This window comes from Macrotis lagotis, chromosome 6 (genome assembly GCF_037893015.1).
Source record: "Macrotis lagotis isolate mMagLag1 chromosome 6, bilby.v1.9.chrom.fasta, whole genome shotgun sequence".
NCBI classification, from domain to species: Eukaryota; Metazoa; Chordata; class Mammalia; order Peramelemorphia; family Peramelidae; genus Macrotis; species Macrotis lagotis.
In genome coordinates this window covers 222,807,334-222,879,422 of record NC_133663.1, presented here as the reverse complement: position 1 = coordinate 222,879,422, position 72,089 = coordinate 222,807,334, and positions in this window count along the sequence as shown.

Here is a 72,089-nt window from a genome sequence, read left to right as displayed (position 1 = left end):
GCAAAAACTGAGAAAATTGGAAAGCAAGTTGAGTGGAAACTAGGCATAGACCAGCACCTCACACTCTATTTCAAGATAAGATCAAAATGGGTACATGATTTAAATATAACGGGTGATATGAGCAAATAAGGAAAACTTGGAATAGTCAGATCTATGGATGAGGAATTTTTGATCAAATAACATGAAGTGTAAAATGGATAATTTTGATTACATTAAAAAAGATTTTGCCCAAACAAAACTAAAGCAGTCTAGATCAAGAAAAACAAAATGGGAAAATTTTTACATATATATTATGTATATATATATATATATATATATATATATATATACACACACACACACATACATGCAGACAGAACTGAGTTAACTTTATAAGAATACAAATTCCCTACTTGATAGAGGATATGAATAGGCAGTTTTCAGATAAAACAAAGTTATAGACATGAAATCATTCAGTCACTACTGATTAGAGAAATGTACCATTGATTAGAAAAACACCTCTGAGATACTACCCCACTTCTATCAGATTGGGTAATGTGATAGTAAAGAAAAATGACAAATATCAAAGGAAATTGAAAAATTTGACAGAAAAGGGGATATGGGAAAACTGGGACACTAATACATTGATGGTGAAGTTGTGAACTGACCCAACCATTCTGGAGAATGATCTGGAACTATGGTTTAAAACTCTGACCCAGCAATAACATCACCAGGTCAATATCCCAAAGAAAAACTATAGTAGCTATTTTTGTGGTAGAAAAGACCTGGAAATTGATGAGATGCCCACCAGTTGAGTTATTGAACAAACTGTGATGGAATACTATTGTGCTATAAGAAATGATGAGCAGATGCTCTCAGGAAAAAAAAAAACCTCAAAAGACTTAACATGAATTGACACAGAATGAAGTGACCAGAGTCAGAAGAATATTATACACAAAATCAGCAATAGTTTAAGGATGGTCAACTGTGAATGATTTGGCTATTCTGAACAATACAATGTCCTAAGACAATTCCAAAGGACTCATGGAGAAAAATGTTATCCATATCCTGAGAAGGAGCTGATGAAGTCTGAATGCAGACAGAAACATTTTTTTGAAAACTTTTTTTCATTTTCTTTTCTTTTGACTTGTGTTTTTTATAATATGGTTAATATGTAAATATGTTTTCCACATGTATAACCATTATCAAATTACTTGCCTTCTCAATAAAAGGGGTAGGGGAAGAAAAGAGAATTTGAAACTTAAATTAAAAAAAACAGCTGGGTGGCTAAGTGGCAAAGTATAGAGCACTGGCCCTGGTGTCAGAAGGACCTAAGTTCAAATCTGACCTCAGACACTTAATAATTACCTAGCTGTGTGGCCTTCGGCAAGCCACTTAACCCCATTTGCCTTGCAAAAACCTAAAAAAAACCCAAAACAGCTAATGCTAATTTTTTTTACGTGTAACTTGAAAAAATTTAAAGAAGGAAGGACTTCTAGTCAAGATGGCAGAGAGAAGACAGACACAGTGCTAAAATCTCATAAACAATATGAAACAAACCTCTTAACAGAACTCGGATCTATAAAACCCAGAAAGAAAAGCCAGGAGAAAGAACATCTACCTCAGGATTTGTCTTCCCTGATTTGGGTGAGTCCAGGTGCAGAGGGTGGACTCTACCAAGAGCACAGGTGAGAGCCTGGGAGCCCAGATAAACCTTAGATTAGCCTGATTAGAGGTAGGGCATGAGCCCGGGAGCCTGAGGGACTGAGAATCAGACTGGCTTGATCAGGAGCAGGGCTACAGACTGGTTGGCCATAGGGCCTTGGGCCAACTAGGGAGCAGAGGCATTGGTTGTGGTGCTAACCATTTGGAGCTTGTGGGCAGGGCTGGAGGAAGAGTTCCAGGGTGGGAGAGTTGTAGACATCAATCCCTAGGCTCCTCTGGTCAGGAGGAACTCAGAGTCAGTACTTTAATTTGAACTGAAGTCTCTTCCCAGAATAAACAATTACAGCTCACCTTCCTCCCCAGGCTAAGGCTGAGCAGCAGAACCATCTCAACTGTGAAGAGGGAGAGTTATGACCACTATTGGTCAAAGATAAAAGTATTCAATAGCTTTAACCACTCCCTCCAGGCCAAGGGAGAGGGCCTCAATCAAGGTCACAGACACTCCAGAGAAAGCAACCATCACCCCCTACTGACCAGCTGGAGATACTACACTCAGTGAGTAAAGCCTCTAGAGATCCCAACACCAAACCTCTGTGAACCAGCCTCTCCCCAACACAAGGTCTTAGGATAGTGAAGAAAGGCCAGCACAAAGGAGGATCCATAGAAAAATTCTTGGAAGGAAAAGACACTAACTCAGAGAGACCTAGAACCTCTGAGGAGAATATGACCTGCTCTCCAGCACATTTCTTCCTTGAAGAAATAAGGAAGTTTAAAAATCAATTGGAAAATTTGGAAGAGAAAACACTGCAACAAGAAAACAATTCTCTCAAAACCTCAATTGGTCAAATGGAAAACTTACAAAAATATAATTGACCAATTGGAAAAGGAGTTGCAAAAGGTAAATGAAGAAAATTCCCTAAAAAAAAGAATGGAGTCTGTGGAAACTAATGACTTCACGAGACAGCAAATGTCTGTTGAACAAAACCAAAACATCAAAAAATAGAAGAAAATGTAAAATACCACATCAGCAAAACCACTGACCTTGAGAATAGATTGAGGAAGGACAACCTGAGAATTATAGGCCTTCCTGAAAACATTGAAGAGAAAAAAAAGCCTGGACTTAATATTACATTTAGTGATGGAAAATTGCCTTGATATCATGGAACCAGAAGGCAAAATTGTTATTGAAAGAATATATTGATCCCCTTTGGAAAGAGATCGCAAAATGAAAACACCAAAGAATGTTGTGGCTAAATTCCAGAACTATCAGATAAAAGAGAAAATCCTGCAATCAGCCAGAAAGAAACAATTTAAATACCAAGGAGCAACAGTAAGGGTCACACAGGACCTGGCTGTATCAACATTAAGGGATTGAAAGGCCTGAATGAGATATTCTGAAGAACAAAGGGACATGGAATGCAGCCAAGAATCCACTATCTGGCAAAACTGAGTCTTCTCTTCCAGGGGAAAAGATGGTCATTTAACGAAATGGGAGACTTCCAACAATTCCTGATGAAAAGACCAGAACTAAATAGAAAATTTGGACATCAAACAGGAGGCTCAAGAGACACATGAAAAGGCAAAAAAAAAAAAGGTAAAGAAAAAAACTGCTATCCAATAAGATGAAACTGGCTATATCCCAGCATGAGGAAAAGATTCTCATAACTCTTGAGAATTGTAACTATGAGAGAGAATATACTTAGCCAGAAGTGAGGGACACTCATGACTTATCCATGAGACTACTATCCAGTGGGAAGAAATTGGCTATATCCCTACTTGGGAGAAAAGCTCTAATAACTCGAGAATTATAACTATTGGAGAGAAAATACTTAGCCAGAAATGATGGATACTCATGGCTTTCTATGACTTAGAATGATTTAAAAAAACACTACCTCCCTAAGAAGGGGATCAGCAAGGAGACAGGAGGATGGAGGGGATTGAATGAGGTAAATCTCATTACATAAAGAGGTACAAAAGACCTATTGTAATAGAGGGGAAGAAGGGAGCAGATGAGAAACACCTGAATCTTCCTCTCATCAGACTTGGCTTAAAGTTACCTTACACACACACGCACACACACACACACACACACACACACACACACACACACACAGTTAACTTAAGAGACATTTTAGGTTTCAAGTATTTAAAGGGGAAAAGGGGAGTGGGGGATGGAGTCAGGGTGAGGGAGAAAAAGGGAAACTAACAGAAGGAAGGGAAGGGAAAAGGAAAGGGGAAAGAAAGGGGAGGGGGGTGGATATAGGAGGGCAAACACTGAAGGGAGTGGTATTCAAAAACAAAATACTGGGGAATACAGATAAAAGGGAGGGAAAAGGAAAAATACAAACAGGGAAGATAGCATGGAGGGCAATAAAGAGTCACTAATAACTTCCAATGTGAATGGGATGAACTCTCTCTTAAAAGGTAAGCTAATAGCAGACTGGATTAAAACAAGAATCCTATGCTGCTTACAAGAAACTCATTTGAAGCAGAGAGATGCATATAGAGTAAAGGTAAAAGGTTAGAGGAAAATATATCTTGCTTCAGCTGAAGTGAAAAAAGCAGGAGTAGCGATTCTTATCTCAGACAAAGCAGCTGCAAAAGTAGATAGCATTAGAAGAGACAAGGAAACTATATCTTCCTAAAAGGTATCATAGACAACAAGTGATTTCAATGCTGAATATGTATGGCCCCAATGGGATGGCATCCAAATTCTTAGAGAAGCTGAAAGAACTACAGGAAGACATAGATAGCAAAACTCTTCTAGTAGGAGATTTCAATATCCCACACTCAGATTTAGATAAATCTAATCATAAAATAAACAAGAAAGAAGTTAAGGAGGTAAATAGTTTGTTAGAAAACCTAGATATGGTAGACTTATGGAGGAAATTGAATGGGGTTAGAAAGAAATAATACTTTTTTTTCAACAGTACATGGCACTTAGACAAAAAATTGACCATGTACTAGGGCATAAAAACCCAATGATCGTGGCGGCTAGGTGGCATAGTGGATAAAGCACCGGCCTTGGAGTCAGGAGTACCTGGGTTCAAATCCGATCACAGACACTTAACAATTACCTAGCTGTGTGGCCTTGGGCAAGCCACTTAACCCCATTTGCCTTGCAAAAGCCTAAAAAAACCCCTAATGATCAATTGCAGAAAGGCAGAGATAGTAAATAAATTTTTCTTACATCATAATTCAATAAAAGTCATGCAATATTGGGCCAGGAAGATATAGACCCAAAACTAATTGGAAACTAAACAGCCTCATTTTAAAAAATGAGTGGATCAATCAACAAATTATAGAAAGAATTATTTCATCCTAGATAATGACAATAATGAAACAACATACCAAAACCTATGGGATTCACTCAAAGCGGCTGTCAGGGGATATATTAATCTTTAAATGCTTACATGAATAAATTAGCAGAAAGAGAAAATCAATGAACTAAATATGCAACTAAAAAAATAGAAAGAACAAATTAAAAACCCCCAATTAAATAACAAATTAGAAATTCTAGAAATTAAAGGAGACATTAATAAAATTGAAAGCAAAAATCTATTGAATTAATAAATAAAAGCAAGAGTTGGTTTTATGAAAAAACCAATTAAATTGACAGACCACTGGTCAATTTGATTAAAAAAAACAAATTGCTAGTGTCATAAATGAAAAAAGGTGAACTCACCACCAATGAGGAGGAAATTCAAGTAACAATTTGGGAATTATTTTGACCAATTCCATGCTAATAAATTTGACAATCTGAAATCTGACAATTTGAAATTTGCAAAAATATCCCAGGTTAAATGAAGAGGAGATTAAATATCTAAATAACCCTATTTCAGAACAAATAAATTCAGCAAGTCATCATTGAACTCCCTAAGAAAAAATCTCCAAGGTCAGATGGATTCACAAGTGGATTCTATCAAACATTTAAGCAACAATTGGCTCCAATTCTATATAAATTCTTTGGAAAAATAGGTGAAGATGGAACTCTACCTAACTCTTTATGTGACAATAATATGGTGCTGACACCTAAATCAGAGAAAGAAAATTATAGACCCATCTCCCTGATGATTATAGATGCAAAAAATCTTAAAATAAGATCTTAGCAAAACAATTACAACAAGTCAACACTAGGATAATACATGATGATCAAGTAGGGTTTATCCCAGGAATGCAGAGTTGGTTCAATATTAGGAAAACTTAGTATAATTAATTATATCAATAAGAAACCTATCAGAAATTATATGATTATATCAATATATGCTGAAAAAATCTTTTTGATAAAATACAGCACCTATTCCTACTAAAAACACTAGAAAGTGTAGGAATAAATTGTTTGTTCTTTAGAATAATAAGCAGTATCTATCTGAAACAATCAATAGACATTATATGCAATGGGGACAGGCTAGAGACATTCCCAATGAGATCAGGGTGAACAAAAGGATGCCCATTATCACCATTACTATTCAACATCATATTAAAAATGTTAGCTTCAGCTATAAGGGAAGAAAAAGAAATTGAAGGAATTAGAATTGGGAAGGAAGAGACAAAACCCTCACTCTTTGCAGATGACATGATGATATACCTAGAGAATCCCAAACAAAAAACTACTGAAAACAATTAGCAATTTTAGCAAAGTTGTAAGATATAAAATAAACCCTCAGAAATTCTCAACTTTTCTACATATGACTAGCAAGATACAGCAGGAAGAGCTAGGAAGAGAAATCCCATTCAAAGTAACCTCAGACAAAATAAAATACCTGGGAGTCTATTTGCTAAGGCAGACTCAGAAACTTTCTGAAAACAATTACAAAACATGTCTCACAGAAATAAAATCAAATTTAAATAACTGGGAAAACATCAACTGCTTATGGCTAGGTAGAGCTAATATAATAAAAATGACAATTCTACCAAAACTAAATTACCTGCTTAGTGCCCTACCAATCAAAGTTCCAAAAAATTACTTTAATGAATTAGAAAAAGTTGTAAATAAATTCATATGGAGAAAAAAAAGTCAAGAATTTCCAGGGATTCAATGAAAAAAGTGCAAAAGAAGGAGGCTTACCCCTACTACATCTAAAATTATATTATAAAGCATCAGTCATCAAAATTGTGGTATTGGCTAAGAAACAGAGTGGTATAAACTAGGTGCAATAGCAGGCTGTTTGATAAATCCAGAGTCCAGCTTTTTGGGGTAAAAACCTCTGTCTTCAATAATAACTGCTGAGAAAATTGGAAGTCACTATGGAAGATACTTAGATTAGACCAACACTTCACATCCTATACTAAGATAAGATTCAGATGGATACAGGATTTAGACATTAAAAAAACAGTATTATAAGCAAACTAGAAGATCAAGGAATAGTTTACCTCTCAGACCTATGGAAAGGGAAGAGTTATGACCAAAAGTTATGATCAAGGAAGAGATGGAGAACATCACTAAAAACAAACTAGATGATTTTGATTACTTTAAGTTAAAAGCCTTTTGCACAGACAAAACCACTGTAACAAAGATCAAAAGAAATGTAGTAAACTGGGAAACAATCTTTACAACTAGTATTTCTGACAACTCATTTCTAAAATATACAGAGAACTGAGTCAAATTTTTAAAAAAACAAGCCATTCCCAATTGACAAATGGTCAAAGTATATGCAAAGGCAATTTACAGATGAGAGCAAAGCAATCCATAGTCATATGAAAAATTTCTCTGAATCATTACTTATTAGAGAAATGCAAATTAGAGCATCTCTGAGGTACTACCTCACACCTCTCAGACTGGTCAAATATGACCAGAAAGGACAATGTTCAATGTTGCTAAAGGATGTGGGAAATCTGGGACACTAATACATTGTTGGTGGAGCTGTGAATTCATTCAACCTTTCTGGAGAGCAATGTGGAACTATACCCAAAGGGCAACAAAAATGTGCATACCCTTTGATCTAGCAATACCACTACTGGGTCTATACCATGAAGAGATGATGAAAAAGGGTAAAAACATCACTTGTACAAAAATATGCATAGCAGCCCTGTTTGTGGTGGCAAAGAATTGGAAATCAAGTAAATGTCCTTTAATTGGGGAATGCCTTAACAAACTGTGGTATATATATGTCATGGAACACTATTGTTCTATTAGAAACTAGGAGGGATGGGAATTCAAGGAAGCCCGAGGAGGGGGATTTGCATGAACTGATGCTGAGTGAGATGATCAGAACCAGCAAAACATTGTACACCCTCACAGCAACATGGGGGTGATGAACAAACTTGATGGAATTGCTCATTCCAGGAATATACACAGTTCATCATTTTTAAGTCCCTTGTAATTTACCCTTCTCATCCACCCTCTCTATGCTTCACCTGAATCCTGTACTTGAAGATCAAACTTTCTGTTTGGTTGTTTCAACAGGAACATTTGAAATTCTCCTGTCTCATTGAAAGTCCATCTTTTCCCCTGGAAGAGGATGTTCAGTTTTTCTGGGTAGTTGATTCTCGGTTGCATTCCAAGCTCTCTTGCCTTTTGAAATATTGTATTCCAAGCTCTACAAGCCCTTAATGTAGAAGCTGCTACGTCCTGGATAATCCTGACTCTAGCTCCACAATATTTGAATTGTTTCATTCTGATTGCTTGTAATATTTTCTCTTTGATTTGGGAGTTCTGGAACTTGGCTATAATATTCCTTGAGGTTTTTATAGATCTCTTTTGGGGGAGATCGGTGGATTCTCTCAATTTCTATTTTATCCTCTGCTCTAGGATATCAAGGAAATTTTCCTGTAGAAATTCTTTAAAAATGAGGTCAAAGCTCTTCTTGACCATGACTTTCAGGTAGCCCAATAATTTTAAAATTCTCTTTTTGGACCTGTTTTCCAGATCAGTTGTTTTTTCAGTGAGATATATCACATTTTCTTCTAGTTTTTCATTCTTTTGGTGTTGAGTTGTGTCTTGATTTCTTGCAAAGTCATCAGCTTCCTTTAGCTCCATTCTACATCTGAAGGATTTGTTTTCCTCTTATCTCCTTTTCTATCTGGCCAATTCTGCTTTTTAAAACATTCTTCTGTTCAACAACTTTTTATTTTTATTTATTGTTTTAGTGTTTTGCAAAGCAAATGGGGTTAAGTGGCTTGCCCAAGGCCACAGAGCTAGGTAATTATTAAGTGTCTGAGGTCAGATTTGAACTCAGATACTACTGACTCCAGGGCCAGCGCTCTATCCACTGTGCCACCTAGCTGCCCCCTGTTTTATCCATTTGACCTAAACTGGTTTTTAATATATTATTTTCTTCAACATTTTGTTGGATCTCCTTGGCTAAGCTGCTGATTTTGTTTTCATGTTTTTCTTGCTTCTCTCTCATTTCTTTTCCCAATTTTTCTTCTACCTCTCTTACTTGATTTTCAGAATCTTTTTTTGAGTTCTATCATAGCCTGAGCCCAACTTCTATTTTTCTTGGAGTCTTTAGATGCAGAAGCTTGGACTTTCTCATCTTCAGAGTGTGTATTTTGGTCCTCCACGGGACTAAAATAATTGTCTGTGGTCAGGTTCCTTTTTTTTTTCCTGTTTACTCATTTCCCCATCCTGTGCCTAGTTTTGGGGGGGTACATCCTGAGCTTTTGAGTATTATTGGGACATCCCCACAAAGACCTCAGTTCCTTTAAGGTCTTACTCATCACTCTGGTGCCCAAGACTGCAACCAGGGTCTCAGTGTGGTCACAGACCCAAGAGACCTGTCCCAGGGAATGAGGACAGACCTCAGCAGTCTCCCTTCACTCCCTTACCTTCCATGGGCTGAACAATCAGAGAGCAGCTGCCTGGTGGCTCCTGCTGGATGACTCTGCAGGCTTACTTCTGTTTCTTGGAATCTGGGATGCACTAAGGGCCACAATGAGGAGAGCCATGCTGGCCTGCACTTTGTGCTCACTCTGGCAGAGATCTCCTTGCTGATCTTCCAAGTTGTGCTTGGTGCACCCTGGGATGGCAGGTCAGGAAAATGCTTCTGCTGCCAGGTACCCTGGGGTGTTCCCAGAAGACTGAAGCTCCTTTGTGCTGCTGCCCTTCAACCCCATGGAACAGAGCCTTCCTACTGTTTTCCAGGTTACCTTGGGCTGGAGAGTTGCCTTACTGTATCTTTATGTGCTTTTTGTGTCTGTCAAATTTAGTTAAAAGTTATAATTTTAAGGTTTTTGAGTTATTTTGGAGAGAGCACCTAAGAGAGACTTCTCCTGACACCATCTTGGCTCTGCCCCCTACTCTTGGTTCTTGACTTTCTTCACACAAATAGATCTTATTATTCAATGCTACCTTTCCCCATTCACTTTCACTTAGCCTATTTCCTCTTAATAAGGTATACCTATGCAGAGTTCCTCTTATAGATTTGTTTCATCCCACCAAGTCTTAGTGATACTTATAAGGTTGAATCTACTTCCCCATAGTGATACCTCAGCTTCTTTTATTCCCTAAATTTGGGGATTTGGGACATCTAAGGCAATGAATTTTAATCCTGGTTCTATTCTTTTAATCTTGTCTCCTTCGAAATTACAGGTATTTCATCTGCCACACTTCTTTTACTGAAGATACTCTTTATGATATTGAGCTTGGTGGGTATAGAAGAATGCATGCTTTTTTAGTAAACCTCTTTTGATTTTATTTGAAAGACCCAGATATAATTTTACCAGCCTTTAATAGGTACTTTTGTCTCTTACCTGTAGACATTTTAAGAAATATCCAGAAAAACATTCCATTCCCACTCTTTTTCTTTCTGGTAATGTAGCATATGTTTTATTTTTTAAATTTATTTTTATTAAAGATTTGAGTTTTACAATTTCCCCCCCCATCTTACTTCCCTCCCCCCACCCCCACCCCCCACCCCCATGGAAAGCATCCTGTCAGTCTTTGCTTTGTTTCCATGTTGTACCTTGATCCAAATTGGGTGTGATGAGAGAGAAATCATATCCTTAAAGAAAAAACAAGAAGTCTAAGAAGTAACAAGATCAGACAATAAGATATCTGTTTTTTCTAAATTAAAGGGAATAGTCCTTGAACTTTGTGCAAACTCCATCTCCTTATCTGGATACAGATGGAACTCTCCTTTGCAGACACCCAAAATTGTTCCCGATTGTTGCACTGATGGAATGAGCAAGTCCTTCAAGGTTGATCATCACTCCTATGTTGCTGATAGGGTATACAGTGGTTTTCTGGTTCTGCTCATCTCACTCAGCATCAGTTCATGCAAATCCCTCCATGCTTCCCTGAAATCCCTTCCCTCCTGGTTTCTAATAGAACAATAGTGTTCCATGACATACATATACCACAGTTTGCTAAGCCATTCCCCAATTGAAGGACATTTACTTGATTTCCAATTCTTTGCCACCACAAACAGAGCTGCTATGAATATTTTTGTACAAGTGATGTTTTTACCCTTTTTCATCATCTCTTCATGGTATAGACCCAGTAGTGGTATTGCTAGATCAAAGGGTATGCACATTTTTGTTGCCCTTTGGGAATAGTTCCAGACTGCTCTCCAGAAAGGCTGGATGAGTTCATAGCTCCAGCAACAATGTATTAGTGTCCCAAATTTCCCACAACCCTTCTAGCAATGATCATTATCCTTTCTGGTCATATTGGCCAATCTGAGAGGTGTGAGGTAGTACCTTAGAGAAGATTTAATTTTCATTTCTCTAATAATTAATGATTTAGAGCAATTTTTCATATGGCTATGGATTGCTTTGATCTCATCTGTAAATTGTCTTTGCATATCCTTTGACCAGTTGTCAATTGGGGAATGGCTTTTTTTAAAAAAACATGACTCAGTTCTCTGTATATTTTAGAAATGAATCCTTTGTCAGAAACATTAGTTGTAAAGATTGTTTCCCAGTTTACTACATTTCTTTTGATCTTGGTTACAGTGGTTTTATCTGTACAAAAGCTTTTTAATTTAATGTAATCGAAATCATCTAATTGGTTTTAGGTGATGTTCTCCAACTCTTCCTTAGTCATAAACTGCTCCCCATTTTATAGATCTGACAGGTAAACTAGTCCTTGATCTTCTAATTTGCTTATAGTATTGTTTTTTATGTCTAAGTCCTGTAACCATTTGGATCTCATCTTGGTAAAGGGTGTGAGGTGTTGGTCTAATCTAAGTTTCTTCCATACTAGCTTCCAATTAACCCAGCAGTTTTTATCAAAGAGGGAATTTTTATCCCAATGGCTGGACTCTTTGGGTTTATCAAACAGCAGATTACTATAATCATCTCCTGCTTTTACACCTAGTCTATTCCATTGGTCCACCACTCTATTTCTTAGCCAATACCAAACAGTTTTGATGACTGATGCTTTATAATATAATTTTAGATCAAGTAGGGCTAAGCCACCTTCTTTTGCACTTTTTTTCATTAAGCTCCTGGCAATTCTTGACTTTTTATTTCTCCATATGAATTTACTTAGAATTTTTTCTAACTCATTAAATTAATTTTTTGGAATTTTGATTGGTAGGGCACTAAACAGATAGTTTAGTTTTGGTAGAATTGTCATTTTTATTATATTAGCTCTCCCTATCCATGAGCAGTTGATATTTGCCCAGTTATTTAAATCTGATTTAATTTGTGTGAGAAGTGTTTTATAATTGTTTTCAAAAAGATTCTGAGTCTGTCTTGGCAAATAGACTCCCTAGTATTTTATATTGTCTGAAAGTACTTTGAATGGGATTTCTCTTTCTAGTTCTTCTGCTGTATCTTGCTAGACATATATAGAAAAGTTGTGGATTTATGAGGGTTTATTTTATAACCTACAACTTTTCTAAAATTGCTAATTGTTTCCAGTAGTTTTTTGGATGATTTCTTGGGATTCTCTAGGGAGACCATCATGTCATCTGCAAAGAGTAAGAGTTTTGTCTCTTCCCAATTCTAATTCCTTCAATTTCTTTTTCTTCTCTAATTGCTGAAGCTAACATTTCTAATACAATATTGAATAGTAGTGGTGATAATGGGCGCCCTTGTTTCACCCCTGATCTTATTGGGAATGCCTCTAGCCTCTCCCCATTGAATATAGTGCTTGTTGATAGTTCCAGATAGATACTGCTAATTATTCTAAGGAACAGTCCATTTATTCCTACACTCTCTAGTGTTTTTAGTAGGAATGGATGCTGTATTTTGTCAAGATCTTTTTCAGCATCTATTGATATGATCATATGATTTCCGATAGGTTTGTTGTTGATATAATTGAGTATACTAACAGTTTTCCTAATATTGAACCAACCCTGCGTTCCTGGAATAAATCCTACTTGATCATAATGTATTATCCTAGTGATAACTCGTTGTAATTGTTTGTCTAAGATTTTATTTAAGATTTTTGCATCTATATTCATCAGGGAAATAGATGTATAATTTTCTTTCTCTTTTAACTCTTCCTGATTTAGGTAATAGCATCATATTGGTTTCATAAAAAGAGTTAGGCAGAGTTCCATCTTTACCTATTTTTCCAAAGATTTTATATAGAATTGGAGCCAATTGTTCCTTAAATGTTTGGTAGAATTCGCTTGTGAATCTATCAGGCCCTGGAGATTTTTTCTTAGGGAGTTCAATGATGGCTTGTTGAATTTCTTTTTCTGAGATAGGGTTGATTAGGTATTTAATCTCTTCTTTATTTAACCTGGGCAACTTATATTTTTGTAAATATTCATCCATTTCACTCAGATTATCAAATTTATTGGCATAGAGTTGGGCAAAACAATTTCAAATTATTACTTTAATTTCCTCCTCATTAGTGGTGAGTTCACCTTTTTCATTTATGATACTAGCAATTTGGTTTTCTTCTTTCTTTTTTTAATCAAGTTGACCAGAGGTTTAATAATTTTATTGTTTTTTTTTCATAATACCAGCTTTTGGTTTTATTAATTCAATAGCTTTTTTGCATTTGATTTTATTAATTTCTCCTTTAATTATTAGAATTTCTAATTTGCTATTTAATTGGGGATTTTTGATTTGTTCTTTCTCTATTTTTTTTTCCATGTTTACTTCATTGATGTCCTCTTTCTCCACTTTATTCATGTAAGCATTTAAAGCTATACTATATCCCCTGAGAGTCACTTTGAATGAATCCCATAGGTTTTGGTATGTTGTTTCATTATTATCATTATCTAGGATAAAATGGTTAATTCTTTCTATAATTTGTTTTTTCATCCACTCATTTTTTAAAATGAGGTTATTCAGTTTCCAATTTGTTCTGGGTCTGTATCTCCTTGGCCCAATATTGCATATGACTTTTATTGCATTGTGATCTGAGAAAGATGTATTCACTATTTTTGCCTTTCTGCAGTTGATCATTAGGTTTTTATGTCCTAGTACATCGTCAATTTTTGTATAAGTTCCATGTACTGCAGAGAAAAAGGTATATTCCTTTCTACCCCCATTCAGTTTCCTCCATAATTCTCCCATATCTAATTTTTCTAACAATCTATTTACTTCCTTAACTTCTTTCTTGTTTATTTTATGATTCAATTTATCTAGATCTGAGAGTGGGAGGTTGAAGTCTCCCACTAGTAGAGTTTTGCTGTCTATGTCTTCCTGTAGTTCTTTCAGCTTCTCCTCTAAGAATTTGGATGCTGTCCCATTGGGTGCATATATATTCAGTACTGAAATAACTTTATTATCTATGGTACTTTTTAGGAGTATAAAGTTTCCTTCCTTATCTCTTTTAACGCTGTCTATTTTTGCTGCTGCTTTGTCTGAGATAAGGATTGCTACCCCGGCTTTTTTTACTTCAGCTGAAGCAAGGTATATTTTGCTCCAACTTTTTACCTTTACTCTATATGTATCTCTCTGCTTCAAAAAAGTTTGGTTTTTAATCCACTCTGTTATTTGCTTACATTTTTAAGGGAGAGTTCATCCCATTCACATTCAAAGTTATGATTACTTATTCTTTGCCCTCTGAGCTTTCTTCTGTCTGTTTACATTTTTCACCCTTTTCCCCCTTTATCCATATTCCCCAGTATTTTATTTCTGAATACCACCCCCTTCAGTGTGTTTTCCCTCCTATATCACCCCTCCCCTTTCTTCCCCCTTTCCCTTTTTACATTTTCCCTTCCCTTCCTTTTGTTAGTTCCCCCTTTTCCCCGCACTCCCCTTCCCTTTCTCCATTCCCCCCTCCCTTTTTCCCCTTTTAAATACTTGAAAGGTTAGAGTTTTATAAGTTAACTGAGTATGTGTAGCTTGACTTTAAGCCAAGTCTGATGAGGAGAAGATTCAGGTGTTTCTCATCTGCTCCCTTCTTCCCCTCTTTTTACCATAGGTTTTTTCGTACCTCTTAGTGTAATGAGTTTTACCCCATTCAATCCCCTCCCTCCTCCTGTCTCTTTCCTGTCCCCCTTTTTAAGGAAGTAATCTTTTTTAAATCATTCTAAGTCATAGAAAATTCTGAGTGTCTGTCACTTCTAGTTAAGTGTATTCTATCTAATAGAGTTAAAATTCTTGAGATTTATTAGAGTCTTTCTCCCAAGTGGGGTTAAAGCCAGTTATATCTCATTAGATAGCAGTCTCATGGATAGGTCATGAATGTCCATCATTTCTGGCTAGTTATATTCTCTCTGTTAGAGTTACAATTCTCAAAATTTATGAGAATCTTTTACCCCATGCTGGGATATAGCCAGTTTCAACTTACTGGATAGCAGTTTTTTTTTCCTTTTACCATCCCCCCCTTTTAACCTTATCACGTGTCTCTTGAACCTCTTGTTTGATGTCCAGATTTTCTGTTTAGCTCTGGTCTTTTTTACCAGGAATTTCTGGAATTCTTCCATTTCGTTAAATGTCCATGTTTTTCCCTGGAAGAGAAGGCTTAGCTATGCAGTATAGTAGATTCTTGGCTGCATTCCAAGCTTCCTTGCTCTTTGAAATATCTTGTTCCAGGCCCTTCAATCCCTTAATGTTGATGCAGCCAGGTCCTGCATGATGCTTACTGTGGCTCCTTGATATTTAAATTGTTTCTTTCTGGTTGCTTGCAGGATTTTCTCTTTTATCTGATAGTTCTGGAATTTGGCCACAACATTCCTTAGTGTTTTCATTTTAGGATCTTTTCTGGAGGGGATCGATGTATTCTTTCAATAACTACTTTGCCCTCCTGTTCCATAATATCAGGGTAGTTTTCCATCACTAGATCCTGTAATATTAAGTCCAGGCTTTTTTTCTCTTCAATGTTTTCAGGAATTCCTATAATTCTCAGGTTGCCCCTCCTCGATCTATTCTAGAGGTCAGTAACTTTGTTGATGAGATATTTTTCATTTTCTTCTATTTTTTCTGTTTTTTGATTTTGTTTAACTGGCTCTTGCTGTCTCATGGAGTCATTAGTTTCTACAGACTACATTCTTTATTTTAGGGAGGAATTTTCTTCATTAATCTTTTGCAACTCCTTTTCCAATTGGTCAATTCTACTTTTGAAAGAGCTTTCCATTTTACCAATTGAGGTTTTGAGAGAATTATTTTCTTTTTGTATCTGCCCAATTGAGGATCTGAGAGAATTATTCTCATTTTGTATTTGTCCAGTTGATGATGTGAGAGATTTATGCCCATTTTGTGATTGTCCAATTGATGATCTGAGAGATTTATTCTCATTTTGTATTTGTCCAATCGAGGATCTTAGATATTTATTCTCCTTTTGTATTTGTCCAGTTGTACTCTCTAAGGTTTTGTTTTCTTGTTGCAAGGTATTAATTGTCTCTCCCACATTTTCCAGTTGATTTTTAAGCTCCTTCCTTATTTCTTCAAGGAAGTCTTTCTGTGCTGAAGACCAGATCATATTGTCCTTAGAGGTTCTAGGTCTTTCTGAGTTAGGGTCTTTCCCTTCCAAGAATTTTTCTATGGATCCACCTTTCTGCTGAACCTTCTTCATTTTGCTAAGACCTTGAGCTGGGAGGGGCTGGTTCACCCGGGCTTCGGATCACTATAGGCTTTACTCACTGAGTGCAATTTCTCTGGCTGGCCAGTAGGAGGTGTTGGTTGCTTTCTCTGGAGTGTCTGTGACCTTGATTGATGCCTTCTCCCTTTGCTTGAAGGGAAGAGTTGGAACTACTGAATCCTTTTCCCTTCAATCAGTGGTGGACTTTGCCCTGGCCTGAGGTCATCTCTCTCCCTATTGTCAGCTGTGGTGGTTCTTCTGCTCACACACCTGGTCCTGAGGCAGAAGTAGTCTGCATTTGTTTGTTCTGGGAAGAGGTCTCAGCTGTAATGGAGGCATGAACTCTGAGTTCCTCAGACCAGAGGAGCCCAGGGATGGTGTCTGCAGCTCTCCTCCATTCTCTTCTTCTCGCATCACTACCATCCTAGATCAAATTCTTATAACCTTTTTGCCTAGACTAATAAATACCTCCTGATTGGTTTCATTATTTCCAGTCCTCTCTATCTATGTCAACCTTACTTCTAAACGTTTTTAGTGAAACAATAGACAGTATATTTTGATTTGCCATTTTAGTGAGAACTTGATTTCAGCTTCATTTACTAAAGCATTTATTGAACTCACAGTCAATGGCGTGGCTGACAGCGACATTTTGAACAGCCCTGGTTTAAAGTATAAATCTGATCATTTCACTTTTCTGCTCAATAAATTTCATTAACTCCAAAAAAGTAACTAAACTCTGTCTACTCTTTAATTCAGTGATGTAACCACATAATAGGCAATAACCAATGAGATCAAAGGAAAAGGAAATGTACAAAAATGTATAATTGCTAAATGTACAAAGACATACAAAAATATTTATAATAGCTCTTTCATAATTACAAAGAATTGGAATAGCTCTTTTGTATATACAAAGAATCTTTTGTAGTTACAAAGAATTGGAAGCTAAAAGGATACCCACAATTTGGTGAATGGCTAAACATTTTATGGTATTTCAAAGTAATAGAATATTATGGTGTCATAAGAGATGATAAAAGGTATAGATCAGTGAAACTTGGTAACTTTTATGTTATATGGTGCAAAATAAAATGAGCAGCATAAAAACAATTTATACATTAGCAATAACCCTGTAAAAAACAAATGAAATAACCTACTACAATTCCAGAGGACTGATGATGATGGATCATGGTACATATCTCCTGACAGAGAAGAGATAAATTCAGGGTATAGAATGAAATATATATTTTTGACTTGGCCATTGTGGAAATTTAATTTGTTTTGGTTATGCATATTTATTATAGTGGTTTCCTCCCTCCCCAATAGTGTGGGTGGAGGGAAAGAAAATCAATTATTTTTCATTAAAAATTATTATTGGCTTCCTTTTCTATCTGACATTTTTGAAGTCTGAAGAATTGAAGATAACTTTTAATTTTGCAAGTATAGGAAACTAGAAGGATGCTGATATGCATATTAGCTAATATCCACATTTCAGGGTTATTGATCATTTCAATTAAATTTATCTACCTGTTCACTATCTCTGCCTCCATATCCCATGTCTGAAATACTCTCCCACTTCCCTAATATCTTTTATAATTCCTAGTTTCTTAAAAGATTCAGCTCAAGTGCTACCTATATGAGGCTTGCCCTCTCTCCACCTTCCCTTCACTTGTTAGTTATTTAAACCCTCCTCAAAATTACTTTACAAAGTAAATGTATGTCTGTGGATGTGTGTGTGTGTGTGTGTGTGTGTGTGTGTGTGTGTGTGTGTGTGTGGTGTGGGGTTGGTATTTATTTGTATACATATTATTTGTCTCTAATAGAATATAAGTTCCCTGAGGTCAGGGACTTTTTCCATTTATATCTTTGTTTTAATCTAGTCTAACACAATGCTAAATTAATTCTGACTGAATGAAAGTGGAAAAAAGTATCCAATGCCACATGAAGACTTGATCCATCACTTTATCTTCCTACAAGGAAAAAAGGTATCCAGTGGTAATATCTCAAATCAAATAATGCTTCATTTTAGTCACATGAAACACTGGATAAAAAGAATCTCTTAGGACAAACACCTATTATAATACCTTGAAAATAATAGGTGCTCAATTTTGTTTCAATGAACAAAAGACAAAATAGGAAAAGTCATTTATATACCTTACTTCCTTCCCAAAATTTCTGGGGCCTTGGTTACTTTATATTTCTTTCACAATTGCAAAATCTCATTTGGTATTAGTAGTATGATCTTTGATATAGTAGTTATAGATGTTACATGTGGCAATAGAGTCATCAGTATTCTTATCAAAGTTCATTTAAAGAAAAAAATAAAAAACAGACCAATTTTGACTGTACTATTGATTTTTTTACTTTGAGGATCATAGATGAATAAGACTAGTGAGAAAATTATTTTTTAAATGCAGCAATCAGTTTAATAATTGAAAAAATAGGATATTATTTTGATACAATTTCTTTTCATTCTCACACACTTAAATGAATTTCCCACAATTTTGTAAGATTAAGTTACCCTCATAAGAATTTTAAGAACAAATTTTAAAAATCTGAGGCATGTCTTCATATTGAATGCCATGGGCTAGGTAATTCTATAGCATTTATCCTGCCACTTTTAGATTCCTATCCTGATTCAGCAGTCTAACAGCACCATCTAGTGATAGCTTTATGTCTTTTCCAAATTACAAGCCCTACATAAGATCAAAGGCATTTTCTTCTTAAGAAACAAATATGTTTATTCCCTAGAATTCCAGTCACACCAAACTTTCAAGTTTAGGTTTTATCAGTATAGATCAAGAACACTTGGAATCAAATATATCTTTGTATGGACATGAAAATGGTATTCATCACAAAAATTCTTTTCTGTTTCACCTGCAAAATGGAAAGCAAACATTGCAACTGTACTGCTTTCTAATACAAGAGATAATAATACAAGAAAGATTCATCAACTAAGGATATTTTAACAATTATTTGAAATTAATTTGTGATATAATTCCTTTGCAAAATCTGAATTCTCAGAATTTCCATTTATATCTATGTATATACACACTTTTGGGCAAAAAAGAAAAAATACTGAAGCATCTGGCTGGGGATGATGCCAAAGTTGGTGCCATGTGTTAAAAGGGGAGCGAATGCGATGGGGGAGGGGGTCATTCTAATTAAGAGATCTCTAATGCTTTAATCACTTTAGTGGCATTACCATCAAATGGTTGTCAGAATTTGGCTCAGGAGTAATCTCAGATAATAATTCTACCAATCGTCTCAGTGAAAAATGTACTCAATCTATTCAGTCTGTTTTCACATAAAGAACAAATCCTATTTGAAATGAGAATTTGCTAATATTGCCACTTCCTGTCATAGAAAACACGTCTTCATTGAATAGAGTGGAATAGTCCATTGAGGCAACGGAATCATCATTATTCTTATGCTTTCATCAAAGTTCATTAAAGAAAAAAAAACAAAGGCAGACCCATTTTGACCATATTATTGTTTTCTGTCTACTCTGAGGCTCATTGATGAATAAGACTAGTGAAAAATTATTTTAATTGTAGTAATTAATTTAATAATAGACAAATGTTGGATCATCTTGTATTATTTTGATAAAATTTGTTTTGAATTTTTCATACTATTAATTTTACTTGTCCTCAGACTGTTTGTTATGAATTGCCTGCCTTTTCACCAACAATAGAATCTTGAGGATAAATAAAAAGCAAGCAAGTGAACAAACAAAACAATAACATATTCCAAAAATTTTTTTTCTCTATATTTTTTCCCAGTTAAAGCCATTCCTTGGAACACTGTGTTATCAAGCTGTTTGAAGTCAATAAGATATGCATAGATTTGTGTGTGTGTGTGTGTGTGTGTGTGTGTGTGTGTGTGTGTGTGTGTGTGTTTCAATCTGGGACCTGTGAACTTCAAAAAAATTTAGATCCATATTTCAATATAGTTGGCTTTCTTTAAAATCATATGAATTTTATTTTATACATCTAAAAACTTTTTTTCTAAATAGAGGTCCACAAATTTTATCAGACTACCAAAAAAATCCATAAAACAAACAAGGTGAAGACTAACTGTTGTAATGTTAATAAGTGCCTGAGCATCATGTTCTGGATAAAGCTTTCTCCCTTGATGTGGTACTTGTGATGTAATAAGTATAGAATCTATTTGAGTGATCATTTGGTGATGTAGTAGGGTACTGGCCTAAAGAACTTTGTAGCTTTGGGCACATCACTGAACCTCTTTGAAATGTAATTTCTTAATTTGTAAAATGGAGATGTAAATTAATTTGCAATGCCTACTTCATAGAGTTTCTGTGAGAATTAAAGGAGAAAAATATGACACATACATATATATTTGTGCTTGGTTAACTATAACTTGTATATTAACATGCCTACCATTTCCAGACATTCCTTACCTCTCACATAGATTATTACAAGAACCTCTTAACTGATCTTCCTTGAAACTGGTCTCTCTACATTTCCAATTCATACTGAATAATCCTAGCATATTATCATTTCATCTTGCTTAAATGAAGATAAAGTTGGAAAAGAAAGTTGGGGGCAAATTATGGAGAGTTTTGAATGCTAACTAATCCAAGACTTTTAGTCTTATTTAGAAAAACAATATTACTAGCCAGTAAAGTTTACAAAGTTCTTTCCTCACAATAATCTTGCAAAGTAAATAGAATGAATGTTATTTTCATTTTGCAGATAAAGAAAACAGAATTCATTTTCTTTCTCCAAATTTACCTATTTTCCCCAGAGGCATCCAACATCTCCTAGGATTTTAACCTCTGCATTATTTTCTACTCTTCACTTTCCCCTGGTCAACATTTCCCTTTAGTTGTCCAATTTTGCTATTTCTACATCCCACAATATCTCTTGCATCTGTTATCTTCTTTCAACTATCACCTTGGTTCAAATCCTCAACACCTCTTCCTTGTTGCAGTGGCCTCCTAATTGACCTCCCTATCTCAAGTCTTCTGCCACTGCAGTCCATCTTCACTCTTCTCCCAAAATCATCTTCCACAAACACAGATATGACCATGTTACTCACCTACTTAATAAATCCCAATGGCTCCCTATTGCTTCTAGGATAAAATATAAGTTTATCAATTTAGCTTTTAAACCTTTCACAACCTGGCCCCAATGTATTGAAAGGTATTTCTAGCCTCATTGCACACTACTTTCCCTCTAGCACTTTATGACCCAACCAAAATGACTTTCTATTTGTCACATATAACACACCATTGCCCATTTCCATGGCTTGGCACTGGCCATCACCAATTGTTTCGGAGCCAATTGTTCACTTCCAACTCAAAGTATATTTTTATTCCTTCAAAACTTAGCTCAGTCACCACTTTTCACTTAACCCTGTTTGTCTCAGTTGTGAAATGAGTTGGAGAATGAAATGGCAAACCACTCCAGTATCTTTGCCAAGAAAACCCCAATTGGGGTCATGATGAGTTGGACATAACTGAAACAACAAAACACTTTATTTATCTCGCAAATTTGATTATAAAAGCCCTGTGAGGGTAAGGGCCTTATATCATTCTGTGTCTCATATTGGTTAAGCATGGCAGTTCGGGAACAGTAGATAATAAATTTTTGACTAAATTTATTTGTATGTCATAACTGGCATAATACATATATGTAGATATATAGTTATATATTTGTCAACTAATAAGCATCTATTTTGTATATAGGACCACCAAATGAGACAGGGTCCCTGCCCTAGTAGAGCTTATAGAATAATAAAGGGAAAATGTAGTGCTAATTTAGAAAGAGTGATCTTAGCCAAATAATATAATCTCTCTTATACCGCAGGAAGAATTGGACTAGATTACCTCTTCTCTTTCATTCCATTTTTCATTCTAGGTTTCTATATTTAAGACAAAGCAAAAAGTTAATTAAACAATATATTTATTTCTTAAGACTTGAAAATTAATGTTTTCTTTCCAGAGTCATTACAAATAGATTTTGTTTGTAAAAATAAGAACTTTAGGGGTGTCTAGGTGGCATAGCGAATAAAGCACCAGCCCTGGAGTCAGGAGTACCTGGGTTCAAATCCGGTCTCAGACACTTAATAATTGCCTAGCTGTGTGGCCTTGGGCAAGCTACTTAACCCCGTTTGCCTTGCAAAAACCTAAAAAAAAAGGACTTTGGTGTTAAGTATTGCTCAAGGCTCCAGGTCACACTGGTCAGATTTCTGGGTATAATGTTAGGACAGTTAAGTTTGTTCCACAATCATCCCCAACTTTGGTTTTCAGCCTTGCTGCTCACCACATTGACCCCAGATGAGACACTATAATCACTAAGGAATCATTTTATAGTTACAACTCAAAAGAAGCTAATGATCTCTTTGTAGCCAGAGGGGAAGTGACTCATGTTTCCATGGAATATAGCAAGTATCTCTCCAAATTACAGAGCAAGGAAGAACCAGTTTTCATTATACTTTTCACATCACACTATATGTAAACAGTGAGCTAAGCAGAGAAGATCCAGAATTGCCAGTCTGAGAAAGATAATGGCAATTTGGCCAAATTAGAATATAGATTTGCAGAAGAACTTTTTGTTTAAGGAATCCTCCTTTACTTTTAAGACTCTATTTTTACTCTTAATATTAGTTCTAGGAAAAACATGAAGTTTAGAATTAATCAATCTTTAATCATTTAGGAAACTTAGTATGTGTCAGTCACTGTACTTGCTAAATGCTGGAGGTACAAAGAAAAATAAAAGTAGTTTCTGCCCTCAAGGAGCTTATATTCTTTTTTTTTTTTTTTTTGCAAAGCAATGGGGTAAGTGACTTGCCCAAGATCACACAGCTGGGCAATTATTAAATGTCTGAGGCTGGATTTGTACTCAGATCCTCCTGATTCCAGGGCCAGGGCTCTATCCACTGTGCCACCTAGCTGCCCCTAGAGGCTTACATTCTAACAAAAGAGGCAACATGAAAATAAATAGGTACATACACAAGTATATTGAGTGTGAATGAGAGATCCAAAGTTCTGTGAAATTTCAAAGGAAGAAGAAATTGCTTCCATCAGGTGAGGGAATAAGGGAAGGCTCATAAATCAATCAATTTATCAATCTACAAGTTTTTATTAAGTGCTTACTACATGCTAAGAATGAAACAATTCTTATTCTGAAGTTCTCAGCCTAATAAGGGAGACCAATATGTGTGTGTGTGTGTGTGTGTGTGTGTTTGCATGCACATATTATATGTGTGTGTTTATAAACATACATGTAGGTATTTGTAGAATAACTATTAAAAATAAATATAAACAAATACATAGTCATTACTTGCTAGGTAGTTTTGCAGAGATACTAACATGAACTTTCCACATTTTCAGTGATGGCTAAAGTTAAAACAAACTAGCATTTGAGAAAGGGAGCCAAGAAATAATTCATGGTGAGATGGAAGTGAGGAGGAAGTAATTTTCAAGCAATGGGTGATGGTCAATACCAGGGCCAAATAAAGAGAAAGAATGTACAATGAAGCTAGAAATACCTTTCAGTAGGTAGGGGCTATGTTGTGAAAGGTTTTAAAAGCTAAATTGATACGCTTATATTTTATCCTAGAGGAAATAGGGAGTTGTCAGAGAAGCAGGAAGAAAACAATCATATTAGTCTGTAAAGATAATTCACATTTCAGCTATCTGTGTATATATTTACTATCAAACTCAAGTAGAAATTGGGGTCTTGGAGATTTAAATAAAATAGTCAATGTCCTAGAGTAGCTCATATTATACAAGGATGAAGGAAAGTTTCACAGAGTAAGTGACTAACACTTGAACTGATCTTGAAGGAAAACAGATTGGGAGAAGTGAGGTTGAGAAGGAAGTATATTCCAAACACTGGGGGATAACTTGTGTGAACAGGTTCATAGATTTAGAACTGGGAAGGGATGGAAAGGGGTTGTAGAACATATTAATTTATAGATGGGAGGGACCTCAAAGTCATCTAGTACCATTTCCTCTTTTGACATTTTATTAAATTGAGACCAGAGACTTTTTCAAGGTCACACAAGTATGATAGTAAGTGGAAAGCTCAAAATTCCAACCGATCCTCTGACTTCAAATACAGTACACCTCTTTCTGCTATAATATATATATATATATATATATATATATATATATATATATATTTATATATATCAGTCCCTTTTTTATTGCCACCAATCTAGATCAGGAACTGTCACCTCCTACTTGTTCTTTTATGATAGAGTTTCTCCTCTCTTGTCCATCACAAGTCCCTTATACAATAATCATCTTAAAATAATAACAATAGACCGAATTTATTTAGCACTTTAAGTGCTAAAAAGTACTTTACAATATCTCATTTGATTCTCATAATCCTGTGTCAAATGAGAATATTTCTTTCAATACATGAGGAAACCCAAGTTCTTTTAGTTTTTTAGTATTGTCCAACTTCTCATGACCCCATTTGGGGTGTTCTTGGAAAAGAGATTAGAATGGTTTTTCATTTCCTCCTCCAGCTCATTTTACAAATGAGGAAACTAAGGCAAACAGTGACTAAGTGACTGAAGCTGGATTTGAATTCAGGTTTTCCTGAATTCAAATTCAGAATTCTCTTTGCTGAACCACCTATCATCCTCCTACTTAGAAACTTCTGATGGCTCCATATTAGTTCACCAAAAGACCCTTTAATTTTCTGTCTAAGATATTTCTTATTTTGATCCTTCTACCTTTCTGACCTTCTGACCTCTATTCCCTTTCATGCTCCATATACTGCAGTGAATACGCCCACATTTTCTTTTATATCATTTTTCATTTAATTTCCTCCACCTGGCACACATTTTTTTTCATATCCCTAACCCATTCAGTTGTGGGCAGTTCCATCCTGGCTGTATTCCAGAGCTAAGCACATAGTAGGTGCTTAGTAAATCTTTATTGATAGACTAAGTTCAATTTTGGACCTAATCCATGATTTTTTCCTCCTTTTCCAAGCCTAGATTAATGTAATCTTATTTCTTTCTGAACACTAAAAGCATCTGAACATCCTTGTGTTATTCTGCCTTGTGTTAGAGCTATTTGTGCACTCAAGTTGTATAATGGGAGTGATCTCCTCAGTTCTTTTATCCTGTGAGTCTGTGAGATTAGAGGCCCTGTGGTTTATTTGTTATTTGAGCATAGGCTATTGCATAGTGTTATGGAAGATCAAATACAAATAAGAAACAGTTTTTATCCTCAAGGACCTCACTTTCCAAGAAGAGGATACAACACATAAATAGGTAAGTAGTTACAATGTACATATTAAATGGATTCCTTGGAAGAAGGCACTTAGGAGTCATACTGGATAAACCGCTAAGTATATAGTCAGAAATGCTTGGGTTCAAATCCAACCTCTGGCATTTACAACTGACCTTATCTTTGCCTCAGTTTCCTCATCTGTAGAAAGGGGGATAGCAAGAGTACATGGCTGTTGTGAGGATAGAATGAGATATTTATTAAGTGCTTTGCAAAGTTTAAAGCAATAAATGCTTATTATTATTATTATTATTATTATTATTATTATTATTATTATTATTATCATTATTATTATGGCAGCTAGGTATGTACCACAGTGGATAGAGTGCTGAGTCTGAAATCAGGAAGGGCCTGAGTTTGAATTTGACCTAAGACACTTAGCTGTGTGGCCCAGAGTGACTCATTTGCCTCAGTTCCTCATCAGCTACTTGATGTCGTGGTCTTCTTCAAGAACAAAAAACAAACAATAACACTCTGTGAACTTACCACCATGACTGGTCTTTGGAAGTCAAGAATGTCACTGATACTTTTAATAAAAATGCTAAATATCATTAACAAAATGATTAATTACCCAGAAATTATGTCTCTTAAAGTTTAAACATCACAGTTCTATGTGGGTATTAATTTGTCAACATGAATTTGTTAAGAACTTACTCTCTGCCTGGAACTTAAAGAATCTCAATTTGAAGGGAACTGATATGACATTATAGTTCAACCTCATCCTGAATTGTCTCTACAACATCACTGATATTCATTCAGTCTTTGATAAAAGTCCTTCAGTGATACAAAACTTATAATCTTTTTAATGTTTAAAATAAATTTATTTATTTATTTTTGAATTTTACAATTTTTCCCCAAATCTTGCTTCCATCCACTCCTACTCCCCACAGAAGGAAATTTGTTAGTCTTTACATTGTTTCCATGTTATATTGATCTAAATTAAATGTGTTGCGAGGGAAATCATATCCTTAAGAAAAAAATAAAATATAAGAGATAGCAAGATTTCATAATAAGGTAATGAGGATGTCTTAAAAATTAAATTGGTCTTTGATCAAACTCCACAATTATTTCTTTGGATAGTGATGATATTCTCCATCACAGATACCCCAAAATTGTCCCTGATTGTTGCACTTATGAAATGAACAAGTCCATTCAGGTTGATCATCAAATAATGAGGAACTTTTAATCTTATGCAGCAATCCATTCATTTCATTTTGGACAGCTCTTATTGTGGGGAAGATCTCCCTAAACCTGAGTCAAAATCTGCCTCTTTGTTACATCTACCCATTTCAAACCACCCTTTGGATCTGGGACAAACAAATCTTATCCTTCTTTCACATAATAGTTCTTCAGTTATAATGTTCCCCAGATCAAACTTCCTAAATATCTTACATAGGTAAGGACAGAGCTTGCCATCTAAGCCATACTTCTGTCCCCAAAATGTCAGACCATATCAAATAGACTAGTAGAACAGAGGGGTGACTTTCAATTACTATTGAAACAAGCAAATCAACAAAGATCCAGGTGTTTTTGGCTTCTGACTAACTGAGCTAGAAGGGCTCTGTTGTTCCTGCCTGCAATGAGTACTCTGCAAAAGAAGATAAAAGTTCATGGGAAAGGAGGGAAAAAAAAGTTATTTAAAGCACTTATCCTCATCCGTCTGTCCCATTTTCCTCCAGCTGCAAAGCAGCTTGTATATTTTTGGGCACATGTACAAGGTAAGTGGAGTCTTGTTTAGGTATCCAAGAAAAATTATGGCTTCACCAGACTGAATCTATCCAACAAAAGGATCTTGGAAACCAGATTCCAAGGGATAGATCCTTATTTATCTTAAAGTGGCTTTTATTTTTTTTAAAAGGACTGATAAAAAGCAGGTGGAGGAGAACAAATCAAATTCCCACTCTGTAAAGTCATTTAAGGGGGGGCAGGGGAAATGTTGCAGAATCTGAAATTCTTTGAGAAAATAAAGATTCCTTCTGAACTATTTTTCCGTTTTTCAAATAGTCACTTCAAAGGAAGATTTAGATTTATTTTTAGTGAATTGTTTCTTTCCACAAGGGATGGTTAGGGGCAAGGGTGAAGAAGAGAAGAGGGGTGGAAAAAATAATTTTTTTTTTAGATTTTTTTCAAGGTAGTGGGGTTAAGTGGCTTGCCCAAGGCCACACAGCTAGGTAATTATTAAGTGTCTGAGGTCGGATTTGAACCCAGGTACGCCTGACTTCAAGGCTGGTGCTCTTTTCACTGCGCCACCTAGCTGTCTGAAAAAATAACTTTTAACAGCACAATCCATCTGCAAATCTCTTTTGGTTTTTCCACATTTCTTCACAGGGCCATTGTGAAGAGCAAGCAATTAATGTTTGTAAATCACCTCCAGGAGCTGAAAGCCCTGAATAAATTTCTTAATAATTTCCTCCAGAAATTAGGATAGCTGTGCCTCCCTCTGATCTCACAAGCTATGGGCAGCCTCTCTCAGACAAGACCACTGGATTTGGGGAAAAGGATAGACCCAAATTCTTAGAGAAAAGAGGCAGTGATCTAGATGGTGTCCTTCTTTCCTCTGAATCTCATGAGAGCATCAGAGTTGTGATTATTTGAAACCCAGCAACAACAATCTAACCCTTATTGTGAGAAAAATGACCCCAATACCATATTCTTAATAAGTTCCAGTATTAGGCAGCATGGTAAAGGGGACTACATACTGGATTTAGGGTCAGAGGATCTATGTTTGAATATGAGCTCACTATGTACTTAGTAATTGTGTGACAACCTAGACAGACCTCTTATTCCTCATTTCCAAAATGAGTTAGTTTAGGGACACCAGGTGGCGCCAGAGTGCAAAGAGTGATGGGTCTGGAGATCAGCAGCTCTCTTCCAGAGTTCAAAGCTGGCTTCATTCTGGTTGTGTGACCCTGGGCAAATCACTTAATCCTGTTTGACTCGGTTTCCTCATCTCTAAAATAAGCTGGAGAAAGAATTGGCAAACCACTCCACTATCTTTTTCAAGAAATAACAAGTGGGGTTAGGAAGAGTCAGGCACAATTGAAAACAACTGAATAACAAAATGGTCCCTAAGGTCTCTTCCATTTTTAACATGATGATATGGGACATAGTGTTCTTCACATTTCCTGCTACAGGATGCTTTGAGATTTTTATTTTAAATAATGTATATGATACATGTCATAAAGGACTAGTGAGATGTTATTCTGAAGAGTTGTAACTCAGGAGCCAGTAGGGAAAGTTTCATACTTTACCCACAAATATAGTTAAAAAACAAACAAAATATGCTTTAATATTTGTTTTCCTTTCATAAACAGTATAATTAGATAACTTAAAGGGTTTTGTTTGTTTTGTTTTCTTTTTGGTTCTGACCTATGAGTTTAATAGTTAATAGTGGGAAAGCCCACTGCAGAGACTTCCCCTACCAATATTTATTGTCAGTTGACAGTTAACTCACAGGCATTAGAGAGTTAATTGGGGCATTGATTAAATAAGTGACTTGACCATGGTTTCCCACCGAGTATATGTCAAAGATGGACAAGATCCAAATCTAGGTTTTCCTGACTCCCAAGTCTCATCCTCCTTTTATCATACCATACTTCCTCCTGGTTTTCACATTACACAAGCATCTTTCAACACAATGTGTTGTAGTTTTAGTGATAGATATGTTATAAAACTCCAGGCCTACTTTTGATTCTTTTTTAAAAATTTCATTTCATATGAGAAATCAGGAAAGAGAAATAGACAAAAGAAAATCCATAAGGTTGAAAATGAAGACTTTTTTAGAATTTTCAACACTGTAGCAAATAGTTTTGTTTGTCTTAAAAGGACATTTCTGGTGGTCTATTTCATACACCATTTTCAGATTTCTACTAAATTGGTCATCAGAATCACTGACACCATAACTAGGGAGAAACAATCCAATGAGGCAGAAAAGGATAGAGGGAAGAATAATAGCCTAGAAGTCAAGGGACTTAGTTCTGACTCCAAGCTCCACTAACTATTTGAGTGACCTTGGGTGGGCCACAGCTTTTCTGAATCTGCTTCTTCATCTGTAAAATGAGCAGATTGAATTCTTACAGAGTGACAGAATTTAATAGTTCAATCTTCTCAAGTGATCTCAAAGGTCTTTTCTGGTTCGAATGTTGTTTGATTGATTCAAAGACCTCAATGAAATACAAACATACATTTGAAAACTTCAAATATCATATGAATACAGGGTATATTATTTTTATGATTTTGAACATTTCAGTAGCTTTTCACCACTTTAGATTAATGATGATCATAGTGTTGAGGAAGAGATTTTTGACTTTAAATTAAAAAAGTAAAAATTGAAGGAAAGTAGACAGATTTTCTACATCACCTTTTAGATATAATTTTTATTTTATTTATATTGCTTTTAACTCCTGAAAAGTATTATCACTTTCATCAATATAATGAGGAATATGCTGGAACTAGCTTAAATCATCTCAGAGGAGGTGATTGTTAAGTTTTCAGTGTGAGCATTAACACTTCAAAAATTGGCAAATGTGATAAATCAGATTTGATTTATTGCTTTGTTGTTTGTCTTAAAAAGAATAGAGAAAGTTTTAATAAAGTACATTAAGCTTATCAATGCTTTTTTGAAAGTTTGTGTTAAATATTTGCCAGCATATCTTTGATTATAGCCAACCATTTAAACAATTTTTAAATTATTCATTTATTTTTAACATTCATTTAAAAATATATTTGAGTTCTGAATTCTTTCCCTCCCTTCAATTCCTCTCTTTCATTGAGAGAACAAGAAATATGATATCATTTATAAATGTGCAATCATGTAAAAGATATTTTCATAGCAGCAGTGTAACAAAAATCAAGAAAAATAAAGTGAAAAATTTCTAGCCATCAGTGGTTCAGATGTTTACTATTGTGTCTAACATTTAGGGTTTTCTTGACAAAGAAACTGGAATGGTATGTGATTTCCTTTTCCAGCTCATTTTATGGATGTGGAAACTGAGGTAAACAAGGTTAAGTAACTTGCCTGGGATCACATAGCCGGTAAGTATCTAAGACCAGATTTGAATTCAGGAAGACTCATCTTCCTGACTCCAAGCCCAGCCATCTATCCACCTCCTAGCTTCCCAAAATGATCTGTTGTAGGAAAATATATTTAAGCAAAACAAACAACTCAACTACAATGCCTGCCTTTGCATGTCTCACTTTGTAACTGGAGTCTACCACTTCTCCACTTAGAGGAGGAAGTCAGATTTCATCATTAGACCTCTGGTATAATTACATTTATCTGAATTCTGATGTCCTTAAGAATTTTTTTCCTTTATATTTTTGTAATCATTGTATTCTGCTTCACCATTTGTATAAGAAACTCATTGTATAGACTGCTCTATTTTGTCAGCCACTTCAAATTAATTGAGTATTGTATGCTAGGTTTTTAATCTCAGATTTACCACCACTTTGTTATGTGACCCAAATTCATCCAAACATTTCTGTTTTCTGGGGTTTGAATCCTTGTCTATAAAAAGAGATATTGGACAAAATAATTTTGAAGGTTGCTTCTGGCTCTAATATGCTATGAACTTGTTGTCTATGAACTTTTCTTCTCCATTTTTAGCATAAAGCTCTCTTGATACATGCAATAACATACTTAGGATTGAAAAAAGATCTTGAGAGAATAGAATAATAGGCCAAATTAAATAAAATGGAATTGATGGTAATAAAATATGTTCTACACTTGGGTTCAAATAATCAACTTCACAAGTAATCATTATCATCATCATTATCAGAGCTGACATTTATATAGTACTTGGAGGTGTTCAAAGTACTTCACATGCATTATATCATCTGAGTACAGAATGTGGGGATGCTTTCTGATTTTCCATAATTCTTCAGAAAAAGATCCAGGGGCTTTTGGTGGACTTGAAATGAATCAGAAGTGTGACATGTCAGTCAGAATATCTAGCATTAATTTCCGCTATACTGAGGTAATGGTGTATATGGTATGGTATATTGAAGGAACAAAGTACCTTTAGCCTAGAGAAGAGAAAACCAAAAGAAGACACAATGGATGTCATATGAAAAAGGGATTGGACCTGTTCAGTCTTCAAAGGTCAAGTAGAATAAGGACAAATAGGTAATAATTGCAAAGGAGCACATTTCAAATTTATTTTCAGAAAATATTCCTTATAATGATTATGGATGCTTAAAGTAAAATGTACTTTCTTTTTTTTTAAAGATTTTATTTGAGTTTTACAGTTTTTCTTCCAATCTTACTTGCCTCCCCCCCACCATGGAAAGCAATATGTCAGTCTTTATTTTGTTTCCATCTTGTACATTGATCCAAATTGAGTGTGATAAGAGAGAAATCACATCCTTAAGGAAGAAACAAAAAGTATAAGAGATAACAAGATCAGACAATAAGATATTTTTTTTCTAAATTAAAGGGAATAGTCCTTGAACTTTGTTCAAACTCCATGGCTCTTTATCTGGATACAGATGGTATTTTCCATTGCAGACAGCCCCAAAATTGTCCCTGGTTGTTGCACTGATGGAATGAGCAAGTCCATCAAGGTTGAACATCACCCCCATGTTGCTGTTAGGGTGTATAGTGTTCTTCTGGCTCTGCTCATCTCACTCAGCATCAGTTCATGCAAATCCCTCCAGGCTTCCCTGAATTCCCATCCCTCCTGGTTTCTAATAGAACAATAGTGTCCCATGACATACATATACCACAGTTTGCTAAGCCATTCCCCAATTGAAGGTCATTTACTTGATTTCCAATTCTTTGCCACCACAAACAGGGCTGCTGTAAATATTTTTTTACAAGTGATGTTTTTACCCTTTTTCATCATCTCTTCAGGGTATAGACCCAGTAGTGGTATTGCTGGATCAAAGGGTATGCTCATTTTTGTTGCCCTTTGGGCATAGTTCCAAATAGCTCTCCAGAAGGGTTGGATGAGTTCACAGCTCCACCAACAGTGTAATAGTGTCCCAGATTTCCCACAACCCTTCCAACAATGATCATTATCCTTGCTGGTCATATTGGCCAGTCTGAGAGGTGTGAGGTGGTACCTCAGAGAAGCTTTAATTTGCATTTCTCTAATAATTAATGATTTAGCACATTTTTTCATATGGCTATGGATTGCTTTGATCTCTTCATCTGTAAATTGTTTTTGTATATCCTTTGACCATAAAATGGATGTTCTTAAGAGATAATGGTTCTCCCAGATTTCTCCCCTACCTGAGGTTTTTCAGGGGAACCTGCATGACTTCTTAATAATGTTTCTAGCTCACTCTTCCTTTTCCATTAGCCATCCTATTAGAGTTCTATTGCATCAATATCATGCTCACCACCCAGGAAACCCATCATCGTAGAGATGGTTTCAGCTTTGGTACTCAAGACCTCCTCTATATCCCTAAATGAATCTGCCCCTTTAATTGGAGGTCTGAAGGGTGGAGCAAAAAACTCAAAATCCAGAATTTCTAGTCAATTTTATTTCTAGGTTTGGATTCAACTCTCTCTAAACTCAGAGGACACCCCTTCCCTTTTCAGCTTTTTTTTGTGTATTGTCTTCTTTTTGTATTGTCTTCTTTCATTAGCCTGTGAGCTCCTCGATCAGGATGAGGTATTCATTGAAGTATAACTTCATTGTAGGGTTATCTCAAAACCAGGGAAAAGGTCCTGAAAATTTATTCCTAGAAGTTTCGTTATTAGGTGGTGAATTGTTTTGGCTACTGCAAATCATAAGATAAAATTTATTCCTAGAAGTTTCGTTATTAGGTGGTGAATTGTTTTGGCTACTGCAAATCATAAGATCTTCTATTGAGGGTTGGAGAAACACATTCTGATGAGGTTATGGATCTTTTAAATAATGAAACAGAAAAAATCTAGTGACAATTAGAGAACTCACATGGTAAATTGTCATCATTGTTGTTGAGTAGTTTCAGTTGTGTGTGATTTTTTTATGACCCTATTTAGGATTTTCTTGACACAAATACTGAAGTGGTTTGCCATTTCCTTCTCCAGTTTATTTTATAGATGAGGAAACTGAGGCAAACACAGTTCAATGACTTGATCAAGTTCACATGGCTAGTATGTCTGAGTATGTTTGAATTCAGGAAGTTGAGTCTTCCTGGCTCTAGGCCTGGAACTCTATCCATTATTGTGCCATCTAGCTTCCTCTATGACAGATTGCATGCTACTTTTGTAATTTAACAGTTGTGTGCTTTGCTTTTGAAGTAGTATGATGACAAAATTGTCCATCATACTTACCTGAACATTTTGGTTCCTTTTATTATCTTTATTTATATTGTGGATATTATCTTTCTTGTTCTGTTTTCTTCACTCTGCTTCATTTCATTCAAGTCTTCTAATGTTTCTCTGAATTCTTTAGGTCATCATCTCTTATGATTAGGTTATCATGGCTTAATCAATTTAGACCTGGAAGTAACTTCAGAGATTATCTAGTCTAATTTCCTCAATATGAAGATGGGGAAATTGACAGCAAAAGAAATTAAGTGATTTGTGCAATCATATAGGTACTGACAAATCAATAATTGAACCAAGATTCTCTGACTGCAAATCAAGTACTCTTATCCACCACACCAATCTCCATTCCATCAATAAATCACAGTTGGGTCAAAAGCTGTTCTTTATCACAAATAATTTTTTGTAGATATTTTTGTGCATATTAATCATGCCTTATTGTCATTAATCACCTTGGAGTATCATCCAAAGGAAAGGGACTCTGAGAATGAACAATTAGTAGTTTTATTGAATAAATTCTAATTTTTCAGAACAGTTTGACTAATTCTCAACTCCGCAAGCAGTGGATTATCATGCCTATCTTCTCACAGGGCCCATTTTGCAACATTTAATTATCTCATCTTTTCTTATCCTTGTAGTCTTATGTTAATAAGACTTAACATATAAAATGGCACCTCAATTTAAAATTTTTAATTTCTCTGATTACTAATGATTTTGAGGAATTTTTTTCAGATAATTATTTTTAGCTGAAAATGTTCTTTTGAAAACCATTTATTCATATACACTGATTACTACTTTATTGGAGAAAGACTTTTATCCTCTAGGACTTGTGCCAATTTCCTAAAAATTTGAATATTAGACTTTTTATCATATATGGTTGTTAATATTTTTACAAATTCACGCTTTCTTTTCCTTCTATCAGCATTTCTTTTATTTATGTATGTTTTTTTAATTTCACACAATCAAGACTGTATATTTTGCCTTTTATAATACTTATTCCCCTATCTGCTTATAAATTCTTCATCTATTCATTTTTTGAAAATTGTAACCTTCTATTAAAAATGATGTTTTTTTCCAATTAAATAATTTGTCTGTTTGGAATTTATTATAGTATTCAGGGAAGAAGCTAGTTTAAAACTATTTTTTACCAAATTGCTTTCCAGTTTTTTTGAATTTTGTTAATTTAAGGGTATTCCTATATTGTTTCTGTTTGAGGATTTATAGAACATTAAACTAATATATAGCTTAGTTTCTATGTCTTTGTTAACTAATTTATTCCATTAATTGTGAAGGAAATTTTGAGGAGGAATTGACAAAAATTGGTTGCATCTGATATGAGTAAAGGAAAAGGGAATATTGAAAGATATGATCTTGAAAGATTAAGGGTATGGTGTTATCATTAAATAAAATCTGATAATTCAGTAGGGGAAGATGTTTGAAGGGGTGGAAATGAAATTTTATTTTAAATAAGCTGAAATGTAGCTGACAGTAGTTCATATAAATTTAAATGTTTATTAGGCAACTAGAAACTTAAGATGAAGCCTGGGAGAGTGGTTATGGCTAAACATACAGGTTTGAAAACTGCATACATAAGGTGATAATTTAAGGCATGGGAATAAATACCAAAAAAGAGAATTGGACTGAGACTATATATTAATTTAATGCTTATATTTTAGGAAGTGGGATGAGTAAACAAAATCATCAATGGAATCAGAGAGGTAAGAGAACTAGAAGAATATAAATCATGGAAAGTAAAGTAGCAGAGTTTCAAAATGGAGGAGGATACTATGTCAAATGGTGCTGAAAAGTAAATAAGAAAGACTGAAAAAAGGTAATTGGCTATGATAATGAGGATGTCTACAAGATACTTTGTTTTACTTCTATCAATATTTTCTTTAGCCTCATATAGCATTTTGATTGCTCCTGGAGTGGCAACACTTCACAGGTCTTATGAACACTTTGGCAACAGGCAAGACTATTTTATGATACCAACATAGAGTAGAAAGCAGCAGTGCTTAATAAGCTCTTGCTAATTATAGAGTCAGTAAACAAATGTACAAGCTCTCCATCTCCTACAGCAAACTTTCAGACCAATGAAAGCTATAAATATTTTAAGATTTTAAAAAAAACAAAGCAAAACAAAAAAGAAACACCCATAAAGAGAAGCAAAGGGGATACTTTTATAGATTATTTGCATTACATAATTAATTGACTAGATTTTTCAAGACTTTGCTGAGTCTTTCTTCATATCATTACTTAAAAGTCCATATTCTTTGAGCCCTTCAAAATAATTTTAAGGAAACAGACCAAGGAAAGGAGTTTGAGCAGAAAGGATAGATGAGGACATTGTCATAGGAAGTAGAAGCATTAGAAAGAGTTTTTAGATTTAACTTTACTCTTAATAGCATTAGGTTCAAACCCTAATAAACTTCTTATTGTGTAAGTCATATATCACATGAATTCTTGTATGAAGCAGACAACTTCCATGTCAACAAGGATGCCATTCTTGACATCCTAGCATGCTAGAGAATGAAAGGATCTTTGTAGTGATGCCATTCAACTCCCTGGCTAATGGGTTTACTCGCTTTCTGGCATTCTTGACAAGTACTTATCCAACTCAATTACAGCTTTCAGTGTTATAAGATTTTCCTCAAAAAACCTAAATGTGTAAAAACATTGCAACTCTTAATCATAGCCCCAAATTGGAAACTAATGGAATGTCCTTTTATTAGGGAATGGTTAAACAAATTATGGTATATAGACACAATGCAATTATGTGCCAAAAGAAATGACAAAATGAACAATTTCAGAGGAAACTACAAAAACCTTTGTAAACTGAAGAGCAGCAGTAGAAAAATAATGTATTCAGGAATAATATTGCAGAGAAATATAATTTTAGAAGGCCAGGACTCTGATCAATGCAATAATAAATCATCAGACCAGAGGACTGAAGAGGAAACATACTACTCACTCCTTTCAAAGTAGTGATAAATGTAAAATATAGACACATACATATTTGGGCATGACCAATATGGAAATTTCTTTTGCTGTACTTTGTATGCTTACCACAAAGGTTTTCTTTTCACTGTTGCTCAATTGAGGGACTTGTAGAAGAGATAGATGATAAATGCATGCAAAATAAGTTTATAAGTTTATATATTATAAATGCATACAGAATAAGTAAGTTTATTTATAAAATACAGTTCTTTCCTTCAAGTAATTTGTAATCTAATCTGATAGTAGATGGAATGCAATAGTTTTATTCAACTCGATACTAAAGAATTCTACATTATACATGCATTACAATTATATTTATCATTAATAAATACATTATAATTTCATGTAAAATAAAAGACACAATCCCTCCCTTCAAGTAGTTTGCCATTCAATCAGATAGTAGGTGAAATTAAGTAGTTTTACTCTATCTGGGGTCAGAAGAATAGCATAAATTTTTCTTCTCTTTCTTTTATATGTAAACAATAGTAGAGGAACCAAATCAAAGAGACTATGAATAGAGAGGAATGTGCTATAAATGGGTACAAGCTGTAACAGAGGGGAAAAAAAACAGGTTTTCAGGTGGAAAATTAATCAAATAATGGAAAGAGGCCAGGAGAAAGAGGAATGGAAAAAGAGGAGAGGAATGAGAGAACATGTCTCTGGTCAGAGGCTAATGGTCTGAGAACCAGTGAGAAGACACTAGGCTAGAACAAATTAGAACAGAAACTGGAAAAACTGAAATTCAGTGTGTCAGTTAAGAATGTGAAAATTGTTTATAGAAAAACAAACGCTCTTCCAGAAGGAAAGAGAACTAGATTGAAAAGAAGGCAGTGTTTGTGTGTGTGTGTGTGTGTGTGTGTGTGTGTGTGTGTGTGTGTTTGTGCAATTTTGTTTGTTCCCCCCACTTGTTTTCTTTTTTTTTGCTGGGTTATGAGAAATCAGTTCAGTAAATGTGTTTATTACTTGCTGATGATAACCCAGGGAATAGAATGACTATTAAACTGGGGAATGTTGCCTCCTGTCAAGTATTTACCTGGTTCAGTAGAATGTGGGGAAGCTCCAGATGGTCCCTCTTCTTGAGACTGAGGGAGCCTGGTCTCTCCAGAAACCCCTACCTAAACTAGGAACAACAGGAACCTGAAATAATGCCAGGCATATCACATGGGATGCTTAATGAAGAGATGAAAAGAATTTAAATTCCACAGCCTACACTCTGGCTCTCCACAGCTGGGTTTTGCCAAGAAGGTAGCAGAGAAGAACAAAGAACGTTCTTTGCCCCCTCCCCCCTCACGTCTACTCAATTTTTACCTTCCCCTGATTTCTTGTCTATTCACCTGTAGCTCTCAGCAGTGTTTGAAAATGGGTAGGTATAAAGGACACTATAGTACTGAAACTCATAATGGATCTAGTAGGCATTTTTGTCTTTAAAAAAATTGTCTGGAAGCTCTCAAAAAGTATTTCTATTCACATAGATTTCCAAACAGGATTCTGTATGAAATTGAGAATTGCCGTTTCACACACCATTGGTTTTTTTTTTTAGGTTTTTGTAAGGCCAATGAGGTTAAGTGGCTTGCCCAAGGCTACACAGCTAGGTAATTATTAAATGTCTGAGACCGGATTTGAACACAGGTACTCCTGACTCCAGGGCCGGTGCTTTATCCACTGCGCCACCTAGCGGCTCCATCCCCTCACACACCATTGTTAAAAATATCTATATAAAGTATATAGTCAATGCAAGATTTAAGCTTTAAAAGATTAAACATTTTTTAAGCTTTAAAAAAATTGCACTAAGACTTTTAGGACACCTTTTTTTTTTTTTGGTTTTTGAAAGGGTTAAGTGACTTGCCCAAGGTTACACAGCTAGGTAATTATTAAGTGTCTGAGGCTGGATTTAAACTCAGGTCCTCCTGACTCCTAGACTGGTGCTGTGTCTACTGTCCCACCTAGCTGCCAGTTTAGGACACCTTTGGTTGTTGTGAGGTTCAAATAACATGTAGTATGAAGTACTTTGCAAGCCTTAAAGTCCTATAGAAATGCTTATTGTTTGTATCTTTGAAACCCTTCCTGTTCATAACAGTTAAAAGTTTTGGAAGCCATGACAATGGGAAACATCTTTTGAAGCTTTGTTTATTCAGTCAAGTTCAAAACTTTATGACCCTATTTGAAATTTTCTTGGCAAACAAGTGGTTTTCCATTTCCTTCTCCAACTCATTTTACCGATGAGTAAATTGAGACAAAGAGAGTTAAGTACCTTGCTCAGGGTCATATTGCTAGTAAATGTCTAAAGTCAAATTTATCTTCAGAGTGATGAGTCTTCCTGACTTCAGGGCTTGCTCTAACCACTGGGCCACTAGTTGCTCTTTGCAGGTATAGCTATATTATACCTCAATTGACAATCAGAGTCCCAACCCTGGGAGCTAAATGGTGAAAGAATTCACTTCCAAAGTAATTGTTTAGAAGGCTGACTATATGATCTTGATTCACATATAGTGAATCAAACTCAAATAGCAACGGGGAATGGAAGGTCATTAAATCACACATACTGGCTCAGAAAACCACATAATAGCATTATCTGTATTCTACAGCATTTTTATTTGTTGTTAACTATTTCCCAATTGCATTTTAATCTGGTTCTGGAGGCAATGAGGTGCTCCACATTGACAGTTTGTTTGATACTCTTAGTACAATGGAATGAACACTGGAAATAAACCCAAGTGTAGAAGAGCTGGGCTTAATTTCAACCTTGAAATTTATTAGCAATATAATTTTTAATATGCCACTTCATACCTCTGAACTTCAGTTTCTTCTTCTAGGAAGGATAACATACAACAAAATTGTTATGAGCAAAGTACATTGTACACAATGAAATTTCTATATTAATGTATTTGTTATCATCATTATAAATATTATGATTGTTATTGAATGGTCACTACATAGTGGATGGAGAGCCAACCATCAAGTCACTGGAGTTCAGATTCAGCCTCTGACACATGCTGGTTGTATGACCATAAATAAATCACTTAATCTCTCAATGTTCCCTCAGAAAATTTCCAGTCTTGATCTTCAAATCTGCTTTGGTAGAAGCAGTTTCTGCAACAGGAGCTCCCCACATTGCTGAAATTATGAATCTAGAAATTTTTTAAATGATCATTTTACTTTTAGCTAGAAGAGAGCATAGAGATGATTTAGTCCAATGTCCTCACTACAATGAGTAAAGTTTATCTCAGATTACATATGTAGTAAAAACAAATAATGGAGTTGGAATTATAATCCAAGTTCTCTGATGGGAAAACATGCTTTCTTTCCACTGCAACATTCTGGCTTCCTAAAATTCTGTCCAGCTCTAAGATTTCATGATTATTATGAATTTGAACTTTGCAAATGTCCAAACATTACCATTTATTTATATCTCTCCACCTTCTTCCCTTCCTCTTCCTCTTTCTATAGTTTCCCTTTTTTCTCTTCCCTCCCTTCTCTTCTTTCTCTTTCTTTTCTATCTCATTTTCTTTCTCCTTTCCTTCCTCCTTTCTCCTCCTCTCTCTTCCTCCTCCTCTTCTTCCTCTTATTTCTCTCTGTCTTCTTTTTTTTTCCTTTCCTCCTTTCTCTCCTGCTCCTCTTATTTCACCTCTTTCTCATCTTCCATCTCCCTTTTTCCTTCTCTTCTTTCTTCTTTTCCCTTCTCTCTTTCTCCTCTTCCTTTTTCCTCTTCTGCTTCCTCTCCCTCCTCCTCCCCTTCTTCCTTCTCCAAATTCTTCTTTTCCTCCTTCTCCTGCCCTTTCTTTTCTTCTTCTTCCTCTCTTTCTTCCTTTCCCCACTCCTTCTCCTCTCTATGTCTCCCAGTGCTGAAAGTGCAGTAGTTTTTTCACTGATCTGATTCTAGTGTTGACTGGCACAGATGCTTTGACCTGCTCTGTTTCTCATCTAGTCTAAATCACCCTTCTATAGATACCCTGATGACCCTCCTTTTCCCAGAGCTCCACATTTTGGTGCTGAACTTAGTTTGGCCAACCTCTCAGATTATCTTCTGAGCTCAGACAATCCATAGTACGCATCCTTACCAGGGGCAAAAAGTTACTGGCTTCTGCTATCCTGTCTGTGTCTCCAGTTCTCATCTCATTTCTCTAAGTAGTGACCTCACCTTCACCTCCAATGAAACAGCAGCAAGTCCAGACACACTCCCTTTCTGATAGACATCTTGACAAGAGGTAAGTTTTTAGGAATGTTGAGATTGAGTTAATATCCCAATGCAACCCTAAAGGTCTATGCCTCCTAGTGCCTCTCTCCTAAAGCTAGCTCCCCTGATTTCCTGTAATATTGTAGTTATGTTTCAATAGTCTAATCTGAGGGTATAAGAAGTCAACTAACTCATTGTCATTGTTATGTCATTTCAGACATGACTCCATTTGGGACCTAGAGTTAGGAAGAGTTGAGTTCAAAACTGACCTCAGATACTAACTAGCTGTGGGACCCTGGACAAGTCATTTTACTCTGCTTACCTCAGTTTCCTTATCTGTAAAATGAGCTGAAGAAGGGAATGGGAAATCACTCTAGTGATTTTTTTTTTGCCAAGAAAACTCCAAATGGGATCACAACTGAAACGATCAAAGAACAACAACAAAATCAGGTTCTTAATAAACATTTGTTGATTGATTAACCCCTGATATTTGGAGGGTGGCCAGTGTAAGACTGACTTATTTGAGTCTGCCACATCTCTTCAAAACTACAATAGGGAATTTCTCAAGGGCAAGAAAGTCTTGTGCCAGAGTATCTTGACAGTGGTTTGTGGTTTTTCTAATGAACTCAGTAATTACATGAATAAGAAAGGATACAGTAATCATCACTTCTGAATTTTAGAGAAGGCCCATGACAAGGTTTTTATGAGATCTCTTATTTTAAAAGGCCACCCCATAAAGTGACAAGTGGCTGATGAGGGACATAAAGGAGAATTGAACGTTCATTGTTATGGTGAACCTTTTTCTCCATGGCAGCAGGTGTAGAGTTTCATTTCACTTAATCTCTTCTTCATTAATTGTCTTGGAGAATGTCCTGCATTTGTTGAACTTTTAAATGCCATTAACTGATCAAGATAGGAAAAGGAGTTATAAACAGGAGGGAAATCTGTAAAAGGCTCCTGGAGAAGTCACAGGAAAAAGACAGTTAAGTGTGAGGAGTATTTCCTCCAAGATCAAATATAAACTCTTCTGTCTGGCACATAGAGCTTTTCACGGGAAGATATCAGCTCTAAGTGCTTGGAACTGAGAAAGTAATTTCAGAAGCATGGCAGAGAGAAAAAAGGATGCACACTTGGGACTAATATGAAAGATTAGAATGTGGATAACTGGGACTTGATTGCTTTTATGTCGATACCTTAGAATCATATATCAAACAATTCAAATCTGGAAGGAACTTCTGAGATCCTTTAGTTCAACTCCATTTATTTTTCAAGTGGAGAAACTAAGACCCTTAGAGGCAAAGTAACTAACACAAATTAAACAGCTAGGTTGCACAGTGGATAGAGTGCTGTACTGAAGAAGACTCACCTTCAATCTGGCCTCAGATGAATGATCCTGGGCAAGTAATCTAACCTTATTTGCCTCGGTTTTCGTCTGCAAGAAAATGGCAAATCATTCTAGTATCTTTGCCAAGAAAACCCAAAATTGGATTACAAAGAGTCAGACATGATTGGAAAATGACTGAACAACAATAACACAACTACCCCAAGATCATATAGCTAGCAAATAGCAGGAATAGGTTTTAAATTCTGCTTCTCTGATTCCAAAGTTAGGGAATTTTCTAATATATCACAAGGCTTCCTTATACATACAATATATTTCAAAATTTTTGCTCATAATAACAATGGGAGGTAATGTGTGATTCCCCTTTTTAGATGAGAAGACTAACAAATTTAATGATTTGCTCAATGTCATGACATTAATTAAGGTAGATCTGGGACTCAAACCCAGTACTTCTACTCTGATATGCTTTTTTTCTTTTTTTTAATTATGCTTTACATTATTATGCTTTACATTTATTTAATTTACATTCTACTTCATTGTCTTTGATAGGAGTTTTAGCAGTAAATAAGATTCAGAATCAGAATATTAACCAACTCCTGCCTATTGCTGTGGATACTAGATTCGTCATCAATGTCAGACTACAGGCAAATGGCAGAGCCTAGAGTCTTTTGCTTTTATCTAGGAGTGGGAAATATAGGGACAGACAGAAGCTGATTAGAGTTCCTGTTCAATAAACTCTATAGGAAGCAATGGCAGAAGCCTGAGTCACAAATCACCAGAACTACAAATAAATTTGCCAGTTGAAGTTTACCTTCAGAGACCACAATGCTTTGAAGGAAAGATACAAGTATACAAGAACCCTGCCTTCCTAAGTTACTACAATAGACTGGATGCTGACCTTACTGGGAAGTTTGCTATGAGGGAAAGTCCTGCAGTAGAAGGAAATCTTGCTAGCTTACTTGGGTATATCTAGGGAAAAGGAATTGAACTTCTCTCTGATTTTGCTGTTATTTGTTTATAACTTGTTTGCTTATATATTTTGTTTTGCTTTGTTTTGTTTTTATCCTTCATTTTCTTTTTTTTTTTTTTTGAAAGACAATGGGGTAAAGTGGCTTGCCCAAGGCCACACAGCTAGGTAATTATTAAGTGTCTGAGGCCAGATTTGAACAGGTACTCCTGACTCCAGGGCCCATGCTCTATTCACTGCACCACCTAGCCACCCCTTTATCCTTCATTTTCTTTTTTTTTCTTTTATTTTTTTAATTAATTTTTATTAAAGATATTATTTGAGTTTTACAATTTTCCCCCCAATCTTACTCCTCCCGCCCCCATGGAAAGCAATCTGTCAGTCTTTACTTTGTTTCCATGTTGTACCTTGATCCAAATTGGGTGTGATGAGAGAGAAATCATATCCTTAGAGAAGAGATAAGAATTCTAAGAGGTAACAAGATCAGACAATAAGATATCTGTTTCTTCTAAATTAAAGGGAATAGTACTTGCACTTTGTTCAAACTCCACAGCTCTTTATCTGGATACAGATGGTACTCTCCTTTGCAGACAGCCCAAAATTGTTCCTGATTGTTGCACTGATGGAATGAGCGAGTCCTTCAAGGTTGATCATCACTCCCATGTTGCTGTTAAGGTATACAGTGGTTTTCTGGTTCTGCTCATCTCACTCAGCATCAGTTCATGCAAATTCCCCTACAGACTTCCCTGAAATCCCATCCCTCCTGGTTTCTAATAGAACAATAGTGTTCGATGACATACATATACCACAGTTTGCTAAGCCATTCCCCAACTGAAGGACATTTACTTGATTTCCATTTCTTGCCACCACAAACAGGGCTGCTATAAATATTTTTTTTGGTTTTTGCAAGGCAAATGGGGTTAAGTGGCTTGCCCAAGGCCACACAGCTAGGTAATTATTAAGTTTCTGAGACTGGATTTGCACCCAGGTACTCCTGACTCCAAGGCCAATGCTTTATCCACTATGCTACCTAGCTGCCCCTGCTATAAATATTTTTGTACAAGTAATGTTTTTATCCTTTTTCAACATTGCTTCAGGATATAGACCCAGTAGTGGTTGGTATTCCTGGGTCAAAGGGTATGCACATTTTTGTTGCCCTTTGGGCATAGTTACAAATAGCTCTCCAGAAGGGTTGGATGAGTTCACAGCTCCACCAACAGTGTAATAGTGTCCCAGATTTCCCACAACCCTTCCAACAATGATCATTATCCTTTCTGGTTATATTGGTCAATCTGAGAGGTGTGAGGTGATACCTCAGAGAAGCTTTAATTTGCATTTCTCTAATAATTAATGATTTAGAGCATTTTTTAATATGGCTATGAATTGCTTTGATCTCCTCATCTGTAAATTGCCTTTGCATATCCTTTGACCATTTGTCAATTGGGGAATGACTTTTTGTTTTAAAAATATGACTCAGTTTTCTGTATATTTTAGAAATAGTCCTTTGTCAGAATCATTAGTTATAAAGATTGTTTCCCAATTTATTACATTTCTTTTGATCTTTGTTACAGTGGTTTTATCTGTGCAAAAGCTTTTTAATTTAATGTAATCAAAATCATCTAATTGGTTTTAGGTGATGTTCTCCAACTCTTCCTTAGTCATAAACTGCTCCCCTTTCCATAGATCTGACAGGTAAACTAGTCCTTGATCCTCTAATTTGCTTATAGTATTGTTTTTTATGTCTAAGTCCTATAACCATTTGGATCTTATCTTGGTTACAGGGTGTTAGGTGTTGGTCTAATCTAAGTTTCTTCCATACTAACTTCCAATTATCCCAGCAGTTTTTATCAAAGAGGGAGTTTTTATCCCAATGGCTGAAATCTTTGGGTTTATCAAACAGCAGATTACTATAATCATCTCCTGCTTTTACACCTAGTCTATTCCAGTGGTCCACCACTCTATTTCTTAGCCAATACCAAACAGTTTTGATGACTGATGCTTTACAATGTAATTTTAGATCAGGTGGGGCTAAGCCACCTTCTTTTGCACTTTTTTTCATTAAGCTCCTGGCAATTCTTGATTTTTTATTTCTCCATATGAATTTACTTAGAATTTTTTCTAACTCATTAAAGTAATTTTTTGAAATTTTGATTGGTAGGGCACTAAACAGTTTAGTTTTGGTAGAACTGCCATTTTTATTAGCTCTACCTATCCATGAGCAATTGATATTTACCCAATTATTTAAATCTAATTTAATTTGTGTGAGAAGTGTTTTATAATTGTTTTCAAAAAGATTCCCAGTCTGTCTTGGCAAATAGACTCCTAGGTATTTTATATTGTCTGAGGTTACTTTGAATGGGATTTCTCTTTCTAGCTCTTCCTGCTGTATCTTGCTAGACATATATAGAAAAGTTGAGGATTTATGAGGGTTTATTTTATAACCTGCAACTTTGCTAAAATTACTAATTGTTTCCAGTAATTCTTCTCTAATTGCTGATGCTAACATTTCTAATACAATATTGAATAGTAGTAGTGATAATGGGCACCCTTGTTTCACCCCTGATCTTATTAGAAATGCCTCTAGCCTCTCCCCATTGAATATAATGCTTGTTGATGGTTTCAGATAGATACTGCTCATTATTTTAAGGAACAGTCCATTTATTCCTACACTCTCTAGTGTTTTTACTAGGAATGGATGCTGTATTTTGTCAAAAGCTTTTTCAGCATCTATTGATATGATCATATGATTTTTGATAGGTTTGTTGTTGATATAATTGAGTATACTAACAGTTTTCCTAACCCCGCATTCCTGGAATAAATCCTACTTGATCATAATGTATTATCCCAGTGATAACTACTTGTAATCATTTTGCTAAGATTTTATTTAAGATTTTTGCATCTATACTCATCAGGGAAATAGGTCTATAGTTTTCTTTCTCTGTTTTAACTCTTCTTGGTTTAGGTAACAGTACCATATTGGTTTCATAGAAAGAGTTAGGCAGAGTTCCATCTTTCCCTATTTTTCCAAAGAGTTTATATAGGATTGGAACCAATTGTTCCTTAAATGTTTGGTAGAATTCACTTGTGAATCCATCAGGCCCTGGAGATTTTTTTTAGGGAGTTCAATGATGGCTTGTTTATCCTTCATTTTTTTTTTTTTTTTTTTTAGGTTTTTGCGAGGTAAATGGGGTTAAGTGGCTTGCCCAAGGCCACACAGCTAGGTAATTATTAAGTGTCTGAGACCGGATTTGAACCCAGGTACTCCTGACTCCAGGGCTGGTGCTTTATCCACTACGCCACCTAGCTGCCCCATCTTTCATTTTGAAAGAAGATCACCAGATGTCAGGGAGGAGATGCCATGACAAGCACATGAATTGGATTTGAGTAAAAGGGTTTGTGCTAAGTCACTAGCCTCACTTTCTCATCCAGAGTCATCTGGGTCCAGTGTCCAGATTATGAGTCAGGATGACTGGAGATGGCCCTGGATGTGAGGCAATCAGAGTTAAGTGACTTGCCCAAAGTCACACAGCTAGTAAGTGGCAAGTGTCTGAGACCAGTTTTGCATATATGATGAAGTAAGGATTCCCTTTTTGGGGTAAGTTGGGTGTGCCAGAAGGATGCTTATATTGAATACTTTAATGTTGCCTATTTTATATATTCCTAATATCCTAATATTCTGTTTCATACAACAGATGCATACAGTGATGCAATGAATGGAAACCAGTATGATAAAGCTAAGCCAAAAATCTTATTGCATCTACAACAAATACTTAACCAATGAATCAAGTTCCCACAAAGAGGCAGAGCTAATAGAAAGGAAGTCATTTCTTGCAAAGTTAGAGACAGTTTTTAGTGGCTATCCAAGATCTTCCCTTGGCATCGTGTTATATAAATAGGATCTGAGGGAGGGAATTAGTATTTGAATGATAGCAACTAATGTTTGCTACTAAATAGGGGAAAATACACAGTTGCAATGATAGTGATGGTGCTGGTGACGATGATAGTGGTGGTGGTGGTGGTGATAATTAGAGAGTCACTCTACTCAGCACTTTACAAATATTATCTCATTTGAATCTGGGAGTTCTTTCCCTTGAGGTGGTAATTGAAGTTACAGAAGTAAATTATATTTCCAAGAAAGAAAATATAAAGGATCATGAAAAAAGAATATAGTGAAAAGAAGAAAAAGTCTCTAGGGGAAACACTCATATTAATGAGGAAGAAAAATAATGAAGAACAAATGAAGGAGATAAAGAAGTTATCAGAGAGGTAAGAGGAGAACTAGGAGAACATGAAAGTATCATGAAAGTCAAGGGAATAAAATGCATGGAAAGGAGTGGACAGTAGTATCAAGATTTCTAGAGAGATCAAAAAAGAATGAAGACTTAATACCTCAGTGACTAGAACATTGATGACCTGAAGAGTGTGTAGAATTTAAGTGCAAAGACTTGGAAAAATTGAGAAGGTGTATAGAGGGGATAGACGACTATTTAAAAAGTTTATCAATGAAAAAGAGAGAGATGGATAAGATAGAAGGATCAAGTTAAGTCTTGGTTTTTTTTTTTTTGTTTTGTTATTTTAGGTTTTTGCAAGGCAATGGGGTAAAGTGGCTTGCCCAAGGCCACACAGCTAGGTAATTGTTAAATGTCTGAGACCGGATTTGAACCCAGGTACTCCTGACTCCAGGGCCAGTGCTTTATCCACTGCACTACCTAGCCACCCTAAGTTAAGTCTTAATTAGAATTAATTATATTAATTAAAACATATTTGGATATTGGTAGATGGATAATGACAAAGGAGGTAGTGAAGATAAATAGGAAAGAGAAGATAATTTACACAAGATTTTATAAGAGACAAAAGGAACTGAGGAGTAGATCAGGAGGGTAAGACAGAGCTATACATACAATCATTGGAGTCCTGTGCAAGACATAGGTCAGGAAATTTTCCCAGGATGCAGTGTGGGATCTTGGTTTTTTTTAAGCTATGGTCTTTCCCAGGTCTTAGTTTGTCTGAGGTAATGACCATGACCAAAGTGATAATGTTGAGAATTTGAGAAATGGAGGATGGAGCTGAGGAAATAATGATTCAGAAGTCTCAATTTTCTCTGTGATGCACAAGCAATTGTGGCAAGTATGGAAGGTGGGATAGGAATGATGGTGGGAAGAGATGAAAAAAGCTTAGGAATTCTGTGGGAAACAAAAATAGTTGATTATCTAATGTGTGTCTACAATGTTAACCAACCAGTTGACATCAATTAACTTTTATGAAAAAATATTTAATAACAGCTAGGTAAATGGAATGCTGATCCTTGAGTCAAGAAGATTTGAGTTCAAAACTGACTTCAGATACTTACTAGCTGTGTGACCCTGTTTGCCTCAGTTTCCTCATCTCTAAAATGAGCTGAAAAAATTTAAAAAGATAAAATGAGCTGGAAAAGGAAATGACAAACCAGTCTAGTATCTTTGCCAACCCCAAATGGGGGTTGTACATACTTGAAAAGCAACTAAATAACTACAAATTTAGTGGAAAAGTATAGCTATTGAATACCAATTCTCTAACTACAAATCTAGTCCCAATCAAATAATACCTGATTGATAGTGGTGAGTATTAGTGTGACCTTGGACCATTTCTCTGACTTTTAGTTTCCTCTTACATAAAATAAGGTGTCTGAATGGAAAATAAAACTGTATAAAAAAAATAGGAGCAGCAAAACAGTCTTTCCGAACAGTGGGCATATTATATACCCTTGGTCCCTGGGGAGAGCAAAGTTAGTGGGGAATATTTTTTTTTAAAAAGGTAGAAATGGTATCTTGTGTTTCCTGGAACTAAGAGTCCTCCCCCCCCCCCATTATAGAGTTTCCCTCACACCTCTGTTTCTTGTATTGCTACTGGGCATGTTACTCATACTCTGAATAAACCATTAAAGAAGGATTAAACCCAAGCAGGCACTGACACTTTCACCCATTATAGCGGGGTTTTTTTAACCATTGTTAAAATGACCCCTTGGCAGTCTGGATCCCTTCTCAGAAAAATGTTTTCACTTGCATAAAATAAAATACATAGAATCACAAAGGAAGTCAATTGTATTAAGATATAATTTTCAAAATATTAAAAAAAAACAAAACTTAAGTTCATGGATACCAGGTTAAAAATCCTTGCATTACAGTAACAATGTAAATGAATATTTAGAAAGAGATAGTGGTATGGACAGTCCACTTTTAAAAGAGGAAGTGAAAATAAATGACCAAGTACAATTGTTATGTCTCCCTGAAAGGACTCAGTGAATAGAAAATTTGCAGTTGATCTTTCCCAGCAGGGGAAGTACCCTGAAATCTACCCTCCAGGAAATTTAACCTGAATCCTGATTAAGGAAGTAGAGTAGACTCTGAGGTTGAGAAGTTAAAATAATGTAAATTTGACCCATCAAATCTAATTTACCAAAGTGATTATTGATGAATGAATCATTTCAAAAGTGGTTGGTATCACTTCTGGTTTAGATTCATACCAAATTCAGGCCTAATCCTAGTCAGAATTAACTCTAATCCTAATTCCAAAAGTGAAGTCACAGGAAAATGAAGGAAATAATATCTGAATTCTTTGAGATGGTTGCTGATGGACTCAATGATGAAGACATATCAGAGAAAAGAATTATGTATGAAAATAGGATGCAAATACACATGACTCTTTTCATTCCTTCTTGCTATTGCTTTGGGAAAAGTGTTTTTGAAATAGTAGCATTTTATACGATTGTTTCTGACTTCCACAGGGTCATAGATTTAAGGATGTAAATTCCTTAAGAGACCACCAGTTCCCTCCCCTTTGCTTTATAGATGAGAAAACTGAGGAACAGACAATTTAAATTACTTATCCAAGGTCATATAGGTAGCAAATGAAAGAGGTATGATTAGAATCCTGGATCACTGACTCCAAATTCATTGCTCTTTCCACTGTACCATGGCACATACTTGGGCATGAATACACATACACACACACACACACACACACACACACAAATACTATACACATCCTCTTTTCCATTTCTATGAGACTAATGTCAATATGGACCAGGAGCCATTTTCTCTTCTAATTCCTAAGAAATAACTAAAAAATGGTCTTTTCCCCCTGGCCTCTGCTTCTGGGACTTACATTGAAACAGACTACTTCTTATAATTTTATTCCCCTTACATACCTAGCAATGCTTCATTAATTTCTGAACACTGCTCACTCCTTGGTTTCATGTATTTTGACCTGAAGCTAGAAAGAGCCATCTGGGAAATGCTGTTATTTAAGCAAACATAACTCAGCAAATTGTGACTTAGATGTTTGGATCACACTGAATCTTCAGATTTATTCTAGGAATGCAAAGACAGAATAAGAAATAATAACAGCAAATAGCATGTGTACTTTGAGACCCAGCTTAGTTTCCTGAAAGAAGAATTTCTGGGAGGAAGAAAAGAAAAGCATTTGTCTGGGTCCTCAGAGCTTTGGGTTAGTTCATCAGAATACTCCAAGTCTTTGGAATAATGTTAAATTTATCTCAGAGCATACAGGACTTAGAGTTTAAATGTTTAAAGTCAAGATCATTCTCTACAAAACAGACAAAATGACTAAATATAGGCAAGACCTAGTGGGAATTAGGCTTTTCCCATAATCTTGAGTCCTGGTGCATTGTGATATTATTGGAAAATATAGGACACTAGGCTTTGCAGAAGGAAATGGGAAATTTGGATGTAAAATAAGTCAAGAAAGAAATGCCCTTGGAAAAATGAAAGGCTATAATGAAACAAAAAAAGTCATGGCTAATATTAGCAGTGCCTTCAAGGAATAGACATGATCTCAGATCTTAGTAGAGTGAGTTTCTATTCATCACAAACAGAGGGGTATAGTGGGTATGGATGATGGGAAGAACTATATTAAAATAGGTGGCAACTTCTCTCTTGAAATCTGTTCCTAATGCTCTACAGTTTTATATTATTTTTCTATTCTGCTTTCATTTGGTTGCCTTTCATAGTAATCCTAAGAATTTGGGTAGCATTATTCACAAATCCCTGGAAGGTCATGTCTATGCCAGAATGTCTATGAGACCATTCCCCCTTTCCCTCATGTCCCAACCCTTACCCTGACAAACAAAAACCACATCATTCTAATGTTTATGGTTAGCATGGGGGGGGGGAGCAATCTTCCCCAATTGACATGTTAAATGATTATTTACTATTGTTTCCTTTTTCTTCATTTAGAAAATCAAAGGGTCACAGATTTAGAGCTGGAAGAGCTGGAGCTCATTTAATATAGAAGACAAACTTTATTTGTCAGTGAAATGTGGGTTGTATTGTCAGTATATCAGAACTCTTTGAGGGTAGCAATGATGTGATGGTAAATGCCTAACAATCATTTCTCCAGGGAATTGGATATACATGTCATGCTTTTAAGTTCAATCAGCATCATTAACATTTTCCCCATCATTTTCTTAAGTTAGTAAATTAATAAAACAATAAATCAAGACCTGCTTTGTTACCTTTGATGATTCCCCAGGTATAAATGCTCACATTAAAAATTTAATAATCAGTTCTTGAGCTTATCATACCATTGATTTTGGAGTTGTAGAACTATTTGACTGCAGGCTCAGGAAAACCATTCTTATAGATGTTTCTTCAAACTTGTATGTACTAAGAGGGTGATCCTCATGGAAGATATCACTGACAGAGCAAGTCAGAGCAATGAATGAATGTAAAAGCACTTATAAAGCACTGTGATAAGCTTTGAGCAAAATAAAAATATAAAAGCAAGATAGTTCTTGTTCTCAAGGGCCTCTCATTCTAATTGTGGGAGGCTACACATAAAGGAATGTTCAGCTGCAGAGTAGTCAACAAGGCCAGAAGTACACAGGCGACACAAGTAAGTTAGGTGGCAGTGTGTCATGGGACCTGCTATCTCCTCCCCTGAGAGTTGGTTGTTAAACATTTACCACCATACCCCTACTGAAATCATTGTGCAATAAAATATCAGAAATTTTCACTCTTGTCAAAAAATAGTCGCAGTTTTTCAAGAAAACTTCTTCATCTTCTTCCTCTAGAAACATCATATTAGAATTTTGACTTTGTAATATAAGGAGCAAAGAACTCGATGAGAGAAAGAAGCCACATTAGGTACAAAGGAGTAGTCAGGAAGTATGCAAATATATTATGATTTCTCAGAGTGATGGAATCATAGATTTAGATTAGAGGAGACCTTATAGGCCATCTACTCCAACCCTCTCATTTAATTGATAGAGGAACTGATTTTTGAAATTACAATACACTCGAGGATATATAATATAAGTTCCTTGAGGGAAGGCTCTTTTCATTTTTGTCTTATTTTCCATTGACCAGTGAAGTACCTGGCTTGTAATAGACATTTTGTTGTTGTTGCCCATTAGTTTATTATTTTATTATTATTGTTTTTTGGTTTTTTTGTTTGTTTGTTTTTATAAATTTTTATTAAAGATATTATTTGAGTTTTACAATTTTCCCCCAATCTTGCTTGCCTCCCCCACCCCCGCCCCACAGATAGCACTCCAGCAGTCTTTACTTTGTTTCCATGTTGTACCTTGATCCAAATTGGGTGTGATGAGAGAGAAATCATATCCTTAAAGAGAACAGAATTCTCAGAGGTAACCAGATCAGACAATAAGACATCTGGGTTTTTTCCCCGAATTAAAGGGAATAGTCCTTGTACTTTGTTCAAACTCCACAGCTCCTTATCTGGATACAGATGGTACTCTCCTTTGCAGACAGCCAAAAATTGTTCCCAATTGTTGCGCTGATGGGATGAGCAAGTCTTTCAAGATTGAACATCACTCCCATGTTGCTGTTAGGTTGTACAGTGTTTCTCTGGTTCTGCTCATCTCACTCAGCATCAATTCATGCAAATCCCTCCAGGTTTCCCTGAAATTCCGTCCCTCCTGGTTTCTAATAGAACAATAGTGTTCCATGACATACATATACCACAGTTTGCTAAACCATTCCCTAATTGAAGGACATTTACTGGATTTCCAATTCTTTGCCACCACAAACAGGGCTGCTATGAATATTTTTTGCACAAGTAATGTTTTTACCCTTTTTCCTCATCTCTTCAGGGTATAGACCCAGTAGTGGTATTGCTGGGTCAAAGGGTATGCACATTTTTGTTGCCCTTTGGGCATAGTTCCAAATAGCTCTCCAGAAGGGTTGGATGAGTTCACAGCTCCACCAACAGTGTAATAGTGTCCCAGATTTCCCACATCCCTTCCAACAATGATCATTATCCTTCCTGGTCGTATAGGCCAATCTGAGAGGTGTGAGGTGGTACCTCAGAGAAGCTTTAATTTGCATTTCTCTAATAATTAACGATTTAGAGCATTTTTTTCATATGGCTATGGATTGCTTTGATCTCCTCATCTGTAAATTGCCTTTGCATATCCTTTGACCATTTGTCAATTAGGGAATGGCTTTTTGTTTTTAAAAATATGACTCAGTTCTCTGTATATTTTAGAAATGAGTCCTTTGTCAGAATCATTAGTTGTAAAGATTGTTTCCCAATTTACTACTTTTCTTTTGATCTTGATTACATTGGTTTTATCTGTGCAAAAGCTTTTTAATTTAATATAATTGAAATCACCTAGTTTATTTTTGGTGATGTTCTCCATCTCTTCCTTAGTCATAAACTGTTCCCCTTTCCATAGATCTGACAGGTAGACTAGTCTTTGATCTTCTAATTTGCTTATAGTATTGTTTTTTATGTCTATGTCCTGTAACCATTTGGATCTTATCTTGGTAAAGGGTGTGAGGTGTTGGTCTAATCTAAGTTTCTTCCATACTAACTTCCAATTATCCCAGTAGTTTTTATCAAAGAGGGAGTTTTTATCCCAGTGGCCAGACTCTTTGAGTTTATCAAACAGCAGATTACTATAATCCTCTCCTGCTTTTACACCTAGTCTATTCCACTGGTCCATCACTCTATTTCTTAGCCAATACCAAACAGTTTTGATGACTGATGTTTTATAATATAATTTTAGATCAGGTAGGGCTAAGCCACCTTCATTTGCATTTTTTTCATTAAGTTCTTGGCAATTCCTGACTTTTTATTTCACCATGTGAATTTACTTACAATTTTTTCTAACTCATTAAAGTAATTTCTTGGAATTTTGATTAGTAGGGCACTAAACAGATTGTTTAGTTTTGGTAGAATTGTCATTTTTATTATATTAGCTCTCCCTATCCATGAGCTGTTGATATTTGCCCAGTTATTTGAATCTGATTTAATTTGTGTGAGAAGAGTTTTATAATTGTTTTCAAAAAGATTCCCAGTCTGTCTTGGCAAATAGACTCCCAGGTATTTTATATTGTCTGAAGGTACTTTGAATGGCATTTCTCTTTCTAGCTCTTCCTGCTGTATCTTGCTAGACATATATAGAAAAGTTGAGGATTTATGGGGGTTTATTTTATAACCTGCAACTTTGCTAAAATTGCTAATTTTTTCCAGTAGTTTTTTAGATGATTTCTTGGATTCTTCAGGTAGACCATCATGTCATCTGTGAATAGTGAGAGTTTTGTCTCTTCCTTCCCAGTTCTAATTCCTTTAATTTCTTTTTCTTCTCTAATTGCTGATGCTAACATTTCTAATACAATATTGAATAGTAGTGGTGATAATGGGCACCCTTGTTTAACCCCTGATCTTATTGGGAATGCCTCTAGCCTCTCCCCATTGAGTATAATGCTTGTTGATGGTTTCAGATAGATACTGCTAATTATTTTAAGGAACAGTACATTTATTCCTACACTCTCTAGTGTTTGTAATAGGAATGCATGCTGTATTTTGTCAAAAGCTTTTTCAGCATCTATTGATATGATCATATGGTTTCTGATAGGTTTGTTATTGAAATAATTGAGTATACTAACAGTTTTCCTAATATTGAACCAACCCTGCATTCCTGGAATAAATCCTACTTGATTTATTATCCCAGTGATGACTTGTTGTAGTCATTTTGCTAAGATTTTATTTAGGATTTTTGCATCTATATTCATCAGGGAAATAGGTCTATAATTTTCTTTCTCTGTTTTAACTCTTCCTGGTTTAGGTAGCAGTACCATATTGGTTTCATAGAAAGAGTTAGGCAGAGTTCCATCTTTCCCTATTTTTCCAAAGAGTTTATATAGGATTGGAACCAATTGTTCCTTAAATGTTTGGTAGAATTCACCTGTGAATCCATCAGGCCCTGCAAATTTTTTTTTAGGGAGTTCACTAATGGCTTGTTGAATTTCTTTTTCTGAGATAGGGTTGTTGAGGTATTTAATCTCTTCATTTAACCTGGGCAACTTATATTTTTGTAACTATTCATCCATTTCACTTAGATTATCAAATTTATTGGCATAAAGTTGGGCAAAATAATTTAGAATTATTACTTTAATTTCCTCCTCATTGGTGGTGAGTTCACCTTTTTTCATTTATGATGCTAGCAATTTGGTTTTCTTCTTTTTTTTAATCAAATTGACCAGAGGTTTATCAATTTTATTGGTTTTTTCATAATACCAACTTTTGGTTTTATTTATTAATTCAATAGTTTTTTTGCTTTCAATTTTATTAATTTCTCCTTTGATTTTTAAAATTTCTAATTTGTTATTTGATTGGGGATTTTTGATTTGTTCTTTCTCTAATTTTTTTAGTTGCATGTTTAGTTCATTGACTTCCTCTTTCTCCAATTTATTCATATAAGCATTTAGAGCTGTAATATATCCCCTGAGAGTTGCTTTGAATGAATCCCATAGGTTTTGGTATGTTGTTTCATTATTAGCATTATCTAGGATAAATGGTTAATTCTTTCTATAATTTATTTTTTGGTCCACTCATGAGGTTATTCCGTTTGCAATTTGCTCTGGGTCTATATCTCCTTGGCCCAGTATTGCATATGACCTTTATTGCATTGTGATCTGAGAAAGATGTATTCACTATTTCTGCCTTTCTGCAGTTGATCATTAGGTTTTTATGTCCTAGTACATGGTCAATTTTTGTATAAGTTCCATGTACTGCAGAGAGAAAGGTATATTCCTTTCTATCCCCATTCAGTTTCCTTCATAAGTCTACCATATCTAATTTTTCTAACAATCTATTTACCTCCCTAATTTCTTTCTTGTTTGTTTTATGATTTGATTTATCTAGATCTGATAGCGGGAGGTTGAGGTCTCCTACCAGTAGAGTTTTGCTGTCTATGTCTTCCTGTAATTCTTTCAGCTTCTCCTCTAAGAATTTGGGTGCTGTCCCACTGGGTGCATATATATTCAGTACTGAAATAACTTTATTGTCTATGGTACATTTTAAGAGGATAAAGTTTCCTTCCTTATCTCTTTTAATGCTATCTATTTTTTCTGCTGCTTTGTCTGAGATAAGGATTGCTACCCCTGCTTTTTTTACTTCAGCTGAAGCAAAATATATTTTGCTCCAACCTTTTTCCATTGTATGTATCTCTCTGCTTCAAATGAGTTTCTTGTAAGCAGCATATTGTAGGATTCTGGTTTTAAATCCACTCTGCTTTTTGCTTACTTTTTAAGGGAGAGTTCATCCCATTCACATTCAAGGTTATGATTGCTAATTCTTTATTGCCCTCTGTGCTATCTTCCCTCTGTTTGTATTTTTCCCCCCTTTCCCACCTTTTATCCATATTCCCCAGTATTTTGTTTTTGAATACCACCCCCTTCAGTGTGTTTGCCCTCCTATATCACACCCTCCCCTTTCTTTCCCCTTTCCCTTTTCCCTTCCCTTACTTTTGTTATTTCCCCTTATTTCCTCCACTCCCCTTCCCTTTCTCCATCCCCCCTCCACTTTTCCCTTTTTAATACTTGAAAGGTTACATGTTTTATAAGTTAACTGACTATGTGTAGGTTGACTTTAAGCCAAGTCTGATGAGAAGAAGATTCAGGTGTTTCTCTTCTACTCCCTTCTTCCCCTCTATTACCATAGGTTTTTTGTACCTTTTAGTGTAATGAAATTTGTCCCATTCAATACCTCCTTCCTCCCATCTCTTTCCTGTCCCCCTTTTTAGAGAGGTAGTGTATTTTTTTTAGATCATTCTATCTAAGTCATAGAAAATTCTGAGTGTCTGTCCCTTCTAGTTCAGTATATTCTGTTGAATAGAGTCCAAATTCCTGAGAGTTATTAGAGTCTTTCTCACCAGTGGAGTTAAAGCCAGTTACATCCCATTAGATATCAGTCTCATGGATAGGTCATGGATGTCCATAATTTCTGGCTAGGTATATTCTCTCTGTTAGAGTTACATTTCTCAGGATTTATGAGAGTCTCCCCCCCCCCCCCCCATGCTGGGATATAGCCAGTTTCAACTTATTGGATTGCATTTTTTTCTTTTTACTGCCCCCCCTTTTTTTTACCTTTTCATGTGTCTCTTGAACCTCCTGTTTGATGTCCAGATTTTCTGTTTAGCTCTGGTTTTTTCATCAGAAATTTTTGGAATTCTTCCATTTCATTAAATGTCCATCTTTTTCCCTGGAAGAGAAGGCTCAGCTTTGCAGGAAAGTAGATTCTTGGCTGCATTCCAAGCTCCCGTGCTCTTCAAAATATCTTGTTCCAGGCCCTTCAATCCCTTAAAATTGATGCAGCCAGATCCTGCATGATCCTTACTGTGGCTCCTTGTGATTTAAATTGCTTCTTTCTGGCTACTTGCAGGATTTTCTCTTTTATCTGATAGTTCTGGAGTTTGGCCACAACATTCCTTGGTGTTTTCATTTTAGGATCTTTTTCTGGTGGGGATCAATGTACTCTTTCAATAACTACTTTGCCCTCCGATTCCATGATGTCAGGGAAGTTTTGCATCACTAGATCCTGTTATATTAAGTCCAGGCTTTTTTTCTCTTCAATGCTTTCAGGAAGTCCTATAATTTTCAGGTTGCCCCTTCTCGATCTATTCTCAAGGTCAGTGGTTTTGTTGATGAGGTATTTCACATTTGCTTCTATTTTTTCTATTTTTTGATTTTGTTTAACTGACTTTTGCTTTCTCATGGAGTCATTAGTTTCTGTAGACTCCATTATTTTGGGGGGGGAGGAGTTTTCTTCATTAACCTTTTCCAATTAGTCGATTCTACTTTTGAAAGAGCTTTCTATTTGACCAATTGAGGTTTTGAGAGAATTAATTTCTTTTTGCATTTGCTCATTTGAGGATCTGAGAAAATTATTCTCATTTTGTAATTGTCCAATTGATGATCTGAGAGATTTATTCTCCTTTTGTGTTTGTCCAATTCTGCTTTCTAAGGTTTTGTTTTCTTGTTGCAAGGTATTAATTGTCTCCCCCAAATTTTCCATTTGATTTTTAAACTCCTTCCTTATTTCTTCAAGGAAGTCTTTCTGTGCTGGAGAGCAGATTGTATTCTCCTCAGATGTTCCAGATCTCTCTGGGTTGGGGTCTTTCCCTTCCAGGAATTTTTCTATGGATCCACCTTTCAGCTGACCCTTCTTCATTATGCTAAGACCTTGAGTTGGGTGGGGCTGGTTCACATGGGCTTGGGATCTTTAAAGGCTTTACTGAGTGCAGTTTCTCTGGCTGGCCAGTAGGAGGAGCTGGTTGCCCTCTCTGGGGTGTCTGTGACCTTGGTTGAGAGGCCTTCTCCCTTTGCTTGAGGGAGGGAATTGGAGCTATTGACTTCTTTTGCCTTTGATCAGTGGTGGGCTTTACCCTGGCCTGAAGTCATTCCTCAGCTGGGCTGGTTCTTTTGCTCACACACCTGGGCCTGAGGCAGAAGTAATTTGCCTCAGTGCAATGGAGGCATGGGCTCAGAGTTTCTCAGACCTGAGGAGCCCAGGGATGGAGTCTGCAGCTCTCCTGCACCAGACCTCTCCACGCAGCCCCTTCCCCAAGCTCCAGGGGGACAGCACCAACACCAGCGCCTCTGCTTCCCCATGGACCCAAGCCCCACTTATACAGCCCCCACCGCTTATCCAGCAGGTCCAGCTCTTGGGCCCTCAGACTCCCAGTTCCAATTCAGCTGTTGATCTGGCTGATCCCGGGCTGATCTTCCCTCAGAGCCCAGACTCACCTGCCAGTACTCAGCCAAGGCTGCTGGGGGAGACAAATCCTGAGGTAGATCTTCCTCTCCTGGCTTTTCTTTCCTGGTTCGGCTTTCTTTTAAGAGGTTTGTTTCATGTGATAGATGGGGAAGAGATCAGGAGACTTTAGAACTGTGCCTGTCTTCTCTCCACCATCTTGGCCGGAAGTCTGCCCATTAGTTTCAATCTGACTCTCCATGCCACATTTGAGAGTTTCCTGATAAAGATACTGGTTTGGTCTACCATCTCATCTAGTTCTTTTTACAGATGAAGAAACTGAGGCATACAGAATTAAGGTCACCCAGGGTCACACAGATTGCAAATGTCTGAGGCCAGATTTAAACAGAGGACTTGAACAGAGTCTTTCTGACTCTAGGCCTGGCACTTTGTAGATATAGATCTATATCCATATAGATACTTGATCAATAATTATTGGATAAGATGGCAGAATTGTGCTCTTATAAATGCTTATTGATTCATGCATTTAAATACTGTACTCCAAATATTATGGAAGGTTTGCCACAGGAAATCTTGGCAAGGAGATGTGGGCAAAACTGATTCAATAAAAACTAATTTACTCAATAGGGTGAGTCAAAAATATGTATTTTTGAACAGAATGCCTAGAAAGTTATGCCACAGATATTATGTCTCATTCTAGACACCACTGGAGAAATTGGACCCTGCTGGCTACTGTGACAGCATGTTGGCTTATGAACAATTTGAATAGGAGGATTAAATTGGAAATTGTGTTCCCATTGTGACCTTGATTTATCACAGAGCAGATGGATTTTAAAATCGAACTTCAGCAAGACCACACAATCATAACATAACTGTTTCCTCTTTTCAAAGTGTTAGGAAGAGAACACCTTTACTGCATGAAATGACTCAGAAATGCCAAGAGAACAATTACCCTTTAATGAAAGTTGTCTCCTTTATAGATGAATCCAATTATAATAAATGGTGGGAAAAGTGAAGAGTTCTGACACTTGGGAAGGATCAGCAAAGGGATGATGCCAGAGGATTCCAAGAGGCAGAGCTGAAGAGGTTTAGCATTACAGACATAGGGGATTGACTATGCAAAGGACTTGAAGAAAAGATGAGATATCCTGTGTGGGGAAAAGGAAGTAGATGGCTTGATTGTGAGGCAGAGTTTTGGAGTAAATAATGTGAACTAAGTGTGGAACAGCAAACTGGAATAAGACTGTAAAGAACTGTTGATCCCAGTTCAGGAACTGGTATTTTATCCTAGAGACAAGAGGGGCCCACTGAATCTTCTTTAGCAGGGGAGTTAAATTGTACTCAACAGGATTATTTCAAAGATAAAAAATGCATGACATATGAATACACATATATGGATGTGTGGGCATGTGTGCATACACATATGTATACAACAGAGATATAGTGATATATCTATATAGATATTTGTATGTATATATGAATATACATGCACATACTATATTCAGAGAGGGCTCATTTATTGACATAAATATATGTCCCTTTTGGTGAATGTGTGTATGTGTATGTATATACATATACATATGTGTATAGGGGCAGCTAGGCAACATAGTGGATAGTGCACTCCTGCTGGAGTCAGCAAGAACAGAGTTCAAATCCTCTCTTAGACACTATCTTCTTGGCCCTTGCTCAGGTCACTTTACCCTGTTTGTCTTAGCTTCCTCAAAGGGAAAATGAGTTGCAGAAGGAAAGCTGCTCCTGCATCTCTGTCAAGAAAACCCCAAAAGGGGTCATACAGACACAGATATGATTGAAATGACTGAACAACAACAACAACAACAACAACAAAATATATATATATATATGTCTATCTGTGGTTTTGCATATATACTTTAGATAGGATATCTGTATATGTATATATAACCAGAGAGATTATTATGCATATGTGTGTGTGTGTGTTTTTATATATACATACATGCCTACAAACCCTCTTTGGTTTCTATATATCCATGTACAAACCCACATGTGTTCACATGTAGGTGGCAAGTATGTGTGTGTGTGTGTGTGTGTGTGTGTGTGTGTGTGTGTGTGTGGTGTGTCTGAGAGGGACAGACAGGCAATGGGAAGACTTTCCGAAAAACTGTTGCAATAATCCTGTCCAAGTGAGAGTTGGTGAAGGCTAGAACTAGGGTAAAAATCCTTTGTCAGCTTCTTCCTTAAACTCTTATTACATATCATAAATTAACATACTCTAGAACCATCTTTTTTTAAGAAAAAAAAACCCCCACAATCCTGGCTTGATGCTGAAAGTTTACAGAAAGAGACAGGTGAAGGGAGGAAAGAAAGATGGTTTACAAGAAGCCAAGGCTGATAAGTAAGAGAATACTGAGATTAATCTGTAAATAACATGCTAAAAGAAAGAATGAAGGATCAAGAAAAGCAGGAAAAAGATGAAAATCATCTTAACAGATTGGAAGGGTTAGAGTGCTGGAATCACTCCCACACTGCAAAAGCCTGGCCGGAAACAAGAAAAGGGAAATGAAAACTTATCATGTCTAAAAGCTTTAATTAGGTCATTTGAGAGGACAGAACATTAAAACAATTTCTACAATCTAAAACCCTGTGGGACTTCATTCCCTCATTCTTACCATTTGGTCTTCAAATAAATTAAGCCTTTTACTGGTTATGAAAATTATTTTGAAAAATGATTGATTATTCAAATGAGGAAAAGTGTAGTTGCCTGTAGAGTATATTTTGTCTTTATAATCAGTCTCTTTATTAGTTTCCTCCCTAATGATCCTTGTCTCGATTATAGAATTTGGAGGGCAAAATATATGATAGACATATGTCTATTTGAAGGAATAAGAACAATAGACAAAGGAAAGCAGACAAATGACTTCTCTGCTGACTTTACCATTTTTAAACTCTTCATTGTGAATGTCTCCTCTTTCTGGTTTCCATTTCTTTAATAAATATTGTTATACTACTTACATAAAATCAATGTACAATGGTGAATTTTTTTGTATGTGATAATTGATTTCCTCCTTCCCTGAAACCTTGGAAGTCTGGCTCAAAGAGAGTGTTGGCTTAGAAATATAATTCCTCAAGAGGCACCCAGCAAAGAAGATGTTCTAGGACTTTATTTCATTTCAAATGATCAAAATTTCTTAAGAACCTACTAAGTGCAAAATACTGTTTTAGATGATGCAAGCTGAAAGGATACATACAGCATTTATAAAGAGAAGAGAATAAAAGGATTTACAAAGTAAATACAAAATAAGTAGTGTGGAGAATGAAAACTAATAACATGGGATCAATCGACAAAAAAATTTGTTTTATTTTTGATTTAGTCAATTGAAAGTATTTTTTTCTTTCATAAGTATTTTATTTATTTTTCCAATGACATGTAAAGATAATTTTCAACAATCATTTTTGTAAGGTTTTGAGTTTCACATTTTTCTTCCTCCTTTCCCTTCCTTTAATCATGTTATGAAAGAAGAATCAAATCAAATTGGGAAAAAAAATTAGAGAAAAAGAAAATAATATAGACTACCTTTAAAAATTGAAGATAGTAAGCCTTGTTCTTTAAACTTCACAGTTCGTTCTCTGGATATGGATGGTATTTTCCATCACTAGTCTTTTAGAATTGTCTTTGATTATTGTACTGCTGAATGAAAAAGTACATCATAGTTGATCATCGCATGTTGTTGCTGATAATATGTACAATGCTCCTCTGGTTCTGCTCACTTCACTCAGAATCAGTTCATTCAAGTCTTTCCAGGGTATTCTGAAATCCCATTCCTCATGATTTTTTAGGTTTTTTGCAAGGCAAATGGGGTTAAGTGGCTTGCCCAAGACCACACAGCTAGGTAATTATTAAGTGTCTGAGACCAGATTTGAACCCAGGTACTCCTGACTCCAGGGCCGGTGCTTTATCCACTACACCACCTAGCTGCCCCTTCCCTCATGATTTCTTATAGAACAATAGTGTTCCATCACATTCATATACCACAGTTTTTTCAACCACTCCCCAATTGATGGGTATCCCTTTAATTTCCAATTCAAAATGATCTTTTACTATGTGATATCTGAAAAACTAAAAATAAATAAAATCTTTAATAAAAATGAGATCAAAGCCATCCATAGTCATATGAAAAATTGCTCTAAATCATCACTTATTAGAGAAATGCAAATTAAAGCTTCTCTGAGATACCACCTCATACCTCTCAGACTGGTCAATGTGACCAAAAAGGGTAATGATCATTGTTGGAAGGGTTGTGCGAAATCTGGGACACTAATTGTTAGTGGAGCTGTGAACTCATCCAACCTTTCTGGAGAGAAATTTGGAATTACACCCAAAGGGCAACAAAAATGTGCATACCCTTTGATCCAGCAATACTGCTACTGGGTCTGTACCCTGAGGAGATTATGAAAAAGGGTAAAAACATCACTTGCACAAAAATATTCATAGCAGCCCTGTTTGTGATGGCAAAGAATTAGACATTAAGTGAATGCCCTTCAATTGGGGAATGGCTTAGCAAACTGTGGTATATGTATGTCATGGAACACTATTGTTCTATTAGAAACCAGGAGGGATGGGAATTCAGGGAAGCCTGGAGAGATTTGCATGAACTGATGCTGAGTGAGATGAACAGAACCAGAAAAATACTGTACCCCCCTAACAGCAACATGGGGGGCGATGATCAACTCATTGCATCAGTGCAATAATCAGGGACAATTTGGGGCCGTCTGCAATGGAGAATACCATCTGTATCCAGAGAAACAACTGTGGAGTTTGAACAAAGACCGAGGACTATTACCCTAAATTTAGAAAAAAAAAAACTTTTATTGTCTGATCTTACTATCTCTTATATTTTATGTTTCTTCCTTAAGGATATGATTTCTCAACACACTCAATTTGGATCAATGTACAACATGGAAACAATGTAAAGACTGACAAACTGCTTTCTGTGAGGGGTGGGGGAGGGAAGTAAGATTAGGGGAAAAATTGTAAAACTCAAATTAAATAAATCTTTAATAGTATGTGATATCTGAGTTAAACCTTAAAGGAAATTAAGGATCTATGAAGCAGACATGAAAAGGATAGCATTGTTGCCAGACTGCATCAGCATCATAGCCATGAGGAACTAACCAAGAACACAGAGGTAAGAGTATGATAAGTCAGTGAACGTGGGCTTGGTTTCAATGCTTAGTTTTGCAAAAATACATTATATATGAACTTCTAGCCCAAGGTGCTTCAAGGACCATATCTATCTGAAGAAAGTTATTTTCAATTTTTGCTTCATTCCTCCCATCCTGGTTTTAGTAAATCTAATATCACATGCCCATTTTAGGATTCCCCAAATATGTATAACAAAGAATATGTAGTAATAAATGGAAAAGCAGATAGGACAAGCTTTATTTCAGTTATAGCAAATGTATAAGATGCTAAATATTCATAGGAGGCCATAACTAGGTATAAAAAATACATAAGTATATCCCTAACCCATCAGTTCTTCTCCAGAAGAATTCTGACCTTGGGATTATTATTGAGAAAACATACATTCTTGGGAAATCCCTTTTTCTCACAAAGTCATCATACATAGTACCTTACAGACACATAGTAAAACTTTGCAGTTTATATTCTTCCCAGAAGAAGACTTTTAAACAAATTAGTTGCTAAACAAACAATTCCCTTTCCAATCAGAATCCCACTGTCCAACTGAGTCATTGTTCTGGAAGTAGGATAGTAACTAGACTGAAATGACTGAATAACAACATATTTTGGATTTCTGGGAATATAAAAGTCAACAGAGATGGTGGTTGTCCTTTGCTCTCCAAAAGACCATAACATCAGGGACCATGACATACAAGTGAATTGGATGTAAGTGAGGGGTAGCTGTGCTAAGTAACCAGCCTTACTTTCTCTTTCAGAGCCATCCTGGGTCCAGGGACCAATATGGATCAAGATGACTGGAACTGACCCTACAGAGGTGAAAGATGGAGAGCTATATATAGATATATGGTAAGAAGGCCTTCTTGGTTGGAATAATATCAGGCTTCTTCAAGAAATTTCGGAAAGAACCCTTGTCACCATCTTTTAAACTGAGGATGTGACCTCTCAGGATTTTCTTCCCTTCCACTAGAAGGCCTTTCTATTTCCTATCTACCTCTGCCATATTCTTCTGCTGCAAATTGTCATCAAGTATTCTTTGAGTGATGGGGGGGGAGAGGAGAAGGAGAAGTATCTAAAAGTCTCTTTGCCCTTTTAAACATGGAAAAAGGGGAAAAGGCAAAGAGAAAGTTCTAAAGAGTAAAAAAGATACCTATTATCTAGCTTTCCCTATACAATGGGGAGATTCTAAGATTCTAAGAAACTGTAGAGGGGTCAAGGAGGGACAAAACTGAATAAAGGCCAATCATATTTAGAAGCATGGGTATATTGAGGATTATAGCTCTCATTTACAAACCCAGGAGACAAATTAACGAGATGAAATGGGGGAGGGGATACTTAGATGGACTTGAGTCAAATTCAATTCTAATTTGCTTTAATTTCTCCTAGGAAGCACACAATAAATAATCCAAGTTAATGTGGAAACTGAAATAGGAAATTTATTCCATTGGTGAAAGTATATAACTTTTTCAGAGGCTAAACAAATGTCTGTCTTCTCTGAGAAGATCTAGATGATTGGAAGTTGATGCTTTTAAAATGCAAGCCGTATTGCAATATTTACATATTTTTATGTGGGAAGTGGTAGATCTTAATTTTAACTGCCTATCACCTCCTCAACTATTCCCTGAATAGAATAGGAACATATTGAAAATTACAAGGAAAAAATTGATAATAAAAGCTGGGAACTTAAATGACTTTAAAGTTCATACAAAGTGCATTCTATGGTTATCACACATTCTACAGTGCATGTATCTGAAAAGCTCTATAGGCTGGGGCAATGGTTTTAAAACAGTTAGAGTGACTCAACAGGGAGGAATTTCTATTTTAGGAGAAAGAATGGACATAGTCATCTATCTATAGACTGTGAGATAGCTTTGGGAATTTAAAGCTTACCCTCTTCAATCCCCTATTTGATATGGATCTATAAACACAAAAGATTAGATTTTTGTATTTGGTCTCTCCCTACCTGACATTTAAAAATTACATAGAGAGTATATTTATTTCCCTAGTGAGTGTAAAGGATATTTAAATGAAAAAGATACATATTGAATCTGTAATGAACTCTTCAAAAGTGGCTAACATGTTTTTAGAATTCCTAATAAAATCACAAGACTTGCATAAAGAACACACCATATTAAATGAGACAGAGATCTTATATAGTCAGATTATTCTAGTCATATCTTGCAAAGAAAGGCATTTCACTCACTCATAGGAAGATTCTCTTGGAGAAACTGACAGTTCAACAGTGAGGCAGACAATGTGGTACATTGCAAAGGAAATTAGCTTTGGAAGTCAGAAGGGCCTGGGTTAAAATTCCATTTCTGACCTCCTTGACTCATATTTCCAACTATAAAAATTAGATAATTGGATCAGATGTCTTAGAAGGTCCCTTCTAGCACTATCTGTCCATCTGGAAATCTGCTGCAGATCAAGCTGAGAGACCTAGTGTTTTGTTCCCTTATAATCCTTCACCACTTTGCGAAAGCAAGGATGTGAATTGAAGTTTTGGAAAGTCTGGGACATAGAATGCACATCATCCAAGCTTCCACACTTCAGAAGGTCACTGATCCTTCTTGCCTTATTCACTGAATGGGTGTTGTCTCTTAAAGACATTAGCTTAAAAAGGTCAAGGTCTTTCATGGCATCCAGGATCATCTCCAATCCATCTGATGCTGCTCATGGACCCAACTGGCTCTGGAGGAGAAAGTGAGACTGGTAGCTTTGCACAGACCTCCCTCACTTAAATCCAATTCATATGCATTGCCTCCTTAATGTTATGGTCTTCTTGGAGAATAAAGAACAAAAAGCAATCTTTCTAGATTGTGAGGGTGCCATTTAGTATATGTCACTTTTTTTCTCATGGGTAAATACCCTATTTAACAAAATTGTTTGGAATTTCTAAGTTTGAGCATGGAGGTAGCTGGAACAAGTTCTATTCCCATCAAAAGTGACATCAACTGAGGAAAATGAGACCATGCCAGTCTCAACTATAAATCTGTGAAAAGAGTATTATATATAAAAATGCATATCACCACACATACCTTGATTTTTACTATATAATAAATAACATGTTTATTCCCAAATGTCCTTCTTCCTTCCCTCTGAACCTCCTTTTATTCTTTTCAGTGCATTTTAAATGTTTCTTTGACCCTCTTTTCTTCTTCCTTTTTTTTGGCATTGCTATCACTAACATTTCCTTACTCCATTCAATTATTCTCTCCTTCCCACCTACAAGAAACTCTCCTTTGTAATAATTAATTATAGCAAAGAAAAGCAAGTTTATATATTTACCATGTCAAAAAATATGCATTCTGCACCTCTGAAATCACCTCTTTCAAGAAGTGGGGAGCACCCTTTATCATCATCAATCAGTTTCCTGGAGTTTGTCAATTAATCAGAGTTATAAACCTGATAAAACAGTTATTCTTTACAGTATTATTAGTCATTGAATTCCTCCTCCCTCTTGATTCATTCTGCCTCAATTCATATAAGTTTTCCCAGGTTTCTCAGAGTTCAATTCTTTTGTCATTTTCTTATGGTAAAATAATATTTCATCACTTTGATAAATGTTATTATAAATTTGCTTAGCCATTTCCATTTCTCCTTATTAGTGTCCACTTATTTTGCTAACACAAAAATTCTGTATTTGTGCATATATATATATATATATATATATATATACTTTCATATATGTGCATATTTTTTCTCTTTCTTTGATCTCTATAGAGGATATGGATAGGGTTAGAATTTTTAGGAAATAGTTTAGTGACTAAGAATGGTTACACTAATTCACTAACTCAGTGTTGTTATGATTTCATTTCTCTTATTATTTGGAGAATTTTCCTCTATATTATTTTTCTTTTGAGAATTGTCTTTTTATATCTTTGATTATTTGTCTGTTGGGAAATTGTTCTTATTCTCAATGCATTTGAATCAGTTTCCTATATATTAGATATCAGACTTTTAGCAGAGAAGCTTACTGCATCTATTTAATTTACTATCAATGTTGTTGTTATGTAATTTAACAAAATAGTTTCTAATAATTTCCTCTATTTCCTTATCAGTTATTGTAAAATCTTTTATTCATTTTGAACTTAGTAATTTTGTTTTACTGTCTCTATTTAATTAGATTAGTTAGTGCTTTAGCTCTTTTAAATGTTATTTTAAGTGTTATTTTGTTTTTTAATTACATGTAAAGATCTCTTTCAACATTCACCTTTTTGAGTTCCATATTTTTCTATCTCCCTCCCTTCCCTTCCCCCTCCCCATGACAGCAAGCAATCTGATATATTTCCATATTAGTCAAATTATGAAAGAAGGATCAGAACTAAAGGGGAAAATTGAAAAGAATAAAAAATTATATAAAAACAAGTTTTAAAAAGTGAAAATAGTATTCTTTGATCTGTATTCAGACCCCATTTTGTTTTGTTTTGTTTTGCTTCGTTTTGTTTTTTGGATAAGGATGGCATTTTCCATCACAAGTCTTGGAATTATCCTTGATCACTTAACTGCTGAGAGGAGCTAAATCCATTATAGTTGATCATCACCCAATGTTGCTGTTGGTTTTTTTAGTTTAAAAAAGTATGCTTCAATCAGACAGCACCAGCCCTTTCTCTGGAACTGGAAAGTATATTTTAAGTCCATCAAAATTGTCTTGAGTCATAGCACTTTTGAGAAAAGCTAAGTCATTCACAGCTGATCATCTTACAATATTGCTATTACTTTGAATATAGTACATTTCACATTGTACTTGCTCATATAAGTTTTTCCTGGTTTTACTGAGAACATCCTGCTCATCATTTCTTATGGAAGAATAGCATTCCTTTACAATCACATACTACATAGCCATTCCCCAACTGATGATTAACCTTTCAATTTCTAGTTCCTTACCATCAGAAAAGAACTGCTATAAATATTCTTATATCTATAGTCCTTTTCCATCCAATTTTTCATCTCTTTGGGATACAGACCTAGTAGTGACAGTAATAGGTCAGAGTGTTTTCATGGTTTTATAACCATTTGACCATAGTTTCAAACTGCTCAACAGTAGGGATGGGAAACTCCTTTATTTCTTTTAATTGTTTTTTTTTTCTAATAATAAAGTTCCTAAGTTTACTTGTCAATTCAATATTTTTCTTTTAATTTTTTATTTCTTCCTTGACTTTCAGATTTTTATGTTTGGTTATATGTTCTTTTTTGTTGCTTTTTAAGGTTTTTAGTTGCAAGCACAATGGAACTGTTCATCACTTTTTACTGATAAAAGTATTTAATGTTATTAATTTTCTAACAAGGACTGCCAATGCCTGCATCTCAAAAATATTGACATGTTATTTTATTGTTGTTTTCTATCTAATAGTCTAGTGGTTAAAATTTAGAATTCTGATTGCAATTTTCCTTTTATGAATTATATATTCTTTTTATGATTTATTCTTTTATCCAGCGGCTCTTTAGAATTAAATTATTTAGGACCTATTTAAATTTCATTTTTGTTTCAGAAATCTTTTTATTACAATTTTATTGCATTTTTAAATAAAGGGTGTGTTTTATATTTCTACCTTTCTAGTTTTATGAGGTTTTTATGCCTTAGTACATGGTCAATTTTTTTAAGTATGTCATACAGAACTAGGAAAATGTATTCTCCTTTCTGTTCTCATTCAATAATCACAAGATATCCATTTAACTTTTCTAAAGTTCTATTCAGATCCATAAATTATTACTTATTTATTTTTTAATTTTATTTATTTGAGGCAATGGGGTTAAGTGACTTGCCCATGGTCACATAGTGAAGCAATTATTAAATGTCTGAGACTGGATTTGAAATCAGGTCCTTCTGACTCCAGGGCTGGTGGTCCATCCACTGTGCCACCTAGCTGCCCCATACTTATTTAATTTTTTTGGTTAGATTTGTTTAGGATTGAAAGAAGTAGGTTGAATTCTCAACTACTTGAGTTTTTCTGGCTTATTTTTGTGATGAACTTTTCACTCATACATTTGTTATACCATTCAGTATGTTGACATTCCATTAGGTATAATGAAGTTTCCCAGTTTGTCTTTTTTAGTTCTTTTTTTTTCACTGTTGCCTTCTCTGAGATCATTACTAACCGATTTTTTGAGTTGTCTGAAATAAAATAAATTCTGCTTTCACCAGAATGTATCCTTTTCATTAATTGAAGTGTCTGTTTTCTCTGTGCCTATTTATGATTGTTCAATCCCTTTAAGTGCCAATAGGACATGGCCAGCACCTGCTGATAGCTCTCCCCACCCCACCCCCATTACATACTGCATTATGTGGCAAGATACCTGGCATCTCACAAAATTTCAAGTGGCAACACTTGAACCTTTGGGGTTTCTGATACTCCCCTTCTCTTTATTATTCCTTTTCCCTCAGCTTCCAGATACTCTTTCCATCATTCTTAGCCAGTCTTGGCATTTCTATCAGCTTCATTCTGTCCATACCTCTGTCTTAACATTCTCGTCTCCCTAATTGGGAATTGTTGCTTCAAATTTCACTTTATCACTGCTCCCAGTTGTCACATTCCAGCTCCCTCCCTCAACTCCAAACAACTGTCAAGAACTGCTGAGCTAGGGACCCTTCTAGAGTCCTCCTGGGACTGGATATAGCAACTGGCCATTAACTTTCCACTTCCTTGTAGCAGGATAGAGTGGCTAGATTTTAAAGTTTAGAATTGTGGTGTGTTCATTTTTAGTTCCTTTTCTATCACTGTAATCTCCTAAGGATACAACACAAAACCATATTCAGATAAAACCCAAAGGGACCATATGGTTCTCAGCAGTATGTCTTAAACAGCTAAGACTGGCATCAAATGAAACATCTGATGAAGCCATTGTGTTCTCTCACACACCATTTCCTCCTCTCCATACAGCCCATTTCATTAGTGGTTGTCCTTTACACTGGAGCTCTGGTTTGGTACTATTTACTCTGCACCAGTTATTGTATAGATGGCCACAAATAACCCATGCTTGGCTAGGTGCAGAAGACATTCTTAGCATGGAGTTCTGTTCTTCCCCAACCCATCCTCCCCTAATTTCTCTGGGTAAGGAATAACTCTCTTTTTGTTATTTGTATAGTATGGATAACCCTTTTTACAGTAAATAGGAACCACCATCTGTGTATATGTTATGTGAATGTGTGTTTAGAAATGCTAATGAATCATAGGCTGGGGGAAAGAGGGGCTAAACAAAAGAAGAAATACAAGTTACAGTGTGTGTGTGTGTGTGTATGTGTGTGTGTGTTTATGTCATGGGTATGAAGAACAGAGGCTGGACGGATATAGGGAAAGTACAAGTAGAGCCAGGGATATGCTGAAGTCATCTTGAATGAGCTCACAGAGCTGATTGTTAAATTATCAGTGTG